A 69,702-nucleotide genomic window follows, 5' to 3' on the forward strand; every position below is an offset into this window, starting at 1 on the left:
TTTTCCACCCAAAGGGGAAGCAATGTGTGTCTTATCGAGGTTATACATACACGATACGGGCGAGGAAAAACGTCATTTTTCATGTCAGAATATCACAAATTTCGACCAGCGCTCGCATTGTTTATTTAGATGTGTATTATGTACAAATTTACAAAAAGTGATTAAAGTGCCCCGTTTTGAGGTCTGAATATAGGAAAATTTCAGCTCGCACTGTGATGTTGCATTTACAAAAGTAAAATATGTATCTTCAAGAATTCCTAAACGCAGTCCTTAAAACGCCCCTGTTTCATGTCAGTATATGGAAAATTCTCAGCTCGCGCTGCGCGCTTGCAATCCTCGCATTAGTTATTAATCTAGAGAAATGTTCAGGATTTCAAACAGTGTCAAGACTTACGATTTTATGTGTAAAATAATAGTGGGCCTACATGAAATAAAATGTTTATAAAAAAGAAAAGATCAGCTCGCGCAAGTAAAAAAAAAAAAAAAAACACGGAAAAAAACCCTCTTCGATCCGCAGACAGGGGAATATATAAATGAATGAACATTTTTCGAGCAACAGCCCCCCCCCCTGCCCCCATTAGCAAAAGCTAGATCCGCAAAAGGGATGTGTTATAATTATACCCGGCAGGCCTATATACTCGCGACCAAAAATCTACTCTAGTGATTTCAATACCCCCCCCCCCCTTCCTGTAAACCCCTGGATCCGCGCCTACGTAGTAGTAATTGTTTTAATTATGTATATTATTTCTATTATGATTATCCTTATTATTATCATTTTTGTTAATATTAGTAATATGATCATCATAATTATTATTAGTAGTAGTACTTGTGAATTTTATTATTATTATTAATATTATTATTTATTAGTATCATTATGATGATTATCATTCTTATTATTATATCCATTAATTGCTACAGCATGAGTATATCACAAACATTATACTCATCGTTATTGTCAATACTACTAGGCCTACATTTATTTTAGGCGCAGGCGGGCTTCTATCGACGGAAACGAACAAAAAGGGAGAGGATAGTACAGGGAAAGAAGATAGGACAGATCGGGAAGAGCTCTTTTTTTTGGGGGGGGGTGGGGGTATATTGATCAATAATATTTCTTTAATAGGCTATATTGTCTTTCATCTGTTTATCGTATTTTGATATCGGAATACAATATTCTCCTTTCTTTTTTTTAAATAAAAATTGAGCGACAAATTAAAATAAAAGGACCCTTTTCCATTTTCCCCATCTTAGTTCCCCCTTTTATATGTGTGTGTGTGCGTGTGTGTGTGCGTTTTAGGGGGGTGGGGGTGCCTGAATTGCTGTACCCACTGAATCGACCCTTGCGATAGTAGTTATCATCATAGTTTTTAGGGTTTTTTTAAACTAATATCATCAATAATTTCAAGGTATTAAAGTCAGTTCGCTCCCCTCCTCGGATAACGCAAATTATTTGTATTAGACGAAATGGCTATTGGACCGAATGGCTATTAGACTAAATGGCTATTGGACGATTTGGGAATTGGACGAAATGGTTAGTAGACGATTTGGTTGGTAGACGAACTGATTATTGGACCTAATGGTTGATGGACGAAATGACTATTAGACGAAATGGCAATTGGACGAGTTGATAAGTAGACGATGTGGATATTGGACCAACTGAAATTAGCCGACATGGCTATTGGACCAAATGAACGGTGGACGAACTGGTTAATGGACGATTTGGCATTAGACCAAATGGATTTAGACGAAATGGTTGGTAGACGAAATGGTTGTAGACGAATTGGCTATAGACAAACTGGCTATTAGACTAAATGGCTATTAGACGAAATGGTGATTGGACGAAATGGGTGGTAGACGAAATGTTGATGGACGAAATGGCATTAGACGAAATGAATGTAGACCATGTGGTGAGTGGACGGAATGGCAGTAGACGAATTGGCAATTTACCGTTTCTACAGACCAAATAATCTGATCAACTTGCATTTCGCTTCGCAAATACGGCAGAAATCGGAAAATTCAAACTATAACATCAACATTGCATTTTGGTGTGTCAAAAATTGCATCTCGTTAGGAAAATTTTCAAAATTCATGGTACATCTCACTCATTGTAGCAGGTATATATGTTTCGCGATCAGCTGGCGAGATTAAACAGGCCAGAATATATGTATACTGTGAGATCGCACTTCTGGGTTCAAGCACTTAAGCCAGACATGAATGCTATTTTTGCCCCATGTTTACAGAAAAGTTAAACGGATTAACATGGCAATAACCACCTCTCAAAGATGGTTATGTGAAACCATATTTTGCGCGATGCAATTAATCAATTAACCACATCGCGTCTATTTCTACAGGAAACTTATCCAGGATTCTGGATACTTAGGCGGGTAATACTTTTTAACAATTCTTTGTAGAAACACGCCATTGATATATCTTTTTAGGTGAAAAGAAAAAAAAGAACAATTTGGGGGACGGGGGTACTATTCCCCCCCCCCTTTTGAGATATTTCATTTCTTCTAGGTGTGGTACCCTTTATTCATTTGGCCATGTGAAGGCTATCGCACATTTTGAGTTTAATCTTCGAAATCTGGTGTTCATTAGTTTGTTGTCCAAATTCTGTCTTGCATGTAAATTCGTTTATAGGAAGATTAACATAATACCTATGTGGAGTGCAATCATTGATCTCTTGTAGTGTCGCGCAGTCACATGTATTCATAATATGGTGCTTTTATACCATTCCTGTCAATACTCTTTTGTACTTGAACTTATTAGTAAAAAAATGTTTATTAATATTGTTGAAAGCAATTCACACAACAGATTTAACATCAAGTATCAGATTTGTATGCAGAACAGTGGTTTTGCCAAGTACTCAATCCATGTAAAAAGCAATAAGAGAGAACAGGTTTATTCTTGGAAATGTTAGTCTTCATTTGTTGTGTTTTTCAATCAAACTCGATCTGTCTTGATACATGTTTATTTTTTTCATAACAAGATTGACAGAGATATCAACGAGTAGCTAAGTCATTTATATTAATAACTTATGTGCTTTAATTATAAAGTCTATACTTGTGAATACTCTGTGCCATTTATGCTGTACTTAAACTTCTTATAGTAAAAACATTTTAATGACGTTCTTGAAATAACTGCTTTCATTTTTTTTCTTGTGTATACTTATTCCATTATTAAGCCTACCATTAACCCCAGATATATGCTGTACACCATTGGTCTACCATTCACTGTACTTTATTGGCTTACTATACATTGCACATCTTTGTTCTACTGTCTACCATTGGTCTACCATTGAATGTACACTTGTGGTCTATAGTGTATGACCAATGGTGTTATTTGAATGGTTGACTAATAGTATAGAGTGTATGGTATGACAGTATTGTATGGTAAATGGTAGGTCAATGGTGTACAGTGTATGGTAAGCCAATGTTGTATGGTGTATGGTAAGCCTACGGTGTACGGTGAATAGTAGTATGGTGTATGGTAGGCCAATGGTGTACTGTAAATGGTAGGTCAATGGTGTACGGTGTATGGTAGAATGGTGTAAAGTGAATGGTCAATCAATGGTGAACGGTGTATGGTGTACGGCGAATGGTAGTTGAATGGTGAGCGATGAATGGTACACGAATGGTGTACGTTGAATGGTACGCGAATGGTGTACGGTCAATGGTACGCGAATGGTGTACAGTGTATGGTACGCGTATGGTGAATGGTATATGAATGGTGTATGGTCAATGGTAGGCGAATGGTGTATGGTGAAAGGCAATTGGTAGGCCAATGGTGTCCAGTGAATGGTGGCTGAATGGTAAATGGTAGGCCAGTGAATGGTGGCTGAATGGTGAATGGTGGTCAATGGTAAACCTGTCTATAGTGGCCATATGGTAGATCAATGGTGAATGGTGTTTGATCAATGGTATATGAATGGTAAATGGTGCTCATGAATATGGTAATAGTAACATCCGAATTATTTAAATTAGTTTGAATGGTATACCATTGAGGCTTGAATGGTATACCATTGGTGTATGGTGGGTGCTGTGCGAATGGTATTCCAATGGTATATCAATGGTGTATGATAAATGGTAGTCAATGGTATACCATTCAATTTTTTTTATAAGGGAGAAAGAGTTGCGTTTAAACGCAAGTCAAAAATCAATCGCAAGTCCCAAATGCGCGCTGTTGATTGGTTGAAAACATAGAGTTAAATACGTACTAAACTAGAGCGCGCGCTCCCCATAGTGCGCGTACAAACGAAAGGTCCCTAATTGAAGTTGGGCTCGCACGCGCGGATCAGGCAACTAACCCGGAAGTCGCGTAAGCTACAACGTGTAAAGGCATTGGGACCGTCGAGGGTCAAGAGCAGGCTAAGAGTAAAACTCCAATAAAAACAGTTTGAAATGACAGGAAGAATAAGAAAAAACAAGGCAAATAAAAAAACAGTATTTAGAGTTTATTGATGAAAATAAAAGCAATGCTTTCTACTGTGAATAACTGAAGCACTTCGAGACCTACGTGCGAAGTCTCGTAAACTCTAAATATTTTTTCCCATCTCCACCAACTTTTTTTGATCCTTTTCTGTCGTTTATTAGTTTATGCTCTCTGTCTGTATCTCTCTCTCTCATTCCCCATATCAATACGATGTTTTTTTTTAATCTATTTATTTTTTGTAACCAATTATTCTGTCAATGTATAAGCCCAGATTTATATGCATTGTAAAATATATCTACACAAAACATCCAAATCATTCCATGTCAGTACAACATGAACCGCTCTAGAGACTCAATTCACCAATCAAATGTTCCAGGTTATTTTCAGTAGCATCACAAAGAGGGCATTTCCCCGGTTTTTTTCAACTGAACAAAAAATATATAGCAAATGCGCCCACGGTCGTACATGGGGGGGAGAGATTTTTTTTCTTTTCTTTTAACTAACATTTTTTAATGAAAATTTTCACAAAATCCGCCCAAAGTGTGCATGAAACCCTCCGATTTCACTTCAGAAAATGAGAAAGCGCCCTGACAAGCTCGTTTGCTATGTTCTCTCGCTTTCAAAAATTTGAAAAATCTTTGAAAATTGTATGTGTCTTGGCGCCAGAAAAAATTCTGCATACGGCCATGAATGCGCCTCAGTCTGCTCCCCCCCCCCTATTTCCAAAATCATGTTGCTGCCACTGTTGATATTTCAAACAAGACCCCCCCCCCGAAAATTTTCATGAACAATATACCCATAATTATACTGGAATGGGTGAAATTCCGTAAGTTACAGAATTTGACAAATACAGTTTATTTGTATAGTACACGAGAAAAAAATAGACTAAACAAGCTATTTTTAGCAAAGCTCATTGTTTCAGTCGAGATCATTTCATTTTCTTTCCATCTTCTCACTCCTCTTTTCTTCACATAAATAGCTCTCTAAAATTCTCATCTTCCTCCAATCCAATGTCTAATTCCACTACCACCAATACCACAACCACCACCAATAAAAAACAACCAAACAAACACACAAACAAAAATTTTCACCTCTTTCATTCATTGGAGATCAAAAATAAAAGGGGTATGCATGTCAGTTTCAATTGAACAGAATCAAGACTATTAAATGCCATTTAATTGCCATTATAACTTTTTTGTTTACTTGAAAAAAGGGGAAAGAAAATTTGTTGCAGAGGAATCAGTAACTGAATTGTCTAATAGTATTACAGCATTGGAATACATGGTATTTATTATCATCAACATCATCATCAAACTTGATAGGCTGGCGGCAGATGATTCAAATGTAGTTATTATACAGAAAAATAAATAATCAAGACCAAGTACAGAAAAAAAAGATTGAGAATGAAGAATAATCTGAAAATTAAGAAAGGAAGAGAGATAAATACCCATAGTCAGAGCACAAACAATGGAGCCTTCTGAAGGGAGTGGAGGTCTTGTATCATAGCCCCATAACTAGGATATGTTGCTTGTCCTATCTCCTTCCTCCTTTTGAATTATTTTAAAATTATTATTATTTTTTTTTTTTTGGGGGGGGCTTTGTTGTTATATAAAACCTCATAACAATGCATGTATTTCAGTACAAAAATTATTCTGTAATAAAAAGTTATCTTCTATAAAAAGCAGCAGAATGTTAACTGTTCAATTATATATATTATATTTCTATTATATATATTATTATTATTATACATATTATATTTATATCATATATCATCTTATATATAGATTATATTTCATTAATATAGAAATGTGCATGTACTGTATACCGGAATATGCAAGTACAGTCCGACCTCTCTTATCCGGCCTCCCCTTATCCGGATCTCTCTATTATCCGGACGCACACTTGCCGAGATTTTTTTTTTAAATCTTGTACCGGTACGTGAGGAAATGAGATTTCAATCTAAACTCAATCCTATACGTAAACTCTCTTTGATTAAATATATTTCCCAACATTCACCCTACACCAAACATATTTTTCATGAAAATATCTCACCCAAATCACCAAAAGAACTTTAGGAATGATAATTTCCAGTAAATCAGGGTGCAGCACAAACATTTCATCACGTTTCTCTTTTTGCTTCGCGGGAAAAACAACACATGTCTTGCTAGCTAACTTTAGGCCTCAATACGGACAGCGCCATCTATCATGTTTGAGCCTACAGTCAGTGTAACAATGGCTGACATTGCGAAGCTGCGATACCCGTCGCGATGATCTAATTTTAAAACTTGGTTTCATCGAGTCATTCTCTTTCTTTCGAGGTATGCTCGATGTATACCTCAGTCATTTTAGCAGGTAAATTATCCAAGAGTTTTGGCCATCGATCGATTTAATTTCCATAAAAACAATGCCTATAATTTGCACTGACTCTGCAGTGAATATTGTCTTTACCGTACGCCCACTTAGTGTAGCTACCGCCGGTGGCCTGGGGAGGCAGTCGGCAGCGCAGCTGCGTGTATTTAATATTGGGTCTCCCAGATCCGGATAAGGGATTTATCCGGATTGGTACTGGTCCCAACGTGTCCGGATAAGAGAGGTCGGACTGTACACCATAACAGAAAGCCCAAGATGGCATACATGTCCCTTGGTTTTTGGTGACCTTTCTGACAGAGTCTTTATTTAATTTCAAAAAGTTGGCATATTGTTAACATGGGTGAGTCTACACAGTTTCAAAATCATTTTTTTTTCAGTTGGTTTCATTGAAAATATTTTTGTATGTTATAAAGTGATGCCTCTACGCCACTCCTTTCATATCATAAACATATATTTTCCAAAAAAGCCAACAGCTCAGCAAAAATATGTAAATGTCATAGTCATAGGTTATGTCTCCGTGTCCAATTTGCCCCCATTTTACTGTACACACATACTCAAAATGGCAATCTTATCATTGAGAAAATGCATTGTATACATCCAAAAGAATATCATACAAGTGATATATGCTTTGCTCCCATATTGTTTATACTGTTTATACGAATGCTTTTGAATTACAGTTTTTTAATTCAGATTTTCAATCAATTATTCATTCATTTATTCATTCATTTTTATCATTATTTTAAGGGATGTACATGTATAAAAATGGTAGTACATGACTACATGTACAAAACAAAAGCCCCTATGGCAATTGTTCTAAAGTAATATCTTGTAACTGGATTCTTGACTTAATCCTGGAACAATAAAGCAAGTAGATAATATATCTATCCTCCTCACCCCTTTATGCATACATGATCAAAGTTTAAAACTGATCTGTCAAATAGACAGAAGGATAAATGGAGGACCCCAAAAAAACAATTTTCATTTTTTGGAAAAATTCTGGTAAGGAAAATGACAGTAAATGTATTTCAAAGTTAAAATCATGTATATTGTTGAAACTCAATATTAAGTGATCTGGGTCCCGTTGCATAAAAGTTACCATTATGGTAACTTAACCATCCAATGGTAACTACCATGGTAACAATGCTCATCAGCCAATCAAAATCAAGGATCCCTTGAAAGTTACCATTGGGTGGCAAAGTTTCCATGATAGTAACTTTTATGCAACGGGGCCCAGATATAACCATACAGCCCTGTTATAACAATGTAATTTTGCTGATCACAAGCCTTCATGTTCTTTTTCTTTTAATCCTGACTTCTGAATCCTGGGAGATTAGTGACATTAATAACAAATTGTCCGAGTTCCAATGTCCTTGTTATAGTCAGGTTTGTCAAAATTACTGACCTAGAAGCAAAATTGCCTTCGTTAATAACAATCAGCCATCAAGAAGACAAATTAACATAATGACGAGTGAACAGCCTGTTGTAATGATGGGAAACAGTCTTAATGTACAGCGAACTGAAATGCCTTAAGAGCTGTTGTACACAATGATCACCTTCATCTTCTGAATATTATTGATATAAAATGTTGCTTTTAGGTCTTTAAACACCTTATGCCTATTAAACAGATTCGATCACTTTTTGTTGAACGCTGTGTAGAATAGCTTTACATTCTTTCATGGGATTGGAGCTGGTGCACAATAGGTTTTTACGAGGCCTTTTTAATGGCTGAACGACGAGTGAACAGCCTGCCGTGATGTTGGGAAACAATCTTAATGTACAGCAAAATGAAATGCCTAATGAGCTGTTCACAATGGTCATTTTCATCTTCTAAATATTATTTATCATAAAAATGCTGCTAAGGAGAGATGAGATGGTCTTCTCTCTCGTCTTGATTTTTCTTTTCGCAAACTTGAGTTCCTTCATTGTTTCAGCAAGCCTTTTCCGAGTGTCTTGCAGCTTTTCTTTCATCAACTCCTCATTCAAATTAATGAATGTTCATTGTGAATCCTTTTGGGTGAAGGCCCAGATGGTACTGTATCCTCTGTTGGCAGACTTCTTTTGATGGGAGGCTTCCTCTTTTGGATGACAGGCTGCTTGAGGGGTGGATGACAAAGAAACAAAGAAGGGACTGCCTGTGCCGTCAGTGTATGCCTGTATTTTTCTCTGTCATCCCTTGGATGAATACATGTACCTGCAGTGAAAAATAACATCAGAGGAAACATATAATATGAAACAAAGTAAGGAATACCTTCTTTTCAACTGTCTATGAGATTTCTTAGCTTCAATATGCAAGAAGATAAACTCATTTTTCTCAAAACACAGAGGATGGTAATCTCATACATACATGCTAAACACAGGTTTAAGTCCAGAATAAAAAAGACTTTATCCACACTTCTATGCAATGTGCGGTTTCATTTTCCTTATTAAATGGGGAATCCAACCTTGGTCATAACATGTTATGTGGGAAAGGAGAAAATAAATAAAACAGATTGGTGAAAGTTTGAAAGGAATCCGACAAGCAATAAAAAAGTTATGGTTGCTTTAAAATTAAGATCTTGCCAATTAATGCAAATTTCAAATTGGTTACTGTGTAAGTAAATTATGACAAGGCGCAAGGATAACTTCCTCATAGGCCATGCACTAATTATCAGGGATTTGTGGTTTTCTGTTAAGTAGCTATTCCCTTGCCTTGGGGCAGTAATCAAAATATATATGTATCCCAGGTGGCATATTGTTTTATGTCCACATGAAAGAAAAACATAATTTGAAATAAAACTTGAAAAAATAATTTTTAGTCATTTTAAGTATTGGGGCACATGGAAGAGTAGTAGTCTATGCCTGACATCACTATAACATCACATGTGCAGCCAATTTGAAGTCTTGCACCTATCAACTTGTCTGATTCTTATCTTTCCTCTAAAAACAACTTTTCATTTGGGTTGGATTCCACTTTGATATTCATGAAAAAGTTAAGTTTACCCCCCCCCCAAAAAAAAAAAAATTACACTCATATACATGTAGTCTCTTTGACATTTCACTGCTAAAATATTTTTGGGACACTTACTATTGCACGATTATTGCAGGATTAAAATAATATGTACTTGGTAAATTAGTTGCAAATGCACTTCATAAAAGTGTGTTCAAGTTCTATAAGGGTCACCCTCCACTGCACTACATGTACTCTACCCTAAGGGCATGAAGGGAGTGGACCGAACACACCCTCACCTGAGGCTGAGGTAATGAGTAGAGTACTTTTGTATGTTAAACTTTGGCAGCTCATTATGGTCTAAGCTAAATCATAAAAAAATTCAACTAATTCAGGCTAATTTCTATGTTTGATAAATGTCAAAACCCATTTGCGCGAAGTCAGGTGATTACCTGCTGAAACAGGCAAAAAAATATTCAAACAAACAATGAGCGTTAAGTTTATGCGTAGATCGAGACCTCATATTTACAGGATCTATGTTTATTATCAAAGTTTGTGTGAATGCTTTTTGTCTCTGATTCAGCAGGTAATCACTTGACTTGGCGCAAATGGGTTTCGACACTTTTACAAATAATCATGACAATGGCTGTCATGGGCATGGCTGCGCACGTCTCAACCACAACAATGTCACTCATTGTCAACAACACACACAGAAACAAATTTTACCAAGTGACACTGATAGGAATAAATATCTAATCTTGACTCTAGATCTATCTATCCATAGAATATATGCTAGAAATTCTATCTGAATCCTACATTTTCTTTTAAAAAAGGAATACTTAATTTAAAGTGTAACATTTTTTCTGACTCGCAATGTAGTGCACAGCTTCGTCTTCAGAAGTACAGACCCACAAAACACAGCAATTGGAATTGTTCAGTCCCACATACAGAAATTGTAGCAGTTGATTAAGACTAAGAGAACATCAACTTTCCAACCCAGCCAAGGGAGTTTTTACATTCATTATACCAACGGGAGTTTTCTTACCGGTGGAAACAAATAGACGTTCCACTCTTCCAACGATTGGAGCAACAATAGCAGGCACAAGAGCTTGGCATTTTTATTGTCGCCGTCTTCTTGTCGTCTTCGCGTCGATCAGCTGACTGCAGCAGTTCTAATTTCCACTGCACTACTGTGTGTGTAGCTAGCGCGCTAGCGCTAGCGTGCTCCGTTGCCCTGATGTAAAATGGCCGCCGTAAATCAAAAGGAACATGAATTTATCTCAAGTGAGCCCTCTAGTGTTTAGGTTTATATAACTTTATGGTTGAAAATCAAGTTGCGCATGATTTTTAAAGTTTCGTTTGATTGCAAGTCTTTCTGCAACGGGCCCCTGAACATACAATCATGTATGATGGGTGAATCAAAAGATACGCACTTCGTTTACAAACGACAACAACTGTGGCATTTGCAATATTTGAACAGATTGTCTTGATCTAATTGGTGGTAAATATTTTAAGATTATTAGAAGAAAAACGCATCCGAAAATCCCGTCGTGTTTTCGCCGCCCGATGTGAGAGGGGGTCCTAACGCTACGCACTCAATTTATCATGCCTATAGAAACATTATTTCCTGTGCCTCTACAATATGTTCATATTATTATAGGAAAATAAGAATTCAAAGTGAATATAACTTAGACATTCCAAACAGTTGTGGGTTTTCTCTGCACTTAGTGATTTATTGCGACTTCTGTAGAAAAAAAATTGATAGGAATCATTCGTCACACTGCAGTCGCTGTTTCAAACACAGAATGGGCCTATCGCTATTGAAATGGCATGCGCAATGGAGTGCGCCGGGGGTGGGTGGGGTAGGGGCGAAATTATTTTCCCACCGTAGTTCTGGAAGCTATGAATATTCATGAATTGCGTCTTCGGAATAAGAGTACGCATGCGCGTGGACAGTGGACAGAAACAATGATTGTAGAACAGTTTTCTACGTTTGATTCTATTGAATATAGTGTACAATGCATCGTGAAAATCGAGTGAACGATTGATCGTTAACTTTTTTGTTACGGGACCCTAATGCCGCGTCCCCGAGGTTTGCGAATTAAAAGTGGCAGTATCTATATAGGAAATCTATATAGCTGTGGTATGTCAGCTCTTGTTATTTTATCTCTAAGGGAATGTGGGGGGGGGTAAGATAAAACAGTATACGGATAATATTACAAGCCCGGGGGCCGTTTCATAGAGCCGCTTCGTAAGTTAAGAGCGACTATACGAACGACTGGTGACCATTTCTTACGCGCTAAACCATCGCCAACGAACATATCCTTTACCACAAGAAGGGATCACCAGTCGTTCTTAAAGTCGCTCTAAACTTATGAACAGCTTTATTAAACACCCACCTGTTATATATAATAATTTATTTACTTTGATTTATCATCAAGTATGTCCAGAAGGTTGGATATACGGTCTTACCAAGTGTTTCCTGAATCTGGAAAGGAATCACTGTTATTATGATTGGTCATGTGCTCGCGATACCTGCAACACTTTGTCTCCTGTCACCTTGGGGACTGGACAAGCGGTTGAACCATCTTTGCTTTTCATCGAAAGTGTGGAAGAATTTAATCTCTTGAAGCCCCACGTGCCTTTCGATTATGCCTGGATTAACTGCCAATCTGTCAACGGATATTGGTACTGCTACACCGATGTCTCTGGGACGACCAGTCCCTATCGAGGTAAGTTGTTGAAAGTAATCAGATGAGAGGTACGCCCTCTAGATAAGCAGGTGCTGAGGCCAAGGTTACATGGGCCTAACTACAACTGACAGGCAATTAAAGATATTCATTCGAACCAACCCATTCTCAATTTTTAAATTTGATATTGCTGATAACAAAAAATGAATGAATATGACTGACAATCTAACACTGATTCTAGGGAGGGTACCTACTGACCTTCCTTTTTCCAAATTGGAAAGATATATCACCACTATAGAACTTTTTTTTCTGGCGGAAGAATTAGGGCAATTTACTTTCTAAAGTGATGAATTTGTTGTTGTTGTTCTTTTTATTGTTTTGAATATTTGCACCCGTCAGGTATATAGTCTTCATAAATGCCGATTTATTTTTAAAATGAGCGGGTCGAGGCAGGCGCGGATCCAGGATTTTGGAGGGAGGGGGGCCCAAATTCGACCTGATTTTGGCGCCCCTGTGTAATTTTCGGAAAAATGGCGGCCCTTCCCTCCCCCAGGCAATCATAAGTGCCTTAAATGCATGTTAAATTATCTTATTTTATAGGCACATGAATCAGGGGCGGATCCAGCCTTCTGAATTTTTTTTCAGCCATATTTTCCCCGATCGGCCGCTCGAAGATGTTTTTTTCGTTTGTTTCTTTGAAGGGGGTAGTCCTATAAGTCACTTCTTAGCTTTATTCTTTAAATCAACATAAATGTATACTATCATAATCCTTATTTTATAATGCCTGCGCGAAGCGCGAGCAATTTTTTTTGAAATTGTATTTATTTTTTCTTAAAATTTGAACATTCTGAAAAAAGATGTGCCTGCAATAATTACTGCGAACGCGAAGCGCGAGTAGAAATTTTTGATAAACGTTTGAACTGATCAGAAAGCTAGGCCTAACAGTCCCTGTTAAAGATTGCATACAGTTAGCCATAAAGACGTTATATATTTCAACAATCGAATAATGCGAGCGCGAAGCGCGAGCTGAAGAATGGAAAACTTTAATCAGTTTTTGTAATCATGAACAGGATAGCTATACAGTATAACTAAACAATTTTATGCGAGCGCAAAGTGCGAGCGGAAAAATTCTAGATTTAGACCTAGAACGGGACACTCTATCCATGTTTCCTAAATCATGAAAAAGAGGGGATCTTCCCACATTAATAATGCGAGCGCAAAGCGCGAACAGAAAATGTTTGTATACGTTTTAACTGATCGAAAAGTGCCTTTTAAGGACTGCTTGCATTTAGCCATGAAGACATTACATATTTCATCATGTAAATAATGCGAGCGCGAAGCGCGAGCTGAAAATATTTGACATTTTTACATAAAGAATGGAAAAAAACTTGAATACAATTTACTTAATTACAGAAAAAACAATTCGAATTTGTACTGATTCCCAATATTTATCACACACAAATCCATTATTCCATAAACTAAAGACTCTAACAGTATTTGACATAAATACACTTCAAAGTTTACTACTTATGTTTAAGTACGTAAATAACATGTTCCCGCCTACCTTCATTCCACAATTTTTATTCTCTGAATACATCTATTCATTCATACCCACCCCATAACTCTTCAAATTTCCATTTAATCAACCCAAAACTGCTTATTGCGCAGAGATCCATAAGACACCATGGTCCACTAGATTTGTGGAATTCTCTACCAGCAGAGTCTGTAAAACAATCTTCGTCTCTTCACTCATTTAAGGCAAACGTTAAATCTATGTTACTATCAGAATATTTGAAGTAAAATTTCTGTGTCGTATCCTTTTCATCGTGAATTTATTCCTCCTTCGATTTAGTCATTACCAATATCTTCATCATGACCACCATCATCTCCATGGCCTTCATCATCATCATAATCATCATCATCATCATCAACATCATCATATCACCGTCACCCTCAGATTTATCATCTTCATCTTCATACTATAATATTGCATGAATTCATGTTTCGTATTTGAAAATATATGCCAATTCTGCTTTATAAATGTATTAATTCAATTAGTATAAGTTTGGGATTGTCATTTTTTCAAGCAATCTGCTTATGATGACAATCCTCCTGCAAATTGTGAATATCATATAGTTAATTATTTTTGTCTGGAATTATTTTTTTAGTACTCTTTATTTATGATTCATGCCAAAAATGCTAACATATTATGGATGCAGTCATGCAGAAGAAAACAATAAATCAAATCAATTGACGCGAGCGCGAAAGTGCGAGCGGAAAAATTCTAGATTTAGACCAAGAACGGGACACTCTATTTATGTTTCCTAAATCATGAAAAAGATGAGTAAGAGGGGATCTTCCTACATTAATAATGCGAGCGCAAAGCGCGAGCAGAAAATGTTTGTACACGTTTTGAACTGATCGAAAAGTGCCTTTTAAGGACTGCTTACATTTAGCCATGAAGACATTACATATTTCACAATCAAATAATACGAGCGCGAAGCGAGAGCTGAAAATTTTTGACATTTCTACTTAAAGAATGGAAAACTTTAATCAGTTTTTGTAATCATGAACAAGATAGCTATATAACTAAACGATTGATGCGAGCGCGAAGTGCGAGCGGAAAATTTCTAGTTTTAGACCTAGAACGGGACACTCTATTCATGTTTCCTAAATCATGAAAAAGAGGGGATCTTCCTACATTAATAATGCGAGCGCAAAGCGCGAGCAGAAAATGTTTATATACGTTTTGAACTGATCGAAAAGTGCCTTTTAAGGACTGCTTGCATTTAGCCATGAAGACATTACATATTTCACAATCAAATTATGCGAGCGCGAAGCGCGAGCGTAAAAAAAATCGAGATTTCGACCTTGAACGGGATACTCTATTCATGTTTTGTAAATCATGAAAGGGATGAGAAAGGGGATCTTCCTACATTAATAATACGAGCACAAAGGGCAAGCAGAATTTTTTTGATATTGTGATCTGAAACTGGATAACTGAATGAAAATGCGCGCGCGTGTTTCAGATTTAGACCTAGAATCTAGGCATTCTAAACAATCTTTTATCATGAAAATAAAAGCGAGCGCGAGCTTAAAATATTTGATATTCCGATCTGATATTTCAAACACTTTGTAGGAAACTTGTAAGGTGGATATAAATCGCACTTGATAAAGAGCTGATATGTTTCATTATTACTTTAATTTTGAGACATAGGACCTTGACATCCTTAGGACATGTTATCATATGAATATGATGACTATATATCTTCCTATTCATCTTGCTAAGCGCGAGATAAAACAAAAGTGACAATTTAATTATTAAATTGATATATTAGTATTAATGCATAATGAGGGCGCGGAATCTGATATTATGGCCTGAACACTGAACATTTCAAGCATTAGGATGCATCATTAATTAGTTGATATATTTTTAACCATTAATGCGAGCGCAAATCGCGAGCCGAAATTTTTGATAAACTGTCATGAAAAGGGGATTTTAAGTAGTTTGTTATACAATCAATATTGAGACATACATAACCCGCAAATCAAAAATGCAAGCATAGCAGCGCTAGCTGATGCGTTTTGACAATCAGACCTGAAAAGGGATATTTTGAAAACTTTATGGAATACATGAAAATAATAGGTACCTGATACATCACAATTCGCGAACGCGCAGCGCAATTGGAAAATGTTAATATTCAGACCATAAAACTGACAATTTTACTGAGCACTTTTTTAAAATCAATATATAAATCACAAAAATTTATGAAAGTTCGATTTCCAAGGAGAAATATGTTTTGTATACTGACTTCCAAACTTGATATTTAAGCTCCGTGTTGAACAAGATATGTGGATCACTTAACAGGCAATGCGAGCGCTAAGCGCGAGCGAAAATTTTATATAGTGACATAAAATATTTTGTCCAAGTCTTCCTCTAATCTTATTTTATTAATTCGTCTTCCTCCTTTCCTTTTTTCTCTTTTCTTTTCCTTCCTTTTTCTTTCTTTCCCACCTTTTTTTGCACTACCCATAGGGGGGGGGGGGGGGGGGTCCGGGCCCCTCGGGTCCCCACCTGGATCCGCCTATGCATGAAGAAGAGGCAATTGAATAATGGTTTTAAAATGATGTGTTCATGAATAAATGTAATATCACTTTAAAAAATAATCAATGCGAGCGGGAAACTCGATCGATTTCTATTTTAACCATTTGATGCTTTCAATTTCGTTTAAATTCTCATCAGAGTAGGCCCTGATTATGTTTAAAAATTGAACACTGCTGTTGGGGTTCAAAACTGCACCCCTTAATTTCAAAATGAACCCCTAGGGGTGCAATTTTGAACCCACAGGGTGCAAAAATGAACCCCAACCGCAGGGTTCAACTTTTGAACCCCAAATCAGGGGTTCAATTTTCGAACCTATAGGGTGCTGATTTTGCATCAACCTTTCGGTTCAATTCTGATCATTTATTTCTTAGTGTGTGCAAGTAAACTTCAAAATTTCTGTAAATAATATCTGTCAATATATCCATCAGTGTTGTAAGTCAAGGCTCAAACCTCCAAGGCCAAGGCTTTAATACCCAAGACCAAGGCTTTAATCCCCAAGGCCAAGGCCAAGGCATGGAAACCCAAGGCCTAAAAACCTCAAGGCCAAGGCATTTCAAACTTTCAATATATGGAACAATGAGCCAACAACAAGGCGGCAGTTCGAATATCAGTTCGGCGCCCCTACATGTAGGTCGATCATCAATTTGCCCCCCCCCCCCCCGTTCGAACATCAATTCGGCCCCCAGTTCGAACATCATTTTAGCATCCCTTCGAACTCAATTTGCCTTCCCTAGTTCGAATATCATTTCGCCTCCCTAGCTCGAGTATCAATTTTGCGCCCCCCAAGTTTGAACATCGATTCGGCGCCCCCTAGTTTGAGTATCAATTTGGCGCCCCCTACCCCGAAAATCGATTCGGCCCCCCTCCCTATAGTTCGAGTATCAATGTAGCGCCCCCACTTCGAACATCATTTCGGCGCCCTCCTAGTTCGAATATCAGTTCGGCGCCCCTACATGTAGGTCGATCATCAATTTGCACCCCCCCCCCGTTCGAACAATATTCGCCCCCAGTTCGAACATCATTTTGGCATTCATTCGAACTCAATTTGCCTTTCCTAATTCGAATATCATCCCCCCTAGCTCGAGTATCAATTTTGCGCCCCCTAGTTTGAACATCAATTCGGCGCCCCCTAGTTTGAGTATCAATTTGGCGCCCCCCTACCTCGAATATCGATTCGGCCCCCCTCCCTAGTTCGAGTATGAATTTGGCGCCCCCACTTCGAACATCATTTCGGCACCCTCCTAGTTCGAATATGAATTCGGCGCCCCTACATGTAGGTCCAACATCAATTTGGCGCCCCTTCATGTAGGTTGATCATCAATTCGCCCCCCCCCCGTTTGAGCATAAATTCGGCCCCCAGTTCGAACATCATTTTGGCATCCCTTCGAACTCAATTTGCCTTCCCTAGTTCGAATATCACCCCCCTCCTAGCTCGAGTATCAATTTTGCGCCCCCTAGTTGGAGTATCAAGTGGCGCCCCCCTCCCCAGTTCGAGTATTAAATTGGCGCCCCCAGTTCGAACATCATTTTAACATCCCTTTAAACATCATTTCGGCGCCCTTCTAGTTCGAATATCAATTCGGCGCCCCTACATGTAGGTCTAACATAAATTTGGCGCCCCTAGTTCGAATTTCAATTCGGCGCCCCTACATGTAGGTCGATCATCACTTCGGCCCCCCCCCCGTCCGAACATCAATCCGACCCCCAGTTCGAACATCATTTTAACATCCCTTCGAACATCATTTCGGCGCCCTCCTAGTTCGAATATCAATTCGGCGCCCCTACATGTAGATCCAACATCAATTTTGCGCCTCTAGTTCGAAAACCATTTGCCCCCCCCCTAGCTCGAGTATCAATTTGGCGCCCCTAGTTCCAACATCAATTTGGCGCCCCTACGTCGAACATCAGTTCGCCCCCCCCCCTTCAAACATCAATTCTGCCCCCAGTTCGAACAGCATTTTGACATTCCTTCGAACATCATTTCAGCGCTCTTTTGGTTCAAACATCATTTTCTTTCCTCCTCTTCCTTTTTTTTCTCGTCCTTTCCCTCTTCCTCTCACCTTTTCTTCTCTTCTTTCCCCTTTCTCTCTTTCTTTTTTCTTCTCTTCTTTCTTCCCTCTTCCTCTTTCTCCTTTTCCCCTCTTCGTCTCTCTTTTCACCCTCTTCCTCTTTTTTTCTTCCCCTCCCCTCCCTTTTCTTCTCTTTCTTCCCCCAATTCCTCTTTTTTTCTCTTTCTTTCCTCTCTTCTTTTCCTCTTTTCTTTCCCCTCTCTTTTTTCCCCTCTTCTTTATTCCCTCTTCATCTCTTTCCTTTTTTCTCCTTTTCCTCTCTCTTCCCCCTCTTCCTCTTTTTTCTTCTCCCTCCCCCTCCCTTTTTCTTCTTTTCCTTCCCCCTCTTCTTTTTTTCTCTTTCTTTCCCCTCTTCTTCTCTCTTTTTTCTTTTTTCTTTCCCTTCTTCTTTTCTTTCCCCTCTCTCTTTTTTCTCTTTTTCCCCCCTCTCCCTCCCCCTTTCTTTTCTTCTCTTCCTCTTTTTCTTTCCTCTTTTTCCTCTCTCTCTTTTTTCTTCTCTTCCTTTCCCCTCTTCCCCTCTCTCTCTTTTTTTCCTTTTCCTTTCCCTCTCTTTTCCTTCTCTTTCCTACCCCTTTTCCTCTCTCTTTTCCTTCCCTTCCTTCCCCCTCTTCCTCTCTCTTTTCCCCTCTTCTTTTCCCCCTCTCCTCTCTCTTTTCCTTTTTTCTTTCCCCCCTTTTCCTCTCTTTTTTCTTCCCTTCTTTTCTTCTTTTCTTTCCCCTCTTCCCCTTTTTTTCTCTTTCTTTCCCTCTCTCTCTTTTTTTTAGCAGAAGGGGGGGGGGGGGGGCAAGGCCCCCTCGGCCCCCCATGGATTTGCGCACATATTCTGTCCACTGGTAGTAAACATTCAACCCTCGAATTTCCTCCGTATTTCTAAAGATTTTTTAAAAGTGCCACTTTAACGCACGAGTCTATAGGAAACGAATTAGGCCTGTGATAACCCAAAACCTTTTACAAACTAGGGAGAAAAAAAATAGAATATTTGTTTTTCAATTAAAAGGGAAATATACTAATATATTTCTAGAAAGTTCCTTCGAACCAAACGTAATTGCCTACAAAACTAGATCCGCAAAATAGATCGGGCTATAGGGGGAGTCAGTGATTAAAATTGAAGGGGAAGAGGAAGGTGGCGGGAATTAACGGTATTCCTTTAAAATCAATTAATAAATGAATATATACACAACAAAAAAAGTAAGTCCCCCCTAAATCAAATTGCTGTAACTTTTGAACCGAATTAGTTTGAGATATGATATTTCATAGGTGGTTTTCTGCACTCATTAAGCAAACCCTGAGGAAAAATGAGATCGATCAGTTGAGTCATGCATGAGTAATTAAAGATTGAATTAAAAATGACCATTTTTAAAAGTCACAAGAGTCGTTTTTCAGTTTGTTCAAATACAAAGTTGGGCAAAAGTTGTTTTCAGGTGAATTTTATTGTGTTATGCTGTTTTACTATCCATCATTCAACCACTTCAGACCAGATTTTGATATCGTATGTTCATGGTTGAGTGAACACAATGTATTGCTGGGCTGCGGAAGCGGGGGGGGGGTGGGCTTCAGCCCCAACTTTTTTCCAAAAGCATGTACAAAAATGTAAAAATGACCACACGATTTTGATTTTTTGCATGATCAGCCCCCCCCTCACTTTTGGCCCAGTCTCCCCCCCCCCCACTTTGAAAACCGTTCAGCGTCCCCTGAATTGTGACGTATCATCATAGGGGTTTATGGTAGTATCCTCTACAACTTGTTAAATCATGTTAAAATTTGAAAATGTTCGTGGCTTCCCCGATTATAGGCCCCTTCCCCTATTTTAAAATTCTGGATCTACCACTGATTTGTCCATACATTCAACTGATCCTGAGAAATTGTTAGGAAAAGAATACATTTATGCAGTATAAAGAGTATTCATTCCTAAGTTTTCGAATGTGCTCGCTCAACCATGAAAATGTTTAAAATTCGGAAAGTGTGTGGTGATAGAAATGATGAATGATAAAAACAACAGCAATTAAAGTCACATTTGAAACCGAATTTGCCCCCAATAATCACTTTATTATCCCTTAAAATGCGTCTGTGACATTGAAAATACCAATATTCCCACTTTGATGCGTGCTCACTCATCCATAAATAAACGAATCGATTTCATTTTTGCACAGAATTCTGCCCATAGGTTGATAAACATTACTGCCAAACGACATTGCTAAAGACAGCCTTGAAAAAAAGTTCCACCATATTGAATAAGGGGTTACTTATTCGTAAACATATGCACCCATAATGTACACAAGTCTATGAGAGAGGAAGTCAAAATTTTGAAATGAGGGTTTGTTTCATGGACGGTTTTTGTTACTTCTGCCAACAGTTATTTCATGAAACTTCGCACATGGGTTCAGAGTAACACTGTCAGAAAGGTGCGCACACCAAAATAACCATTCGATGCGGCACAGAGTGGGGCCAAGGCCTTGAACTTTCTTCTCATTTGCATAATTTTCGAGTATTGTGTGCTCACTGATGCATTAAACATCGGGATTTTCACAAAAATCAAATCAAATGAACTATGCCAGGAGGTTTGTGACAGATATCCATAGTTACAAATTGCATTTTTTCCAATAACGTAACAAAGAGCTTATCACATTCCACATGTTCATTCAAGCGTGAATGTTTAATTAAACGCCTTTGAATCATTGAAACATGTTAATTGGTCATGAACACAACGAAAAAGTTGAGAAAAGATCATTTTCAGTTACCAAAATGAAACAATACTTGCCTATGATATTTGAAAATCGCATTTTTTGTTTTCAATAAATGTTCATTGAACCGTGAAACGATGAATACTGTTAAAGAAACTCTTCCCAAAAATAACTGTCATCATATTCTATCATTTTTATTGATAGAAGCCTGTAAAATATCAAATAATAGCAAATTCGGACTGGTGTTTATTCAACCGTGAAATTTAGCCAAAAAAAATTGTATCATCTTTTAGAAAGTACCTTTTATAAGCCTTTTGACTATTTTTCATGATGAGAATGTGGAATTAGTTCCAATAAAATGGAATCAAAGTCATGATATTTGGCTTGTGACTTTTGAAAAGTGACATTTTTGCCTTCTGACGGTGCTCACTGAAGCATGACGTAAAATACGTCCATAACATTTACTCAGAGGGTAGCTTATAAAATTACCTACACGCTCATGTAAAAATATATTAAAAACTCGAATTGGTTTGGAAATTATTGATGTTTGTTTATTAAAGGAGAGACTTACTTTTTTTGTTGTGTATATATATATATATATATATATATATATATACATGTACATACATATATATATATATATATATATATATGTATATACATATATATCTATACTTATTTGTATTTTAATTAGGAGCGAAATATGCAAATATTTTTCTTTAAAGTCCCTTCGAACCAAACGTAATTGCCTACAGAACTGGATCCGCAAAAAAGATCGGGCCATGGGGGGGGGGGGGGGGGGTCAGTGACCCGAATCGAAGAGGAAGCCAGGGGGAACGGTATTCCTTTAAAAATCAATGAATAAATTCAGATAGTTATACATCTATATGATTACATTAATTTCTTTAACTCTCTCTCTCACCCTCTCATAGCCTGGGATAACGGACAACCTAATGGAGGAACGGGCGAAGAGTATGGTTTGATCTTCATGTCCAATGGCAAAATGCATGACTGCACAATCACATTTCAACACCGTGTTGCAACAGTTTGTCAGGTCGTCCTAATGTAACTTACAGTAGTCGGGGGGGGGGGCACTTATATTGATGAGTGCACACCATGCGCAACCAAAAAATACGTAAAAAGGATGTCTTTTTCAAGATAGGGCACGTTACGTACGTAACGTGATAAGGGTGTCAAAAACACAAAAATAATGAAAAAAGGGTATCTATTTCGCTAAGAAAGCTACGTGTTTAGGGTCAAGTTTGCGGGGATGATAAAACAAAATTAAAATGTTTTATAAAGGATGTCCTTTCTGTCCCAGCACTACGTGTTTAGAGTCCGATTTTTTGCGAGGTGTGGAAGGTGGGGCCGTATACTTGCCAAAAGTATCGTTTTGTTTCCAATACTTGTCAACGGTAGTGTTTCACACGCCAATACTTGTTTAGGGGTGCATTTTCAGAATATGGAAAATACGTGTTTAGGGTGCTTTTCGAGACCCCATGGTCGCGCATGGTATCCACTCGTGAATGGAAGTGCCCCCCCCGGGCAGTAGTCAGAATCAGGTGAGGGTCTACAATGGGGAGGGACAAGGTTGGGCCGTTGGGGAGGGCGCAAAGGGGCTAACAGCTTCTATGCATTTTCATGCAAGTAGTGCAAATAAGAAGAGAGGCAAGATGGAGTAAGGGAAAGAAAGGTACGTGTACGCAACCTTGGTGCGCTATGCCCTTTCCGCTTTCCTTTTCCGCTTTGAGCACCGCTTACTTTTGAAAAGTTAGTGAAAAAGGATTTGCGCAGAACTTTGAAATAGTTATGCGAATAAAAGTAGACCTTAATCATGAAGAACACTAGGAATTTACCTAGTAAAATTGATTTGAAGATATATTTTACCTTGTTTGACTTCTTTCCTTGCTCAGAGCACTTTGAAGAGTGCATTTCGCCCCACCCCACTCCCCCACACACCGAGGCCATCGTGACGATATTTGCTTTACACTGAGCTGTGATTTCCATGAAATGGCTTAGTCAAGTTTGGAAAAAGTGTGGAGAAACAAGTATTAACACGTAAACCCACTTTAAATGATAAAAACTTAGTGAAAAAATGCTGGAAATGTCTGATATAAACTTTTGTTCAGATTCAGTTATGTCCTCAGATCCAGCTGGCACCAAAAGGATAAATGTTGTGCTTACTAAGTGTTGAAATTTCAATTTTGGTGGCAGTATTGTTACAAAATGCTTGAATGTATCAGTTTTATTTCAATTGATTAACAGTGCAAGGGAAATTTATGAGAAATTTTTCGCAGGGTAAGTTTGATTTCGCCCTTTCCACTTGACACAGCGTGAAAACAAGCATTTCTGCGCAAACAAATTTTTGCGAGCTTTACAAAAATGAACAGTGCTCACTCAAGTGCAACATTCGGTCAAAACTTTTGCTTTCATGGGATAGCTGAGACCCAAACCCAAGATTATATGTGAAAAAAATATCCACATGTTATATAATTTTTAATTCCCAGGGCCTTTTCAAAGTGCAACCTTTTTATATACAATACCCCTATAATTCAATCCAAAAAAAAAACATTTGCAATGACTTCACCCTAAGTCCATATCTTGTTGACCCTCCCCCTCGACCCGCCAATCTTATGAAATTATTCTGACGCTGCCCCCTGTACATGGATTTATGGATGTACATGGTGAAATTTTGACACATACGTATCTGCGTACGCAGGAAAACATAAACAGCACACATGTTACATAAACAGCACACACAACATGTACAAACAAACACGTCTTTTTAGCAGGGCCCCGTTGCATAAAATTTATCATTATGTTAGCTTTGCCATGCAATGGTAACTTGCAAGCAATCCTTGATTGTGATGGCTCTTGGTCATCGTTGCCATGGTTGTTACCATTTGATAGCAAAATTATCGTAATAGTAACTTTTATGCAACGTGTCTGGCATAATTTAGTCACTGGTCATCTTGCCGTATCGGCCAAAAGGACAGAAATAGAAATGATATGCCGGACATGATGGTGGTTCAGTGGTTGAGCGTCTGCCTCATGAACGGAAGGTCGTGGGTTCGACCCCCGGCCAAGTTATACCAAAGACTTTGAAAATGGGACCTTCTGCTTTCTTGTCAGGAATTCGTATGAGAATGGGGAAGGGTAACAACACATGTTATGCAAGGCCCGCTCAAAGAACAGCTTACAGTTGAGAGCGACTACCCTGGGTAAATAAGAGTTATAGCAGTAGTAGTCATCACAAGCTCAAACTTTAGGGCATTTCAATGAAAAAAAACTCTGAGCAGGTTTCTGCTATCATTAAAAAGATGTGCATCTAATCATGGACCCTAGGGTCCCTGAGCTAACTAAAGAATTAACACAAGCGGAAAGCAAGAACTTATGCTTATAGGAGAAATATATTGATTATGAATGTGGTCTTATTATATATCAATGGAAAGTTAATGATGTGGGGATTATCAGTGGGTCATTCAAAAATAACGAAAATAATACATACGATTAAAAAACGCTAAAATGCCTCTCCAAAAAATGCCTCGCATCGGTCTCCGAATTGACTAGAATTTGATGACGTCACTCTCTGTACAAGAGGCGTGATTGACTCACTTGCATGCAAACCCTGTTGCGTGGGTACGTTTTCTCCACACTGTCACTGAATACTTCGATCACGAAATGAAAGAAAACCCAGAATTTTATCAAGATTTGGATTTTCAAATTGATGATTTTGAAGATGAAGAGAATGATGATGAAGTGAAGAACAAAGTGACGTAGTTGGAGGTAAATTGGGGAAATTACGCCGATGATGATGAAAATCCAACTTGCAACACGATCACATGTACATGCCCATTCGCTAGCAACTCATCACTCATGCAGCTGCTACAAGTGCTATCTACACCGCGCGGGTCAAATTGAATTCATGAAAATGAATAACCACATCCAGACAGAGTCTATTACCTCTTTCAAAATAAGAAGGAAAATAATGGTATAACTGTACTTACAAACAAGTGAATATAATCCGAACCTGAAGGCAAATCAACTCAACGAATAGCAGCAGACGATATGCACCGACGATAAACTTCACGTGGCTGGGATAGATTGTCACTCGTTTTCTTAGATGTAATTTTTATCTCATTAATTTGACAAAATTACGAAGCTCGGGGAATTATTTATCTATATAAAAATAAAGTAACATCTCGTATTATTTTTTAAATTACGATAGAACCTTTTTTGAAGGAAACGTTGAGGTAAATTAAAATTAGATCATTAAAAGATCATCCCCAACATGCGTAGCCTGTATGTCATTGCAAACAAACCATCTCAAACACATGTACCGGTACCTTGGCTGATTGAGAGCTGTGCAACACGTGCATAGATCTACTCTCTCAGCCAAGGCGAGCAAGCAATAGGCATGTGTTGTGATGATTTGTTTATACGATCACATATGCTACGCATGATGGGGATGATCTTTTACATCTAATTTTAATGAATTTAAAATTGTAGGCGCTTTGGACCATTTGGGAACAGTGCGTTATAAATAAATAATTAAATTATCATATCATCATCGTGATTATTGTCTTTGAGTTTTGGTTATTCTTCCAACAGTGTACATTTCACTATTCCAAATAATTACTAGATTACACACATGTGTGATACCATAAAAAGTTTATGTTTCATTTAATTTATTGATTTCCGTTTCATGGTAAACATAATAGAACGAAGTTGAAAATATTGTAAAATATAATACAATATTTATATAGCATAATCAGAGATTTTAGGTACACAATTCAATAAATAATCCCAGATGACATTTGTATTTAAAAGTAAAATGGAGGCCTCTTGCCAAAAAAAAGCTACACCTTTACTAAAGGCAAGCCCCTAACTTAGTTTCATTACAAAATTACAACAAAGAAATATTGAGTCGTGATAATTATATAGAATTTCTGTTAAAAAATGAATACAAACAATTTTTGTGCACTTTTCAAAAACTTAACTCATGGATCGTGTGAGAAAATATTTTGTTTTACGATATTAAAGAGAGAGGGGGGAATGCAGTGTACACTGCACTTAGTAGGAAGAAGGCGGGCAGCGGGAGCAGGTACTTTGGCTAATTACAATTTTAAGAAGAAGAAAAAAAATTGTGGAGGGAAGGAAATGGGGCCAATTCCATAATGTACGCCCGACCCCATTTTTGTGGGACCTTCATAAAATTTTCTGTCTCTGATTTCTGGGGTTTTATTTTACAGTCTGTAATGCTGTCAAATGATCATGACTTGGTCAGTTTATGAAGTGAAGTAAAACAGGAGAAAAATGGGGGTCGGATGTACTAAAGAGTTGATTATATTATGGAATTGCCCAGAAGTAATATTGATTTTTTTCCCCTCAGTCGATTTTGCTAGATTCTTTTACCGGGCATGACAGTAAAACAGACAAAAAAGTTCTAAATTATACCCTCTTCAAACGTTCCTGCCTATTTTTGTCCATGATTAGTTAATTCCTTATCAGACTGATCGATTTTATTAATGATACCGTCTTATGTATAGAGAAAATATAAATTTTTAGCGTTAACTGGTATACATAGAAGGCCACACCAATTCTTTTACACCGGTGTTAGATTGAAAGTGTTACTTTAACACTTATTTGTGTTATTACAACGCATTTGGTTGCTACATTTAAACTCTTTGTCAATCTCTAGGGTGTAATTTTAACATATCAGGTTGTGGTCCTCTAGTAACACCAACTGATTTTACAGTGTATATATTAGACACTGGCGGTACAACAAGGGCTGGAGTGACCACCCCCTATTCTACAAGAAGTGAAATTTATGGGATTAAGATAGAATAAACGAAAGAAGGGAAAGAATGAATAAAGAAAATAAAATCGTAATTCTGTGTCATGTACACTTTAAAAATGAAGTGCTAATTTAGCATTTACAGTGCTTGTATAGTGATTGCATTACGAGTGCTGATTTTCTAGTTTAAATTTGAACTAGCAAATCAGCACTCGTAGTGCAGTCACTACATGCACATGCATTTTTACAGTGTAACTTTACAAGCCGATCTCTCCTTGATATAATTGAGCAGATATGGTGTTACCTAGACTAGAGGAAGTCTTCCTCTTTCAACAAGCACTGGCGATGCCTCTGTATAAAAAACAACAACAACTTAATGTTGGATGATTTTACTTTGCATGTACTCTCTTCTCAAAGTTATCTAATTTCAATTTGAAAAATGGCAGTGCTTTTGTAATTCAGCGGGTGTGTGTGGGGGAGGGGTGCTTGTGTGAGGGTGTGTACCTTTGAGCGTGTGTGTGCCAATATAGGCAAAGTAATATCATACAAGTCAACACCTTTTTGTTCTTTAGCGTACTTTCTTAGAACACTAACTGAAGCAAAAAACAAAAACAACGAAAAAAAAACACGAATGAGTTAAACAAAAAAATGGAAAAATACTCATCCTCATACACTGACAAACTTACACTCTTAAAACAAATCAGTCAAATTGACTAGACCAGTAGTCAGCTGGGAGCAACTGATATGGCAATCACTGATATTCACATTTCTGACATATATTCTAGTCAGAAATAACTCTGTTCTACTAAAATATGACTAGAATACCAGTTGCACCCAGCTGACCCTATTAACTAGTCATTTTTGACTGATTTGTTTTTAGAGTGTACCCACCTGCACAAGCATGCACACACACCCATAGAACCCTGCTTTGTGCTTTACTTTCAAAAGTTTATCCCATTATTACATTGAGCATTAATATCTTGGCGGATGACTATAATGTTAGCATAATTTACAATCGACTTTAGTTTTTTGTACCATGTTTTGATAATTATAACATAATTTAGTGTGTGAACAGCCACCCGAAAACCAACAATAGGTCGCCAAGAATTTTTTTAAAAGTAAAAAATATTAATAAGGAAAGCAAAAAAAAATGATATTAATAATTAAAAAAAACCCAGCTCATCTGAAAGAGTAACTCTCAAGAGTTTCTTTGATATAGGTTTTTTCTGCTTAGAAGTTTCACTAAGATTGCACGATGTGCAGATCTCATTTTAGAGCGAACCCTGGACTTCAAGCCTTGTTTTTCCATATTTTTAAGCTTTCGCCTAGTCAATGCAATCAAGTACTTGTGTGGGTTTATTAGAAATCAAGTTTTACAAGTTAAATATTTTCTAAAAACTTAGAAATTAGTGCTTGAGTAAGCCCAAGAAAATTCTCAGAATTAATCTTGCGCAACTGATTGTAGGTTTTGGGGGTGGTTGATCACTTTTTATTGTACAGTGTGTACAAGAAGACAGGAAGCAAATTTGAAGCGATAACTGAATATTTTAGGTTTCAAATTAACATGCAGAGCGCGCGAAAGGCATTTGTGCGGAAATGCGAAGCACAGGCTAAGATTGAAGAAGAAATTAACAATGGGCCTCTACAAATTATCGTCGGATCCATTTTTTTCCTGCTCAACATGAACTACACATTGAAATCTTAAACATGTTTTATTCATTCCATGTGTAGTTCTTATGTCATATTACAGAATAGCAAAATAAAGGAATAAAAAATAGATCAATAAATTAAGGTAGAAGCAATCATCGCAATAACGATGTCAATTACATATTAATACCTTGCCTATCTGAAAAAAGCAATTGCCTTATTTGTTTTTGCTACTCATTTATTTCTTCATAATGATAATATAAATAGAGATAATAATGAAACGTTTTTGTATATGTGTAAAGTTATACATGTACAACAGCTTTGGCAACTCTTTTATTTAAATATTGTAAAGAAATGGATGAAGAGAACAATTATAGGCGTAGCTTAAATCAAGGCTCCCCTGAGCTATCTACCCTTTGGAAAGATTGGTGATGCCGAAAAATGTCTCTGCCGGGAATCGAACACGGCATCACCAATTTTTCCAAACGATAGATAGCTCTGGGGAACCTTGATTTGAGCTACGCCTACCATTGTTCACTTCATCCATTTATTTACTATACTGATATATATATATATATATTGTAAAGAAATGGATGAAGAGAACAATGGTAGGCGTAGCTTAAATCAAGGTTCCCCAGAGCTATCTACCCTTTGGAAAAATTGGTGATGCCGAAAAAATGTCTCTGCCGGGAATCGAACCCGGGCCCCCAGCTTTGAATGCCGGTGCCTTAACCACTAGACCACATTTGTATTTCTTCTCCTATATGTGTACTGTATCGAAGCAATAGCTTTGATCCAGCTGAGGCATGGCGGCTTGTCATTGTTCAAAACTCACCTTCACCCGACAAAGGAATATATAATTGGTCTCGTGTCGAAAATCTGTCTATCTGACGGTCAATCGGATCGGGCTCGCCCTAGCTACTAACCGTCTCTGTGGTCTAGTGGTTAAGGCACCGGCGTTCAAAGCTGGGGGCCCGGGTTCGATTCCCGGCAGAGACATTTTTCGGCATCACCAATTTTTCCAAAGGGTAGATAGCTCTGGGGAACCTTGATTTAAGCTACGCCTACCATTGTTCTCTTCATCCATTTCCTTACAATATTTAAATAAAAAAGAGTTGCCAAAAGCTGTTGTACATGTATAACTTTACACATTTTTATATATATATATATATATATATATATATATATATATATATATATATATATATTTATATGTATGTATATATCGCAAACTACATAGGCAAATTGCATGTCTTTCAGCGTTTTTTACAAGTGGAGATTGTCTAGAAAATGCTAAATACATGCAGTGCAGAATATAGTATATACATATATAAATTGCAGTTGATATTTCTTTTGAGTGAAAGTTGTCCGAAAGCTGGATGTTTGTAATGAAATATTTTGTTGACGACATTCATGTAAACAAAAACATAATGATGTGGGAGCATGCCGTTGCCTCCTTTCTGATCTTCAGCACTCTGCACAATAATATTACCTACCAACATTTCTAATACATTATCTCTTTACATCCGTATTATGAATAAAACAAATAATAACAATTGGTGAAATCGATGGCACAGACAATGAAGGTAGAAGTAAAACATCGTTTCCGATGTGATTCGAATCTAACCATCTTTAAGAAGAGAATGACATCCTATAGATTATATAGGGGGTGGGGCCTTTGGGGACTGTAGCCCTCCAAAAATCGCTCAAGCCCCCCGCCCCGAATATTTGACAACCAGAAAAAATTGATATGTACACTGTATGTAGGTCCTATATGCGTATATATGTATTGATTAATGTAGTATTCCATTCACGTTGTCAAGTGCTCAAAAAAATAAAGGTTTTACTACTCAAATTTGAAAGTTTTCTGGCTCGGTCGCTAAATGTTCCCTCGCAGAGTGCGAGTATAAGAAGTCCATAATCTCCTGCAATATAGTTGACTGCCTTGTATTTTTTCAGATTGACCTTTCTATATACTTTACCAACGAATATAACAATACTAATGCCATGAAATTAAAGTTTTTTTTCTCTAAGCTTATCCGTGTTTTGTCAAAAGCGCTCCGATTTTTTGTCTTTCTTTAGGATACATATTTTTAGGGGAAATGGCTCTGTCGCTATATACTTCCCAATTGAGGCTAAACTAACAAAATATATAATCAAGAGTCACGAATGTCTCTCCGTATTTTGGGTGGCGTGGGGGTAAAGACAATATCCCAAATATTCGGCGCGCTCTGCGCGCAAAATTATAATGCACAATTTTGCACGTAATGGGAGTTTTTTGTCGAATTTGATAGGGTTGGCTTCACCTGCAAGGTTTCACTTGAAACATCTTCTCGCTGGTAAACACCGCATACATTCGTAATTACTAAGCTTCGTTATTCCGAAGGTTCGGATATTCTGAAGGTTCGTTATTCCGGAGGTTCGTATTTCCGAAGGTTCATAATTCCGAAGGTTCGTTACTCCAAAAACGAAATGAGGTTCGTAATTCCGAAGGTTCGTTAGTCCGAAAACGAAGTGAGGTTCGTAATTCCCAAGGTTCGTTAGTCCGAAAACGAAGCGAGGTTCGTAATTCCGAAGGTTCGTTAGTCCGAAAACGAAGTGAGGTTCGTAATTCCGAAGGTTCGTTAGTCCGAAAACGAAGTGAGGTTCGTAATTCCGAAGGTTCGTCAGTCCGAAAACTAAATGAAGTTCGTAATTCCGAAGGTTCGTTAGTCCGAAAACGAAGTGAGGTTCGTTAGTCCGAAAACGAAATGAGGTTCGTAATTCCGAAGGTTCGTTAGTCCGAAAACGAAGTGAGGTTCGTAATTCCGAAGGTTCGTTAGTCCGAAAACGAAGTGAGGTTCGTAATTCCCAAGGTTCGTTAGTCCGAAAACGAAGTGAGGTTCGTAATTCCGAAGGTTCGTTAGTCCGAAAACTAAATGAATAACGAACCTTATTTAGTAACAACACAAACCCATTTCCTGATAACCAATCCCACCCCTCAATGCCCTCATTAATGGTTCAAGAAAGATGGTTCCACTTTCTCTAAGATGATACTTCATTATGTTAAATACTTCTCATGGCCGGTGTATCAATGAGTAAATTGCCAAGTCGTCTAATGCCAACTCGTCCACTCATCACATGGTCTACCTTCATTTCATCTAATGCCATTCAGTCCATCGACATTTCGTCTGGCAACCATTTATTAATGCAATAACAATGTCGTCCAATAGTTACTCTGTATCATTACCAGTTCGTCCAGGGCCATTTCGTCTCCCAATTAACACTTTATATAATTAGGCCAAATGGCATGTGAACTTCACACGGGGGGGGGGGGGAATCATTGCCCCCCCCTTAAGATCTCATACGCGGATTGCGCGATCAAACGGAAATTTGCATGATGGTACAGAATGACGTAACTACGCAGTTGCATTGGTATATTCAACTGAATTCATATATTTTTTTATATGAATTAATTATGCTAATTTATTCATAAAATCATACTTTTTCCTCTGATTCACTAAATAAAGCTCCTAGAATGTTATTTTTGGGTGAAAATATTCTTTATAGCATTCCTAACAATTGTGAATGAAACAAATTCTGGTACCAAGACCGATTTCTTATGTATTTTTTTTATTTTTTTTTTTTATTTCTTATGTATTTCTTTGTTTTTTACTTTTTTTTAATTGTTTTTTCGATGAAAATCGTTCCAGACTTAATTCTGATCATAAATAAGGCAAAACTGATAAAGTTTAATCAGTAAAAGTAGAAATAATGATACATTCATGAATTTTGGCTTAATACACAATTTGCATTGGATTTGTACATGAAATTACGTTTATGAGCAATTTTGAGTCTGACATTCACTTACATAATGTTGTAAATGTTTGTCACAAATTTGGTCTCAAAATTTGCGCGATACTTGAAAGAATAATTCAGTGAGCGGCGAGGGCAAAAAAAAATTGCGCAGCAGATATATCGTGAATATTGTCGAGGGGGGGGGGGCATTATGGCCCTCCCGGGAGAATTAGGGTTAAATGGCTATTGGACCAAATATTACACGAAAACTGCAGTGTTAAAACTGACAACAATTGTTGTTAATGCAGGACTAAAATTACACCCTATAGATTAAACATAACACCAAAAAGTGCAAATGTAACAACAAAAGGTGTTGTAATAACACCTATAGGTGTAAAACTAACACCACCAATTTTACACCGGTGTAAAATAATAACTGGTGTGGTCCACTATGTACACCGATTAACACCACAGTTTTTGTTGTGTGAGTGGACGAAATGACACGTAGACCACGTAGGTAGTGGACGAACTGATGGTATACCAAATGATAGTATACGAGTTGATAATTAGACGAATTGGTATTGGACCAATTGAAACTAAACCTATCAATGTACGTTGACCTGGCAGACTGTGGCCGTTGAATCCCTGTAGTTAAAATGGTCGTGCATTTTACCATTGGACATATACACCATCGCGTATATCTCTCCTTGGCGTAAATTAGGTTGGTCATATTCCCAATCTGTAATGAAACATGACATTAAAACATTATACTACTACTAATAAAGGATATTTATATTAGGCACATATCCACCTTGTTAGGTGCTCCTATATTACCCGGCTAAGCTAGGTGTTCATAGCGCACACAGCTTTTTAAGGAATTACTTCCTACCGGTACCCATTTACCTCACCTGGGTTGAGTGCAGCACACTGTGGTTCAGTTTCTTGCTGAAGGAAATTACGCCATGGCTGGGATTCGAACCCACGACCCTCTGTTTCAAAGTCCGAAGACTAATCCACTGGGCCACAACGCTCCACAATTATGTATCATTATTCATTTCAGTTTCTTACCAGTATGGCAAACTCGCCAATTGTAGAAAGTTTTCATGTAGAAATTCCAACCTTAAAGGGATGGTCCGGGTTGAAAATATTTGCATTGTAATAAATAAAGTAAAATTCACAAAGGAAAATGCTGAAAATTTCATCAAAACCGGATAACAAATAACGAAGTTATTGCATTTCAAAGTTTGTCAATATTTTGTAAAAACACTTATATGCACATCGTCATGATTATTCAGGAGGTGGGCTGATGATGTAACATCCCCACTTTCCTTTGTGTTATACTATTCCATGAAATCATAAATGTTTCATTGTTTCATGCATATGTAAAGAATGTGTCTTCATTATGATGAAATAAGTTGCGGCAATAAATAACTGATGCACTTAATTTATCAATCCAATTTATTGTTTTAGTTCTTAGAATTTTTTCTAATAGACCTAATTTCATATGCTAAAGTACAAAAGAACAAATGGGAATATGACATCATGAGCCCACCTGATGAACATTCACATTAAGACATGTCTAGAACTGTTTCACCGGAATATTGCAAATCTTTAAAATTCAATATATTCGTGATCCGATAATTTGTGATCCGATTTCGATCAAATTTTCAGCAATATTTCTTTTTGAATTTACTCGATTTATTGAGTTATAAGTATTTCCAGCCTGGACCATCCCTTTAAATATATGGTCCAGGCTGGAGATATTTCTATCTGAATAGAAAGAGTAAAAATCACAAAGCAAAACGCTGATAAGGTATGCTCCGGACTCCTTATATCTAAATAAGTATACTAAAATTTCAAGAGCAAGTCCACCTCAGAAAAATGTTGATTTGAATCAATAGAAAAAAAATCAGACAAGCACAATGCTGAAAATTTCATCAAAATCGGATGTAAAATAAAAAAGTTATGACATTTTAAAGATCAGCTTATTTTTAACAAAATAGTTATGTGAACGATCCAGTTGAGATCCAAGTGAGAGAGTTGATGATGTCACTCACTATTTCTTTTGTTTTTTATTGTTTGAATTATACAATATTTCAGTTTTTACGAATTTGACGATAAGGACCTCCTTGCCTGAAGCACAAAATGTTAAAATAATGGAATTCCACGTGTTCAGGGAGGAATGAAACTTAATTTCACATGACAATGACGAGAAAATCAAAATACTTCATATTTCAAACAATAAAAAACAAAAGAAATAGTGAGTGAATGACATCATCGACTCTCTCATTTGGATGTAGCTGGCTCGTTCATATAACTGTTTTTGTAAGATGAAGCGAAACTTTGAAATGTCATAACTTTCTTATTTTATATCCGATTTTGATGAAATTTTCAGTGTTATGCTTGTTGAATTTTTCTCTTTTTATTCAAATCAAGTTTTTGTTGGGGTGGACTTGTCCTTTAAAGAGCAAAATTCTGATCATCCGCCTCGCACACATGTGATTGTAATCAATCAGCATGGCGGGCAAGCTAGCCCTGTGTTTGTGATGGTTTGTTTACAGTCGATCGCATGCGAGCTAGGCGGATGATCTTTTATATCTAATTTTAATTTACCTCAATTTTTTGCTTCAAAAAAGGTTTTATCGTAATCTAAGAAATAGTACCAGGTGTTCGTATATTTTTATACAGAAAAATAGTTCCCCGAGTTTCGTAATTTTGTCAAAATAATAATAATGATAATTATACTTGCTTATATAGCGCTTAATACTTTGTCAGAAGTCTCTAAGCGCTCTACAGCATATGCAGCATAATTACCCCGGCAGTGCAGCTGTTACGCCCGCTGCGTTTCAAGGAATAAATTCCTGCCAGGTACCCATTTACCTCACCTGGGTTGAGTGCAGCACATTGCGGATAAATTTCTTGCTGAAGGAAATTACGCCATGGTTGGGATTCGAACCCACGACCCTCTGTTTCAGAGTCCGGAGACTTATCCATTGGGCCACAACGTTCCGTTGAGATAGTAAATAATGAGATAGTATTTCTATCTAGCAGAACGAGTGACAAGTCCACCCCAACAAATACTTGATTTGAATAAAAAGATAATAAAATCAACAAGCATAGCACTGTTCATCAAAATCGGATGTAAAATAAGAAAGTTGTGGCATTTTTAAAGTTTCAGCGGCTTCATTTCACAAAACAGTTATATGCACATCTCGGTAGGTATGCAAATGAGGAACTGATGACATCACTCACTAACTATTTCTTTTGTATTTTATTATATGAAATATTTTGATTTTTCTCGTCATTGTCATATGAAATGAAGATTCATTCGTCCGTGAACACGTGGAATTTCATTATTTTAACATTTGTGCTTCAGGCAAGGAGGTCCTAATCGTCAAATTCGTAAAAATTGAAACATTGTATTTAATTCAAACAATAAACAACAAAAAAATAGTGAGTGCGTGACATCATCGACTCTCTCATTTAAATGTAACTGGCTCGTTCATATAACTAATTTGTTAAAAATAAGCGAAACCTTGAAATGTCATAACTTTCTATTTTACATCCGATTTTGATGAAATTTTTAGCATTGTGCTTGTCTGATTTTTCTCTATTGATTCAAATCAACATTTTTCTGAGGTGGACTTGACCTTTCATATGATTCATGCTACTTAATAGGACAGAAAAGGGAAAGGAACTGGTGGGGAATAGAGGTTCAGTCACTAAGAGGCCTCCGCCATGAATGATGCGTTGCATTCGACAGGTTATTACATATAGAAGAAAGGAAGAAGGGAGAATGACGGACAAGCCATTGAAGACGAGGCAAACCAACATATATGATAAGAGGAACACCAAAAACAGATAAGAAAAGGGGAAAACCAGCTTGGGAAGGGATGACCACATACCGGTTTTATAAGGCGAGTGAAAAGTAAAATAGAGGCTCTTATTTAAAGAGGGGGTGGGGACTACAAAAAAGTAGCAAAGTTCGTCTTACTTCGATAGTCAGTAGTCGTCCCTGCCCTGTCCGTGTAACATTCAAAAGTTTTATCAATGCGGATGCAGTTCACCCACGCAAACTTAGTGATGACGTTACGCTTCAGAAGATGGACCTCCTCTATGCCCTCCATGACGAACAGGGAGGGTTCCGCTGTCTTCCCATTGCCCAATGTGACTGCTTCCAGGGCGTTGCAGGTGTCACGAGCAGTTGTCCATTGAAGGTCCTTTAGGTTGTTCTCAAACAGGAAACATTTTGTCTTCCCGTACACCCAACCTTCGGGGCACACTGTATAGGCACGATAGAGACAAATTCAAACGTGATAACACCATCGGCAACAAGAAAAAAAAATGGTGATACATGTAGAAAAAATCACAGGAAGGATATCAATTCGGCTCACTACTCTCCAAAGTTGGAGCTCCATATTTATATTAAGTTTAATTTATTAATGCTGAAATTTCATTCATCTTGTATTATTTGTTTGCTACGAATGCAGACGAATATGTTACCAAAATATCCAAGAACAAACATAGATACAGACCTAGATAGTAAAGTAACTAGGGCCCTTTGGTTTTATATGAGCCACATTGGCCCCATATATGTACCATGTACACTCTAAAAAATATTGGGTCAAAATGATTTATGAATTACAATTGTTGCGTACAACCAACATCGGGTAATTTCTTTTGGGCACTTTTATTTATCAAGAATGATGGAAATTTTGTCTATTCTTAAGTAATTGCTGCTTTTTTTCCCTTACTGGACAATATGCTTCCCGCATTGGGCAAAATACTGCCAAAAATTCGTTGTTGGACACATAATTACCCTCGAGGCGGTTAAGATTGTACCCAATATTTTTAACAGTGTACAAATAGTAAGTTTGGACTAGACCCTACAATGATGTAGCTACATTTTCTACGTGTAGCTGATCCAAGATGTATATCAAAATTTTATTGTTTGCCTCATTTGCATAAACCAAAATGTGATTCACCTGTTTGCTTTCCATTCCACATCCAAAACAATAGGAGTTTGTGTTACTTGAATGAAGGTAATTTTTGTTACATTTATCAATTTTTTTTCACACCTCCCATAATTCCAGGGGTGCTGCCTATGGAGAATAATACATGCAGCAACCCAAGGGAAATCTTGGGGGGGGGGGGGGTCAGCATCCCCAGCAACACGCGCTTCTCAGGGTCATGCTCCATGGCTGCACACGAGCACGAAGTCACCTGGGGGCATTGAAAACTTTTGCCATAAAAATATGATTCTGGCAATTAACAACTCTGGCGACCAAAATTATGCCATTGACAATAATACAGTGAAAACTGACCAAAAAAATGCCAGTCTGAGAGTTTTTCTTTTACGCTACAGGCCCCAGGTTCGAGTGGTATCCTGGAGATCGCGCAAAAGTATAGGTAGTTCATTTTCCTTTAGGAAGCTTTTACGGGAATTATTGCCCATTAAAATTGAGCGTATTCGTGACTTTCTTGGGAATCGTGCAGGTAAATTGGTGTTTTTATCACTCTCTAAACAGCTAGTCTGGATACTTCAAATTTCAGACAGAAAGTGTAGTGAAAAAATGAGAATATTTATAATTTCATATTTTCAAAATCCAAAGAGAATTTGAGGTAAAAATACGAGATTACCTTTTTAAAAAAGACCGTGCGTGATCTACCCCAGCAAACAAATAGGCCCTACACTGTGAAAAAAATGAAGTGCTAATTTAACACTTACTGTGCTTGTATAGTGATTGCACTACGAGTGCTGATTTTTAAAATTTGAACTAAAAATAAACAGTAATGGTGCAGCCACTATACAAGCATTTAAGTGGTAAATTAGCACTTCGTCTTTACAGTTAATAACATTTGTATCAATTTTTTTAATGTAACACATTAGTCTGCATTTATGGTGGTCTTTAAAACCGTCGGTTGAAGCCAACGAACGTAGAAGGCAGCAACACTTTGCAGTATTGTGTGTTGCTGCCCTCTACGTTCGTTGGTTGAAGCCATGGTTTATGCAGATTTCCTGTACAATGCTGATGTGCGCCTTTGTCACAGTGCGCCAAACTGTCGCCTGTTGCCATGGTTAAGTACGCTATTTTACTGTTTGAAGAGTGGACTCATTAATTCAAAACAGTGGACTCATGAATAAAATAGCGTGGATAACCACGGCAACAGGCGTCCGGGGGGGGGGGCCACTTACATTGACGAGTGGATACCATGCGCGACCAAAAAAACACGTAAAAAGGATGTCTTTTTCACGATAGGGCACGTTACGTACGTAACGTGATAAGGGTGTCAAAAACACAAAAATAATGAAAAAGGGTATCTATTTCACTAGGAAAATTACGTGTTTAGGGTCGATTTTGCGGGGATGATGAAACAAAAATTCAATGTTTTATAAAGGATGTCCTTTTTGCCCCAAAACTACGTGTTTAGAGTCCGATTTGCGCGAAGGTGTAGAAGGTGGGGTCGAACTAAACCAAATAAGGTAAAGCCGACGACCGAAGGACCCGTAACAATAAAACATTCCTATACTTGTTTAGGGGTTCATTTCGGGGAATATTTGCCAAGAGTATCGTTTTGTTTCCAATACTTGTTAAGAGTAGGGTTTCACACGTCAGTACTTGTTAAGGGGTTCATTTTCAGAATATGGAAATTACTAGTTTAGGGTGCTTTTCGAGACCCAATGGTCGCGCATGGTATCCACTCGTGAATGGAACTGGACCCCCCGGGAACATGCGTCAGTCTGGGCCATAAATTCTGGGACGTTCTCTGCAAAGCATGTGAGAAGTATCAACTAATAACAGCAAGCTCCCTACCGGTGTTACAATGCTTTCGTTTGACAGGGATAGACTTATTTCCAGGCCGTCCATAAGACCGTTTGTCATCGACATTGTATTTGACCGTCCGAGGCATTCCCTTCCCGTCCTGAACGGCTGGTTGACAATTATAACTATCTTGACTTCTCTGTCCAGGAGATGCCCAACCTACAGAGAATAATGTGAAGGGGTGGTTAATAAAAAACAAAAAACTACAAAAACAACAACAACAACAAATAAACAAACAAAAATAATAACTTGCACTTTGCATAATAGAAGAATGTGCAAGTAAATGTAAAATCAAAAAGGAAAAAAAAAGTATTTAGGCCATGTATACAATATATCCAACTATCTTAAACTATCAGAAAGTAATGTACGTGGCAACCAGTTCAAGTTATACAGATATATATATATATATATATATATATATGTATATATATATATATATATGTATATATATATATATATATATATATGTAATATATAAATCTTTTCAGATAGTATTAGTAATCCAATGATTTTGTCCATAAACCCTTACTTATATTTCATTTGTTGTAACATACAATTTCCCTATTCCTCTTTAATATTGAGGTTACATTGCTTTTATTTGTAATGATCCCAACCCTTTGATATCTTATAGTTAGACATACATTTATAACTGATTTCCATTTTTTTTCACTCGATTTTCTATTGTGCCAGAATTATTCCATTGTTCATTGTTTTTATCAGCGAATAAATTATACAATTAGTAGTATTAAAATTAGCTACTGTTCCCTTTTAATAATATAAAATATTTTAGTTTGATTAATATTACCATTTAAGTAACAATATTTGTTTATTTATGTTTCTAAGTATTTATTTATTTATTTATTTATTTATTAAACAATATTTCAATAGGGTGCCCTTTCAGCAAAAGCTGGTATCAAAAGGGGCCCTAAAAGCATAAAAACAGTACATGTATATACAAGTGGTAAAACATACAATGTAAAACAAGGTAAAAACATATAAATCATACATAATTATTAGAAGACAGAAAGGCATGAAAAATTAAATCACTAAAATATTTGTGGTACAAGAATCATTGACATTTTAACATTTGCTGGACATTATATATGATTTCAGTTCTTTTTTAAAACTAGAGAGTGTGGATAGGGTTTTTAAATGAAGGGGCAAGGAATTGAACATTGATATTGAGGAAATAATGAATGAGCATTTATAGTATTCAGTATTGCATTTTGGGACATCAAGTAGTAGATTGGAGGCGGATCTTGTGTTTACGTTATGTTTTTCGGATACTAATTTAAAATTTTCATTAAAAAAGTCGGAAGATAAATTATTTAAGCTCTTAAATATAAATATACATCGAAAATACATTACTCTTTGGGGATAGGAGAACCATTCAAGTGTTTTAAATAACTGATCAGAGGGGTGAGGACGTTTGCTTTGAGTATTATTCTGGCAGCACGTTTCTGAAGTTTTATTATTTGATTTGTTTGTGTGATAAATCTTAAACCCCATACCTCACAACAATAGTCAATTTGACTTTGGATTAAACAGTTATAGATTAGTTTAGCAGTGGTAACATCAATGAATGGATTAGCCCTTTTCAGTATGGCGAGAGCAGCACATACTTTTTTACTAACGTGTTCTACATGATCATGCCAAAGAAGTTTATCGTCTATTATGACACCTAAACACTTAGTGGAGTGAACCTTATTTATTACTTTACCATCAAACGTGATAGAGATATCTGAATCTGAATTATTATATTTGTTCATTCTTTGTCTTGATCCCAGAATCATCATATTTGTCTTTTCAACATTGAGAATCAATTTATTTAATTTTAACCATTGGTTTAAAGCATTTACATCTTCTTGTAAAGCCAATTTCATACTTTCTAAGTATTGTTATCTTTGATTTAGATTTTGACTTTATTTTCATGTATGATGTGATGAATTATGTTATTCTTTATGTTTTCATCAGGTCATTGATGAAAAACAGTAGGGGAAGGCGGGGTAAATTGAGCATAGGGGCAAGTTGAGCCACCAGCCCCAGACCAATAATGAATGAGTCAGACATTGTGGTGGTGTCATGTATTGATGACCCATAGCATAACCGCTAACCCCACCACATTGTTTTCAACTTTGAAACAAAACGTCGTTTTTTAGAGGGAAAAACATGAATTTTAGCCAAAAAAAGTAAAAAAGAGTGTGAAATAGATAAGTGCTTTATAAACACACACGTCTTTGAATATAATAAAGACGTGATAACAACATTATTAGTCCAGGTATGGATCTTCATTCTTGTCATAGTCTTTTATATGATGGATGCATAATAAATGTGTGGATACAAAATTATCGCACTAAGTTCGGACTGGGGTAAGTTGAGCCAAACAGCATGGGGAAAGTTGAGCCATGGTAATTCCTATGGTAATGTATCTTAAAAAACAAACAAACCATAAAAATCGATTAAAATGCTGGCTGAAAGGAGCAAATTTACATGACTGCTCTTTTCCTTTTGAAGGATGTTAGTATTTATAGAGAATTAGCAAGTGAAAAGACTTTAATAAAAAATTGACATGCTGGTTCTCCCCTCATACATTTTGTACATAGTTTTTGTGGCTCAACTTACCCCAGAAGGTGGCTCAAACTTACCCCATATATGGGGCAAGTTGAGCCATTTGACATCGTTTTTTTCAAAGGTCACGATGACTTTCAGTGTGGGGATAGAAAGTTATATATAGGTGGAAAATATTTCAGAAGAATTAAATTTCAAGGCAAGGTACTTATTTCGACGAGATTATTAATCATATCAATTCTAACATGCAAAAAGCAAAAACTGTCACAACTTACCCCGCCTTCCCCTACTGATCTTTTGTACCTGATTAAATATGTTGTAATAAATAAATATATATGTATATATAAACATGTATATATTGAAAGAAAAGGTTTTCTAAAATCTCCCCTTAATAGGCCTTCTTCCCCTTTACAATGAATTTTCCTTAAGATACCTCTTTTCAGACATAATTATGTCCCAAGTTGAAAGGGATGCGATTTTAGCATTTGACCTGGGCGCCGTTTTCCTAGATACGCTACTGTATTTTGCATAATCAATAATTACACTTAACAAGTAAAGGAGAAGAATAATAGACACCAGTTTGTTATCCAACTTGTCCGATGACCCAAATAACAAATGCCTTGTTTACATTTGGTACGACCATGGTATAGGATTGGTCATTCTACGATTTAGGCGACGTAGACGTTGTATTTGTTCCTCCATACCCAACACATAAAATTGTGCGATGGTCGTATATAACTAGCCCGTAGCCCCCCCCCCCCGCCCACTGGGGTTTAACAATTTCCACTATAGATTCACACTGCTGACCCATTTTGATGAAACAAATAATTGTGACCTGTATTGAGGGCGTGTTCTGCTACAGTTGAATGGGATGTATAGATCAATCCGAGAGATCTTTTATTTTCCTTCAATTAAGTCGTTCAATCAGACTTCTGCCCGTTTCTTCAACATAACATTGTCACAGTCTGTGCGGGTGGTCTTGTAGACAATACCTTGTAACTTAGTCTTTTGGATGGACTATTCTGCTTCTGAAAGTGTTTGAGCTTTTGAAAGCAACAGTAATATCCTTGTCGGTCGCCCCCCCCTTATTGGCGAAAGCTGGCTCCGCCCCTTACAGAACCCCCCCCCCCCGTGCCCCCGGAAAAAAAAACTTGCTAGACCACTGCCTCCCTGCAGAGGAGTTACGATACTGGCAAAACGAAATTTGTACCCCTTCTGCTTTCAGCAGCTGATTTTCCAATTTTTAACGCCCGAATTCACAAAGGTGGTTTTGAAAACCCACGGTTTATGCAGATTTCCTGTATGAATTACGCTTAATTTAGAGCTATTTTATTCATGAGTCCTCTGTTTTTATTCATGAGTCCACTCTTCAAACAGTGGACTCATGAATAAAATAGCGTATCTAACCATGGTAACAGGCGTCAATGACAATGACAATGACATTTATTCCCATGTCACCCATAGAGTGGGTATTGGAGAAACAATTATATAAATGTACAAAATCTTAAATAGTATTTCATCACATCTAATTTAGAGATGTGATGAAATAGGCGTCAATGAAATAGGCGTCAATTTGGCGCACTGTGACAAAAGCGCCCATCAGCATTGGACATGTTTTATACACGCGCCCGATACGCGCTAAATTAAGCGTAATTTATACATGAAATCTGCATAAACCATGGATTCAACCGTGGATTGGATATTCCAGGCTGAAAATATTAGTATCTCTGTCAATGAAGTAAAATTTAGAGCAAAATGCTGAAAATATTATTAAGTCGGATAACAAATAACAAAGTTATTGAATTTTAAAGATTTGCATTATTCCGGTAAAACAGTTTCAGGCATGTATTTATGAATATTCATTAGGTGGACCGATGATGTCATATCCCACTTGTTCTTTTGGATTTTATTATAGGAAATTAGGTTTATTCAGAATTTTTCTTTCAAGAACTAAAACAATTGGACTGACAACTGATTAAGTGCATTAGTTATTTATTGCCGCAACTTATTTTATCACAATGGCGACACATCATTTACACATGTATGAAAAGAAATGAAACATTCATGATTTCTTGCAGTAACATAAGAAAAGGGAAAGTGGAGATGTGACATCATCAGCCAACCTAATGAATATTCATGACGATGTGCATACTACTGTTTTCGCAAAATATTGATAAATTCAAAATTCAATAACTTCGTTATTTGTTATCAGATATTGATGAAATTTTCAGCATTTTGCATTTTACTCTATTTATTTAGATATAAATATTTTCAGCTCGGACCATCCCTTTAAGTTTCACCTCCTCAAGATGTGCACCCCCGCAGTTCTACCCTACCTCACACCAGGATGTGCACCTCCCCATGCTCACCAGCCTACGCCCTTGGCCTGTATACAAGTTCCACAAAAGGTATTCATGAAAACGGTGACATTGAACAAAGACCCGTCATAAATACAGCTTGACTGTGGTTTAACAAAAAAGGGGGAGTCCCTTTGTCTGGTGGTTAGGTATGACTGATCAATGAACAGCGTGGCTGGGGCTATTCATTCGTATTTAACCAAAAATCAGTTCATGAAATCATTGTTCGTTAACGCATATTCCGGCATCTCTTTACTTCGTTTCCTCTCTATGCATATTGGTCTCGAGTTGGTATGAGCAGACCCAGCAGATCGACTTCGAGGAAATCTTCTCTTCAGGCCTCCCAATCTAGTAAATCAATATGCTGTCCAAAAAGATAGCAGTGATTTACATCGTTCTTGCTAACACGGTGTTGGCATTTTTCTATTTATTCGGGCCAACAATTTTGCAACTGCATAGTCCGCTCGAATCTCGTTCGAAAACGAAAGATGATACGACTACTGCATTAGACCGCCATGTTACTACTACACAGAGCATACCAGATAATGTTGGTGACAAAGTCAAAGGAAACCCTGCCTCGATCCAAGAACCTTCCTCTAGAAAGGCAATTGGTTGGAGAAATAAATTTCATTGGGAGTCCAAAATAGACCAGCATGACTATCGCGTCCTCATTAACCCTCGGAATAAATGCAAGCAGTCGGAAAATATAACTTTGCTTATCCTCGTCAAGACAAGAGTGAGTAGCATAAGAGAGAGGAATATGATCAGAGATACGTATGGTCAGGGGATAGTGAAGTATAATGTGTCTGCAACTATTATATTTCTACTTGGAAGAGATAGTACACATACTTCAATTGCACAGGTTGATCTCCAGAAGGAGGCTGATCTACACGGAGATATTCTTCAAGAGGACTTCATAGATACCTACTACAATCTAACTATCAAACTTATTATGGGTTTCAAATGGGCATCGACATCCTGCAGTAATGCTTACTTTGTAATGTCAACAGATGATGATTGTATCGTCGACGTCGTTAACCTTGTCAATGATCTCGAATCAACCACATCTTCGACGTTTATTTCGAAGTTTGCCCTGGCCGAGCAAGCTATCAACTGGGTTCCGCAGCGCGATCCTGGTTCTAAGTGGTACACTCCACGGGAATTGTATTCGGGTGATCGCTGGTTACCTTTTCCTCGAGGATACGGTTATGTTGTTTCCAGAGAGGTGGCTCACCTTCTTTACCAAGCTTCTCAGAAGATTGCTCCTCCTGCACCCTGGGATGATGTCTACTGTGGTATACTCTTACATTCATTGGGAATAGAGATGCAAGATATCAAAGTTTGGTTTAAGACCAAGCGTACACATGCACCATCAAGAGCACCATTGAAGGTTCAGGGCCACTATGTGATTGGGGGAAATGGAAATACAATGAACATGATGAACACATGGAAGGCAGTTGAAAATAGGTACCAGAAATAAAAACGAAGATAATAATGATGATGATTTCCCGGGAGTTTCCTGATTCAAGAAATATGTGCTACATATACTATCAAACTTTATTGTACCCAGTTGCTGAGTTAACTCTTTTAGCCGAAATATTTGAAAAGTCATTTTCGCAAAATAGTAATGTTGACCGGAGTATCAAGCTCATCGACGCGCTTAACACCTTGATGTCATCATCATTAGCAGTCTCACCTGCAGTGCACCGACCAACACCGCCACCGTGACCAACGTATTGATCAAGTGCTTTCTTGAAAAACCTGCCTTTTTACCAAGGCTCTGGAACAAAGCTAATCTTGTTCACTTCCTGGTTGATTTTATATTCCATCTTGCCTTTCTCTCCCGCAAAACTGGATATTAACTGGAAAAGCCATATAGAATTTAGATTTTTATCGAGTTTTTACAGTCATTTCAATAAGAAGTGTTACAAAAAATGGAATATATGATTATCATACAGTAGGAATAACAAATGTGAAGGTAGGGGCCTACTGGGTTATCCCCTTAAAATAAATAGGCCTACATTTAAAAGTACACAAGCACGTATACAGTTAAACACTAAAAAAGCAAATTTTGTATAACTATTTTATTCTTATCATAATCGCCATCTTCGTTTTCAGTATTATCGGTATTTCTGTTTATATCATAATCTGTCATTATTGATGGTGTAGGCCTATTTGTAATGGAAATTACGATTTACATTGCCTCACTAAACACGTTAAAAATTAAACGCAGAATATCGATTTTAACCGCTTAAGAGCTATGATTTCAAAAGTATTTTCATTTGGTAGATAAAGTACTTTATCATATAGTATTTAGATTTATCATTGTGTACAGATTTTGTTGAATCCAGTATGCGAACGCATAATTCGAACAGTCACAATTGGACCTTTTGTACCAAAGAATTCAACATTCCTGTTATTAGAATGAGTAAGGAAATGTATTCATTCATGAACAAAGTTGAGTCAGTTTAAACTTTGCTTAACAGTACGTAATCCAAATGAAATGTATTTTGAATTTATGCGAAAATGTGATCAGACCACGCTTGACTTAACTGTTTGCTGAATACAATTGGCACGGATTTTATTTTCTCCAGTTTTGTGTGTAAGAATGGCTTGGTTTTCGGATGCTGCTGTAGCTGAGTAATTTTTTTTGTCACGTTCATGGTCGCTTGATAATGCCCATTGTATGATGTGTTTTTGAAAGTCATAATACCTTGGTCACATTTGTTCTATGGCGGCCGTACGGCGAGTCGAAAACAGCCGTTTTAACATTTTTTTGTACCAGCTATATACATGATATATTGGTGGTTTGAATAAAAATGAATAAAACGACTGCTTTCGACTCGCCGTACGGCCGCCGTAGAGCAAATTCGACCAAGGTATTAAGGCTGATTTTGAACAACCGATCTGGGGTGTTTCACAAAATATGGTAACTTTGTCATTTGGTAAGAACAATGGTGGCACAGCCCAGCAACCAATCACAACTCAAGGCTTCCATGGTGGTTACTGCAATGGCAAAGTTACCATAGTTGTACGTCTTTTTGAAACCGGGTCCGAGTTTCCATTAACTTCACTCTTCGAAAAAAAATCCAAGGAAATTGAATCTGTATCTCTTGTCTTCCAGAATTATTCTATTTACTCATGAGCAAATAGTTATAAGAATCTGCTCTTTCACTTTCTGGTGGATTAATATAATAATAATAATGATAAATTATATTAGCCCTTTGAATTTGAAATGGCAGTTAATTATTATGTGTTGTATAAGGAAACTTGGCCCTCGTTTCATGGAAGGGGTAGACTCTAATTGTTTGCAATCTTGATTTAATTCATATCGATATCTATGATTCATAAATGCGCTTCTGAAATTATTTATATTACTCTATGACATAATTATATTTTGTAAACAATTGAAAGTTTCGCATGAATAAATAATTTCAGACGTTATAAGTTCACAAACTTCGAATTCTTAGGGTTTTTTTTAAAGATGTGTTTTCAGACGCAAAAAGAGGTCCTATCCTATTTCCATGCCTTTGACATATAGGAGAAACCACGTTTTAGGGCTGATCAAACTTTGTTTACAATAGTATCAAAAGATATTTTTCATTACCAAGGCTGTCTGAAAATCGGAGACCACTAATTAAATGACCGACAACGCCGTCCTTCATTGTAGATCGGACGTTTTTACCGGCGCACAGTAGGCCAGAATGAGTTGAAAGTGCGCCAAAATTATATTCCATCATGTAAAGGCATGGTCATACCGCCCGAGCGTTGTTGGAGCGGTCATGGAGCGGAGAGAAAAAAAATCATCACCGCTCGCTACCGTTTACCATTTTCGATTTCGATTGTTTTTTTGTTTTCGATTTTTGTTTCTGATTTTTCCCCAATTTTGAGAGCGACATTCGACCCTCTTTCCCTACCGCTCCACGACCGCTCCAACAACGCTCGGGTGGTGTGACCAGGGGTCCGTTGCAGAAAGAGTTGTGTTTAAACGCAAATCAAAAATCAATCGCAAGTCAAAAAATGAATCGCAAGTCCCAAATGCGCGCTGTTGATTGGTTGGAAATGAAGTTTCAGAGTTGCGATTGATTACAACTCTTTCTGCAACGGGCCCCTGGCCTTTATATTTTTACTTTCACATGTTGGTTATGGGTAATTTGGGGCGTAGAATCGACTGAACATAATTCAAAGCCGATAAGACGTCACCTTAATACCTAATTTTGATTGGCTACTTAAAACCATCCATCTGTGAAAAGGCAAATTACGCTTAACAATGTGCAGTATATAAACTTTGTGTTATGTATAACTTTAAGATTGACAAGAGTGATTGTCAGTTTATGCTTCATACATGCCTGAAAAGTATGTAGAGATCCTGAAAATAATTTTATGGCATCAAAATGATCATTAGATTAAAAAAAACTCTTAAAAATCTGAAAAATATTAACCGTGCTTTATCAAGCGGTGTAAACAGACTTCGGTAAAACGCAGAGTATGTAACACCACGAATGTTTTACTATGAGGAGGGTTTTGGGCTAAAGTTATTCTACAAGTAACTTTTATCTCTGGAAGAGGGGCGTTCTAATGGGCAACTGCATTCCAATGAAATACTGTGTAGGTCGGTGGATGTAGTCGTTGGTGGATCAAAGATAGAGCAAACTAATAGCTCCATGGTCTGTGCGTATACCTTTAGTATTTTGACGCGTTATTTATCATTGTGCAATCAAGCAACTCAATTTTGATAAATTGCGTTGTAAAAAATCAATTCAAAAATCACGGTCACACAACAGGGAGTCAGTGCCAATGCATTAATAGCAGACCAAATCATGTACATTCAATGACCATGCATCTCTGCTATATTATACACCTATTTGTGTTATCAACACTTATTGCAATTAGAAATTGTGTTTTAAACTGCGAAAGAACAGTTGTTTTCTCGAGGCTAAAATTAATCTCACTCTGAATATGAATTTTCGATTCTTATGAAGATATATTAATGTTATGCTGTCTGTAGAAAAGGATCGTAGTCTAATTTAATGTGAGATGATGATCGAAATCAAAACATAACCATAATGCACTTGACTAAGTACCTACTCTATTAAAGGGGAAGTTCGCCATGTTTGTTTTAAGAAGAGCAGAATAATATTTTTTAGGGGGTATAAGGATTTGATGTAAATCCATCCAAGAAAAACAGAGTTATAATTTTAGTTTATTCTGTGGCGTCATATAGACGAGCAGATTCTCTGTATGTCGTGTGATACAAAATGCTATTTCTCAAAACAAAACAAAATGAGTGATTTAATTTGTGTGGTGGATACTTCATCGGAAACACAGTGATACCCTTTTCTATAAGGAAAATATTTTTTTATTCATCATATTCCACTAAAAAACACGAGTTTATGTACTTTCTGTTATATAGGGGAGCTGCTCAAATGATGAAGTTATATAGTGTATTATATAGGGTAAAAACATTTGTTAATGATAAGATGTTATTGATGATATACAATACTCTTATACTGCCACATATTTCATATTGCAATGTTCTTTGGGCTATATCTAAAAAGTGTCAACTACCAATATATTTCTCTTGCAAAAGAAAGCAGTTGGCATATGTATTGGGTCTGGTTACAGAGACCATACAAATTCCTTATTTGTAAAGCTGAAGTGCTTGAAGGTAGAAGATATATTTTTTTTGCAAACTGCCTTATTTATGTTTCGTTTTAATGCCAACATGCTCCCTGACTCTTTTTCGTCAATGTTTTAGCCTCAGGGCACACACCACCAACTATTTCCCCATAGACTCATGTGTTAAAAATGAGATTTAAAAAAATCGCCAAAAAATAAGTACTACAGGGGCTCAAACCGAGACTACGTGCAAACTTGGTTGCAGTCACAGTGCTCACAGGGTTTCCTGGGCAACTAATTATGTTCCCATAAAACCCAGCATTGACAAATTACTGCTCTCCCATGGGACTGAACAGATCCAGTAATAATCCCTCTCTATGCCCATATGAAAAAAAAAATGTTCAGACATGCACCGTTGATTTTATATGAATATTTTTCCAACCATTACATCATTTTAGGTCTAAAGGGGATTCCCAAAATTGCCGGATCCTATTAGTTGGTGTGCGTCCTAATAGCACTATCCACTCATATAGCACAAGACAGTCATCGAACATACATTTGGTTAATCCCCGTACCGCATTAGCTTATAAATCAATCAGACACCGTGGTTCAGATGTTTGGAATTCTCTTCCACATAATATTCGAAATTTGAAAACCTCACATTCTTTTAAATTGGCTGTAAAGCACAATCTCCTTTCAAAATTACAGAATCTGTTAAGTGCTAGCAGGTAATTTTGTTTTCTATCTTTATTTTCTTTGTTACTGAAAAAGAATTTAACTTTGTTGAATTACTATACCATATTTTCATAACGATTTGAAAGTGAACTGTTATATCTCGGCAGTCTTTTACATTCTTCTCTTACTTTCCTCTCTTCCTTATTCTTACATTTTTATTTTGTTTGCTTGGATGCAAAACAAGTTTAAAGGTGCTTTAACCAATCAAGCATTAAGCTTATGTTACAACACCTTTGTATGTTCATTATTTACTTGTGTTTCGTATATATTTATATATAATCTGTGTATCCTTTTACATTGTAAATTGTGAACATGCATGAATAAATGAATGAATAAATAAATAAATAAATATATCAAAATCTTATTCTTTGAATTTTTATAAATTCTTTACTGATATTTCTTATCTGACATTACATCTTTTATCAAAGACAACTTACCATCAGGAAGAACAGTGCCCATCTGACACATACAGTATAGACTATATATTTAATTGAAATTCTAACAATTGCTCATTGGATAAGGCTTTATCATTATCTATTTCTAAATTAAGAATCCTCCTTTAAGACAATCATTAAAAGTGATTTCGAGCGTGAACCGAAAACCTAGAAAGCGACATGAATACTTCAGATCTTATTATCAGATTATGGCGATCGAAGGCATATCTAAAATTTTGTTTAATAACCTACAAAAGTAAAAGTAGCTTGTAAAGGTGAGTCATGTAGACAGAATAGGCAGACCTCACGTTATTTTTCTAGTGAAGGGTGTTGGTATTTCAAATAGATTATCCCAAAATATACATTAATGGTACCTACTTGTAAGATTCCCCTATCACAGATGTTCAAATATATATATATATAAATATATATATTTATTCATATTTATATATATTTATACATACATATATATTTATATATATATATATATATATATATATATAGTAAAGAAATGGATGAAGAGAACAATGGTAGACGTAGCTTAAATCAAGGTTCCCCAGAGCTATCTACCCTTTGGAAAAATTGGTTATGCCGAAAAAATTGGTTATGCCGAAAAAATGTCTCCGCCGGGAATCGAACCCGGGCCCCCAGCTTTGAACGCCGGTGCCTTAACCACTAGACCACAGAGACGGGCTAGTGGCTAGGCCGACCGAGATCCGATTGACCGTCAGAAAGACCGATATTCGACACTATACCAATTACCTTTGTCGGGTGAAGGTGGGTTTTGAACAATGACAAGCCGTCATGCCTCAGCTGGATCAAAGCTATTGTTTCGATACAGTACACGTATGTGAGAAAGTATACAAATGTGTGAAGCTATACATGTACAACAGCTTTGGAATTTTTTTTATTTAAATATTGTAAAGAAATGGATGAAGAGAACAATGGTAGACGTAGCTTAAATCAAGGTTCCCCAGAGCTATCTACCCTTTGGAAAAATTGGTTATGCCGAAAAAATGTCTCCGCCGGGAATCGAACCCGGGCCCCCAGCTTTGAACGCCGGTGCCTTAACCACTAGATAGCTCTGGGGAACCTTGATTTAAGCTACGTCTACCATTGTTCTCTTCATCCATTTCTTTACAATATTTAAATAAAAGAGTTGCCAAAGCTGTTGTACATGTATACTTCACACATTTATATATATATATATATATATATATATATATATATATATATATATATATGTATATATATATCAATTTAAATCGTCGCAATCATTCAATCATTATTAAAAGGATCTCGAAGATTGGGTGGGTTTTTTGTTTCGGTTTATTAAACCAAGATATTGTCCCGAGCTTGTCGGGCGTGTAGTTGTCCGGTCTCGCAGAGCGAGCCAATCTTTGTGTTAAGTAGTTGCATTTTTGTGTATTGTATTCGTTTCTATAGCAAAAATTCTTCCACAGATAGTTCGCAGTTTTTTTTCACCATCGATTTTGTATACTATGCAAAGTGATGTTTCTTTTATTTCAATGAACTGTCACTGTCTGGCAAATGACAGAAAAAGGGAGGACGTACTATTATATCTAAAATCTTAACAGTATGATGTATGTTGTATGCAAGACACCCGTTTCGCCCCAGCCACAGAAACATAAATATGTAAAATTTGGGGAGGTTTTTTTTTCTTATCATACATCCAGCTAGAGAGGTGTTGCAATTGTATTCAAAAATTCTCTTACTGATTTTCTTACTGTTACAGTTAACCAAAGCAGAACAGACAATAACGGAAATTTAGTAACCTTAGACTTGACATTATTTGAGTATTTGTGGACATTGGAACCTCGTTCAGAACCGTATTCTAGATACCCATAATTATTTACATATGAATAATTCTAGAGCAAGCTATCAGGTTAACAATATGAAAAATGATTTAGATTTATGTGATCCATGGAGAATCAGGTATCCGGTGATAAGTTATTACGCGTGACGTCAGCCAAACCCTTTTAAGCAAGGAAGGTTAGATTTTTTCTTATATTCAGAATTGTTATCATTTGTCCATAAATCGGAAATTTTGTCAGGTTATAGAACAGACCATTTATTGGTCCTCCTTAGTTTGAAATTAAACAAGATAAAGCAGGGCCCTGGTATATGGAAATTTAACAATTCTTTATTACAGGATGATCAGTTTGTGTCAAGGATTATCAAAACTATAAAATAAACTATAACATATTATACTACAACTGAGGTGATGTTCGATGAGAACGATAATATAGTTGGAAATTGTGAGTTAACTTTCTATCAATGACCAGTTATTTTTTGAAACTCTGATAATGCTTTTGAGGGGTGAATCTATTTGTTGTTTTTTTTTGTTAATTGCCAGACCAACTATTATGATACTTTCTCAAAGCCTGATATATTTGTTTAATACTCTTAACTGTGCCATGATGATCGTAAGAAAATAAATATTTTTAGTCAAATTGAGAAACGAGTTACCTCAATTTACATCACTTATGTCAGCTTTAAAACTTTATTATGAAATGGAAACATATATTTATGAAACAAATTTCAGAGCAAATAAGTTCAGAAAGAAATTGTTTCGTTTCAGAAACTTTTTCGAACAAGCTGGCAATCTGTCACTTTAACAAACATTATTACTAGTGTTTATTTCTCAGATATATGTATCAGATCTTTTATTTTTCTTGCCAAATTTGCTTTGGCTGTGACAAATTGATTGTATGATAAGTCAGTTTGACTGCATGTATTGCTCCAATATCAAAAAGTTTTGTTCATATATGATGTACTATTCCTTGTAATTGTACGAGACAGTGATCTTTGGTAATGAATTCAATTCAATTATGATTTTATACCACGCTTGTACATGTATGAAAATAATGTAAATGTTTATTAAGTGTAACTATGCTTTTTTTTAAAAAAAAGAACAGTGTGGAAGGGGAAAAATTAAGAAAAGTCATAATAATAAATAAATGTTTGGTACCAAAAAATCGCAAAATAGCCTTAAAAAGGACATAATTTTTAAGCTTCTCGACATGCTCATATCGTAAAATCGTAATTGTAAAATCGAATGATCATAATAGAAACATATCGCTAAACACGTCTTTTTAACAAGCCTCTATAGGTGATCGCGAATGATAGTGACTATAGCGTGCTTAGCACACTAAAAATATTTACCCAATGTATCATTTCATTTTATTTACAATATTTTTTGTTCTATACATCTTGATACATAATCAATAGAACAAGGAAAATATATATCACAATAATCAAGATAATCTATTCAAAGAGGTTGAATGCAGGAGGCTATGGGGTAGAAAGGGAACATGAATGTTTGCTGGGTAATTTTTCCCCCAAATATTGGTCAAAATGGATGTTTCAATGGTAAATTTCAACGCATCATTGCGTAAACTTTTTAAAATATTCGGTATCTTTATACCCAACCAACATGCGTGCTCCCATTTTACCCAATATTGGATAAACTTTTTTTTAGAGTGCAGAGCTGCTGTTAAGCGTTTGGTGTTTCTAGGAATGAATTCCTGCCAGGTTTACCACACCTGCAGAACATTGTGGATTAATATCGTGTAAATCTTCAATAAAAGTGATTAGTGAAAGGGCGTAGGGATTGGGTGCACCGGGTGCACGCACACGGCCCTCCCGCTGAGGCAGAGGACTTGCAAGCACAACGAAATTTGTACCTCTTCTGTTTTCAACAGCTGATTTTCCAAACTTAAGTCCCAACTACCTTAGATGTGCACCCCCCTCACCTCCCCATACCACTTTAGTTCCATCTCCTCATGCTCAAACCCGTTGACGCCCTTGAAGTGCAGGACTTATTCGTGATTTGGGGGACGATTGACTTCATGAAAGGAAATCCGATCCAGCCCTAACCCAAAACTTAGCCCCAAACTTATCGGTGACCAACATATTGCTATCTTGATTGTGCTCAATATCTTGACCAGCAATTAACCACGCTTTTGGAACAAACCTTCTGATACAACTTAGATGTGTTTTTTTTTCGTTGTTATCGAACACCCACATTACTCTCTTAATCAAATCATGATAACGTTTATCCTCACCTATTTTTAATTCGTTATGGTTAATATTACAAGTTATGTCCATATAGAAGTTTACCAATATAAGCTATGCTTTTCATTAGGTCCCTTGTGTATATTGTAACAACGATTTATTAACTTACTGATCATATGATATTATTTACAACGGAAATATTTCTTATTATATTTATCATGCTTTGTATAATTATGTAGGCCCTATATGTTGTTCTTGGGTTTATTACTTGGAAATATAAAATTAGTTGGAACGTGAGACTTAAAATTTGAAAAATCAATGGACTACTAAGGATGATACCCCCTGCCATTTTCTCATTGTATTTGACAATAAAATTTAAATGAATAAATATAAGTTCACGATTTAATTATAGTCCTGGGGAGCGTTTCATGAAATGCTTTTATCTGACAATTACCATAGTAACAATATCTCTCAGCTAATCAGAATTAAGGAAAGTTGTCAGATCTGACGACTAGTCGGACGAAAATGTTGATGAATCACTCTCCATTGATCCCTGCTTAAACTAAACTCATAAAAGTTTTTTTAATCTGAATTTTCATGAAGATATGGATGTAAGAAATTTACCCTCACTTGTAATATGAAAATGTCATTTTTTTTTACACATTTATGGAAATGAAAAAAAAAATCTTCCCAGGGCCATGGATATAGTCATTCAGGCATTCAAGGAATAGATCCTTCCAGGTACTTATTCCCCTTACCTTGGTCGAGTGCAGCACAATGTGGGATTCTTGCTGAAGGAAAACAGGCAATGGCTGGGATTCGAACCCATGTCCCTCTGATTGAAAGACGAGAGTCGTGACCACTAAACCACGACCCCCCATACCCAATACCCTCAATTTCGGCTATTGAGGGTCTTTAGAATTCAAATAAAATAAATCAAAGAGGGCTATCTTTTATAATATATGTTTGTTATAACATGTAGGCATACACTTTTTTTAAATTAAAAAAATCACCACTTTTTTCATTGATGATTTTAGAATACATTCATCCGAGCAGATTGACGATTAACAAAATATGAATAAAACTTAGCTAATGCAAGAGTGGGAAAGTGTTTGTTCAAACACATTAAATATAATAGAACTGAAATAACACAATAGATCTTATCAATCAGAACATTTCTGTTCTCGATTGAAGGGTGATATGCCAATATCCTGAGTACAAATAAAACATGACAGTTTGAGCTTCAATGTAATAATCATTTCTTGTTAGTGATAAGTGATGGGCAAACTTTATTAATACACTGATGTATCAATTTCTTATATTACTGATTTCATTATCACATTCCGCTTCTCATTATTCATGGTTTACCGTCAAGCTAGAATAAGGTATATATAAAAATGCCAGCTACTAGCGTCAAATATTTGAATTTAGCCAGGGAACCTACATGAAATGTTGAAACTCATAACTTACCCTTATTAAAATAAATGATAATCAGGAGCATGACGAAAGTTTCTCCTACTTTCTGACCAGCCATTGTCGAAAAATAAAAGTTGTGTATGGCAAGTGCAATGAGCCTCATCAGATCCTTATCAGATGTTGTTCAACTTCGATCCTACGTTCATCAACTCATGTATTTGTTTGGTTCATTGGAAACTGATTAGCACATTATTGCTGACGACCCCCAGAGTCGTAAATTGTTTTTATATTATTTTCTTATTGTGCAATTTCAAGAAAACACAGAAAGCTATAAAGATGAGCGAACGTGACATTTCAGGGTTGAGACTGGTGTGTGTGTGTGTGTGTGTGTGTGTGTGTGTAGTGTTATGTTGGGTATTGTGTAGGGCCTATGCTCGAGTGTGCAGTGTAAGAATGTGTGTATGGGATTTGTGCGCGTGGGTGGGTGTGTGTATTTCAATATGCAGAGTGTATGTGTGTGTAGTGTTATGCTGGGTACTGTGTAGGGCCTATGCTCGAGTGTGCAGTGTGAGAGTGTGTGTATGGGATTTGCGCGCGTGTGTGGGGTGTGTATTTCAATATGCAGAGTGTGAGTGTGTGTGTGTAAGCATGTGGTAGAGGTGTGGTGTGTGTATCCGTAAAGTGATTGTGTGTGGTCATTGTCGATGAAGATGTTTTATAGATTTTAGAAACAAATTAACACATTTGACGATTTAAATACGTACGTCCGACCCCATGTATGGGAGACCTTTACGATGATTTATGTCTCTGATTTTTGGTTCTTTTGACATTCCATGATGCTCTCAAATAGTCATGATTTTGAAGTGAAGTAAAACGTGAGAAAAAGGGGGTCGAAGGTACAAAAGAGTTTATTATTTTACGGAATTGCCCTTCAGGAATAATGCAAGAAATCAATAATATTTACGATACAAACAAAAACAAGAAAAAAGGGGTAATGTCATTTAGCATGGTTAGAGGGGAGAGAGAAGGGCGGGGGTTCTTGGTTAAACTGATCACAGAAACAGTCATTTAATGAGGGAATTCTTTATTAAAAGGTCAAGTCCACCTCAGAAAAATGTTGATTTGAATCAATAGAGAAAAATAGAGGAAAATCAGACAAGCACAATGCTGAAAATTTCATCAATATCGGATGTAAAATAAGAAAGTTATGACATTTCAAAGATCGCTTATTTTCAACAAAATAGTTATATGAACGAGCCAGTTACATCCAAAAGAGAGAGTCGGTGATATCACTCACTCACTATTTCTTTTGTTTTTTTATTGTTTGAATTTTACAATATTTAAATTTTTACGAATTTGACGATGAGGACCTCCTTGCCTGAAGCACAAAATGTTAAAATAATGGAATTCCACTTGTTCAGGGAGGAATGAAAGTTCATTTCACATGACAATGACGAGAAAATAAAAATATTTCATATAATAAAATACAAAAGAAATAGTGAGTGAGTGATGTCATCAACTCTCTCATTTGGATGTAAAACTGGCTCGTTCATATAACTATTTTGTTAAAATAAGCGAAAATTTAAAATGCACTAACTTTCTTATTTTACATCCAATTTTGATGAAATTTTCATTGTTATGCTTGTTGAATTTTTCTCCTTTTATTCAAATCAAGTTTTTGTTGGGGTGGACTTGTCCTTTAAAAAGATGTATAACTATATACCAACGTATGCTGTGTATTTACACAAGCCTTCTCTAAATCATGATAGGCCTACACTGTTTAAAAAAAAACCCTGATTTTAACAGAAAAAAAGAAGATTTTACAAAAAGCAATAACAAAATCCACAAAACATTTTTTTTCTGCAATTTAACAGAACAGGTCTGTTTAAAAAGGGAAAAGGGTGTTTTATTGAAGGAAATTTATAAGGTTTCATACACCAAATACCAATTTACTGTAATTGTACACGATATAATGTAAGAACACGCAATCTGGTAAGTTTACTGGTGTTCTTGAGACTCTGCTGCAGGAACTTGTTTTATTTTCAGGATGAATTTTCTAACAGTGTACGTCTAAGAAGGAAGGCGATTAATGATAATAAAGATCGCATAGCCACAATGTTGACGGGTGTATCATAACTTGCTGGGTAACTTTTCCCCCATATTGGGCAAAATGCATGTTTGAAGGGTAAATTTCAACGCAACATTGCGTAAAATTTACAAAATAATTGGTATCTTTTTACGCAACAAACTTGCATGTTCCCATTTTACCCAATATTGGGTAAATATTTTTTTAGTGTATATAAGTCTGTGCGAATTGATTTCGACCTCATTTTAACAGAAGTGATTTATGCTTAACAACATAGTTTTCATTGTTTGGTTGACATGGTTGACAAGATAAAGTACTGAGCTGGGTTAGTAGTCAGTCATTCGTGCAACTTTTTTTCTATTCTTTCTTTTCTTTTCTTTTTTGAATTTTCGGCCATGTGGCAATCATAAATCTGCATGATTGGGATTTCACTCAATTTAATCCTGGAAACGATTTGGTCAAATCGCCCTCTACGGCATTCGGTGAACAGGGCAATTTCGAGGATTCGGAGGAGAGAAAGCGTCAGACTGTGGCCGTTATGACTCTATCCTTTTAGTCAGATGGCCGTGTGCATACAGAATGAAATAAAGTAACTAAGAAACTACTAGATAACAAAATGTGAACCTTAACTTCAAAAACATCATGCTTCTTATTTACTTCTTGTATAATTTATGAAAAGGCAATCCGTAAAAAACATACCCTAAGCACGTCTGGCTAGTCCTAAAAAAAACTTTGGAAAAAACATACCTAAATACATTTGACCGGGCGATTGACCAGTCTTTCATAACCACCCTTTAAAAAAATCTGTGTTTTTGATACCCTCCAAGAATGCACGCACGGCCCGCGTCCAAAACTGAAAAAACGCCCTTTAAACGCGTCTTTTTTTGGTAACGCATGTGTAAAGTAATATATTTGACTCCCCCCCTCCCCCCGGGAAATGCATTTGTTGTAGGTCGCATGTCGTAAGGTGGTGTAATTTGGACTCCTTTTTAAAAAATGGGCAAAAATCAATTTTTTCATAAAATGTAGGTACCAGCACCCTTTTTTATTTCATACAGGTTTTTAACCAAATATCACCTTAGTTTTAGTATTACTGCCCAATTAGAGTTCAAGTAGACGACAGTGTAAATAGTAATTTTCAAATGCGTTTTTTTTTTCAAAATGATTATTATGATCATTAAATTTGATTTAAACATGAGATAAAATTTAAATCTTCAGAACTTATAATTGGAACCCTTCTAGTTCACTGGCAAGTGGCTACCTTAAACTTGAGTGAGAAATACTCCCACTAACTCAGGGGCCGCGGAACGGTTTTCAAAGTGGGGGGGGGGGCTGACCATGCTGAAAATCACAATCATTTGGTCAATTGTACGTTTTTGTACATGGTCTCGCGGCCCCTTTCGCGGCCCCTGCACTTAGCATGCTAAGTGACATTTGATTAACTACATGTCACATTCATGTAAAATCAAATTCAAATTGTATTTTTAGCCACAATGTATAGGAGTATCGTTATTTCTTCCTTTACTGATTAAACTCAATTAATTTTGGCTTGTTTATGATCAGCATAAGTCAGCAAACAAAAAGTTTTTAAAATACATGTACATAAGAAATTTTAAAACAATAGAATTTATAAGGAATTCTATTGACTTAAAATTTCTTAGGACATGTATTTTTAAAAAGAACTTTTTGTTTGCTGACTTAGGCTGATCATAAACACGACAAACTAATTCCTAAATTGATTATTTTAATCTTGGTATGTAATTTAAGAGCAAATTTGAAACATGTAGCACATGTAAGTGACTTTAAATTTGTACAATTCATCGATATTTATTTTTGTCTGTATATTGAATTGTTCTTTAAACATTTTATATTGCTTTATATCACGTTTGTTTCAATTCGATTCAAATTAAAACAATCCACTTAATTTATTTTCCTCTTTCAGTCGTTTCATATTTACAATGGTTGTTCAATGTGCATACATACAACATATAACATCTAAATCCATTTAAATTCATTACAATTACAGCAAGAAGTTAACGGAGACTGACGAAAAAAAAGAAGAATTTGAAGGGTGAAACCCCCATTTTCTAAAATGTTATTTTAATATAATAATTTTAATAACAACATTGATATAATACCATATAGCATGGAGCGGCCCATTGGGGAAATCTTCTGACTTTGAAACAGAAGGTCTTGGGTTCGAATCCCAGCCATGGCGTAGTTTCCTTCAGCAAATAAATTTATCCACATTGTGCTGCACTCGATCCAGGTGAGGTGAATGGGTACCCGGCAGGATTAATTCCTTGAATGCATGAGCGCTGAACGGCAGCTCGAGCTAAAGCCGGGGTAATAAAAATAATAACAACGCGCCTCGGAATAGAATATTTCTAGATAGATGGCGATATATAAATGCCTATTATCATTATTATTGTATATACCATTGCTGCGGTTTTTGCAGGCTTCCTTCCATTCACGTGCTCCGGGTTGCACGTGGATACGGCAACATAATTATCTCAAAACAATAGTAAATTGACCTTTCTTGTCTTTAAGGAAATTACTTCATATATATAGGCCATTACTGCCGAAACTCAGGGATTAATTGAAGTTGTACAACTTACTTCACGAAGGAAAGGCTATATGTAGACAAATCTAAAGATTTAGATGATGATGATGATGCACAGCATTTGTATAGCGCCATTATATCTGTCAAAGACATTCAAAGGCGCATTGGAGGAGCCAGCCAATCTGGGTCGCCTACAAGGGCGCGCATAAAGAACTGTGACCCGCAGGTCTCTCCTCCCACTACCTCCATGCTCCTCCCGATAACTGGTTGGGGGAATGAAGGTGGACCACTACACCGGGGTTTAGAATAAATCAGAAATCATCTTGAATGCCAGATGAAAAAAAAATCAATCCATGATGAAAGGAATGTCATATATATGTATATCAGAATAAAAATAACAGTAGATAAGAGGAGGTGGTGAATATGAAAGTTCAATTAAATTCACTTTATTTTTCATTCTTCAACATAATACAAATAAGTACAAGATAAATTAATTCAATTTAAATAAAAGCATGAACAAAATTCAATATTGAATAAATGATATACATATTCAATAAGTGATTCAAATATAGATTAACATGCATGTCAATTCAAATCAATATAATCAATATAATTATATATCATGAGCAAGAAGAATGGAGGGGGCCACTGAAAAGCAAAGCTTGTAGAATGTGGACCCCTCAAAAAGTTAGATACAAAGAATATTAAAATCTACGTAAAGGAATACATGAAGATAACGAAGAGGGCAAAAATCTTATATACAGGATTGTGAAATTCAGAGACAAAAGACAATAACACGACACAAGACAACACAGGTACATGAGGTGGACAATAGTACGATGTGTTACAGAAAAACGACAAAATATGGATTTAGCTCCTTTTTGTGTCAGAGTGAACTCCCAATAGACACAAGATGATTAAAGGGGACGAAACCATAGAAATAGGTAGGCTTGTGTCGAAACAGAAAAATCAAAGAATAAGCATAAAGAAAGTTTTGACAAAAATCGGACAAATAATGAGAAAGTTATGAGCATTTTAATATTGCAATCACTAATGCTATGTAGATCCTCCTATTGGCAATGCGACAAGGATGTGTGATGTCACATATGAACAACTTTCCCTTTGATGGACTATAAAATACCCTAAAAATGTATCTTTCTGCTTTTTCTTGTGGTGATGCAAGCTCTTTATCCATGATATATTCTTTAAAAATCTGAATTACATGCCCTCCTATAGAAAGAACACACGATCTACTGATATATGTGATAAAAGAGGCAATTTAAGTAAAATATACACTAAAGTAATGGGGGGAGTTGTTCACACGTGACATCACACATCTTTGTCGCATTGCCAGGTTGAGGATCTCCATAGCATTAGTAATCGCAATGTTCAAAAGCAAATAACTTTTTCATTATTTGTGCGATTTTTCTCAAACTTTCGTTGATCTTTTTCCTTGATTTTTTTGTTTTCATACAAGCTATCTTGTTCCAAAGGTTTCATTCTTTTTTAAGAGATTCCATTGGATCCTTTACTTGCGTACTTTAGCATCAACTTCACAGGCGCTTTTTGGAACGTTGAGAATCTATTGAAAATGTTACGTCACGTCACAATGGACAGATTAGAGGTCATTGTCGAAAGCTGGTAGACCGGACAGTACCTCATCTTAAGATTCGCACTGGACAAAAAAAATGCAAGTTAATTGTTTGTCCAGAGTCATGGGGCCGATTGCACGAAAGGGTCTTTCCAAGGACCGTCTTTCATGTCGCCCATCTTTTGCTATAAGCGGGTTGTTTCTGATATTTATGATAAAGAATAAGATTCGTTAGCTTGCTTTTAAATAAAATTTTACACAATTTCATGATACATCACATCTTTTTGTAAAAAAATATTTTGTTTGTTTTGACGGACGAATGAAATATGTTTGCAGATGATTTATTTAAAATGCGTTTCACATGGCGCATCATAAAAGATGGGCGACACGAAAGAGACGGTCCTTGCAAAGACCATTTCGTGCAATCGGCCCCAGAACGACACTGCTGATTTGATTCTTCCATTTTCGACAAAGGCTGCCTTGTTATGAAAGGCATTTGACAATAGATTCTCTGTGTTCTAAAACGGGTCTGCCGAGTGACTGCTAAAATTCCTTACAGATGTTCAGAAGGAAGGCGTTACAACCAGTAGCGGACCGTGACCCGAAGGAGACAAAGCATTTTTTTTTTTTTTTTTTTTTTTTGGGGGGGCACTGCATTGTTTGTGAACAATGCCGTGCCCCCCATGCTTTGTTTCCTCGGGGTCACGGTCCGCCACTGGTTACAACTAAGAAGAAAGATTGCATGCTCTTGTTTGTTTTTTCTTACTCGCGAGCCCCATTTTCCTCACATCTGGACTGTTGATAAAGTGGAAGATAAGGATATAAGAAATAGATAGTCTTAAAGAAAGTGCTCATGTCGACTTTTTTTATAGATTAGAACAGGAGCCAGTGGAGAGAGCAAAATGGAGTTGTTCGCAAAAAACAACATTTATTCTATAATTTGTTATTGCAACTAAATTGCAAGGATCTATTATTCAAATCTTTAGGCAAATTTTACTGCTCAATGTATTAAGCTCGTTTTGGAATGAAACCTCGAAAAATATTATTTTTAACAAGATATTAGAGGTTATGGATAAAAAAATAATAATCCTCGACCAAACACATAAATTATGATGTCTGAAATACTATGTTATCATTTTGTTTTCTTCATTTTTACTGTTAAACATTTTTTTATGTGTAGAAGTTGATAGTTTACAGAGATTCGTTTCCAAAAATAAAAGAGATGAATCCGTGTATGTTCAATCTGTAAAGTGTTTTGACGTCAAAATAGATTGCTAGATCTTGAGAATTATGATTGATATCATAAATCTAAGACAATGGTCGTAGTGTAGAAGTTACTATTTTACGAAGTGTTATCTATAGTACAAAACGCTAAACGTTGATTTCGCTCCTTTGGAATGAAACTCTTCATATACTTTGTCTTTGTGTTTATGTATTATTTATATATTATTTTCGTTGTTTTATACTCATTTCATTTATGATTTTTTCTTTTTGTTTTATCTATTTTCATTCACTGTGTTTATTTCTGTATTTGTTATGTAAATCATGTATGTACACTTTGACAGGGCTCCCTTGTAAAGTAGGCCTTTTGGCTTGAATGAGACTACCCTGTCTTTTAAAGAAAACGTGAATAGATAAATAAATAGGCCTAAATATAAACAAGCAGGGAGTGAGATTTTTTTTTGACGGACACTAAAGTTGCCTCAAGTTGGTAGCCTTAATTATAATAATAACAGCATATTTATATTCCTTAATATCTATATGTACAGTATATAGTCAACTGCGCATTACAATAGTGTTGTCATTATTACCCAGACTACAGCCGTGTCGCCTACGAGCGCTCTGACATTCTGGGAATTTCTTCCTACCGAATACCCATTCCCTTCCCCTGGGTTGAGTGCAGCACGATGTGGGTAATTTCTTGATGAAGGAAAAGACGCCGAAAATGAATAGAAATCGAACCAGCGTCCTTGAGATTGGAAGAAGAGAGTCAATGCCATTAAGGCCCGTATTTTGAAGTCGGTTTAACTTAAACTCAGGTTTAAAGTTGTGGTTTAAGTATGGGAAGCCAAAAGTATCAACATTTGTATTTAGTTGTATGTTTCTTATGTTTACTGTGCTCTTTCCTTATTCATCGATGGTGAAGACAGTCATCTATTTATACTTCCTTCACAATTATGAATGATTTGAAAGCCAAATGAGCTGAAATATGATATCTCTACTGTAAGTGATTATGTAACAATTGGCTTTCCATACTTAAACCACAACTTTAAACCTGAGTTTAAGTTAAATCCGACTTGAGAATACGGGCCTAAATATCTACGCCCCATATCATTTGTATATAAATACATGTTTTTAATTCAAATTGCGTGAGAAGAATATATCAATTTGACATTTATCTCATTAGTAAAACAAAAGGGAAATAAAAGAAAGGCTTTATCCCTGGAATATGACGTTAAATTTCAATGTCGAAGGAATAGGATAATGTCATCGTCGCGAGCTGTGATGTATTCATTTATAAAAGGAAAATTTGAAAACAATTACTATTATTCCCATGTATGGATGTTTGCTATGTGTTGCTGCATTATGCTCTAAACTGTCATATTAAGAAAATATATTCCCATACGATGTCAAATCTACTCGGCGTGCCAGATTAAGGAAATTGGAAAATTCAATTCAGTTCGAAATTTTATAGTTTTCTCTCAACATTTTTTCCATTCATGATTATGTTGGGAGAAATGTACGATTCTTGTTCATTCACGGCATTGATATATTTGCTTTGTGTTTTGCAAGTGGGAGGGGTGGGTCATCGATGCCAACCACTTTAGGACCGTCGGTTTTCATAAAACAGGAATTGAGACAAAATGTACGTTTTTCGTTAAATCATCACGTGTCTCATTCATTTAGAGGGAGAGAGACTGAAGGTAAGGTAGAAAGGGGGAAATTGGTGGAAGTAACAAGTACAGAGAGAAGGGTAGATTGGAAAGAGATTAGAGAAAGAAAGAGAAAGAGGGGAAGAGTGGGAGGGGAAAGAGAAAGAAAGAGAGGAAGAGACGAGGGGGGGGGGGAGATAGGGAAAGAAAAAGAAAGAGAAGAAATGGGGGAGGGAGCGAGAGGGAAACATAGAGGAGGAGGGGGAAAGAAAGAGAGGAAGAGGGGGAGGGAGAGAAAGAAAGAGGGGGGGGAGAGGGGGAAAAAGGGAGGGGTAGAGATGGAGAGGGGGGGGGGGGGGGGGGGGCGAGAGAAAGAAGAGAGGAGTCGGGAGGATGGGGAAATTGGGGAGGGGCGGAGCCATGGAGAAGACAATATATAGAGGCAATGCATTGATGAAGTAAAATATAGGAAACCCATCTCGTATCTAAAAGCAAGGTCGTTTCCCTCATGCATCGCAATGCGTACTCCATCATCATGCCTTGGCGTGCTTTGCATCGAGGATGGAAGACCGAAGGAACATAAAAACATCGCCAGACATCACGTGAGTGTTGACGTCATCATGTTAAATCTCAGGGATGAGTCACCGGCCTTACCGTGATGCTAATTAATCCTTGGTCATTCTCTCACACAAATCACAAAACATAGAGCAGGACCCCGTCTCACAAAGAGTTACGATCGGTCCAATCAATTGTAACTCTATGGAAATCAATCAGTGTCACTTTTTTTTCTACAGGAAATTTGCAAAATGTTCTTTGTTAACAAAAGAGAACACATCATATTGTCAAGAAATCGATAAATTTCAGGATGTACATTCATATCTAGAAAAAGTTTTGAACAAACATGCATTTCTAAATCGTGACTTTGCTGGCTTTCCATAGTTGCGATTGGTCGGATCAATCCTAACTCTTTGGAAGACGGGCCCCAGCTGGGTTGAATGAAGTAACAATTTTACCATTAGCTCCATGATTTTACAAAATGTTCAAGTTTTGAGCCTAGTCTACAAATGTAGACCCTCATCTGCAGTGTGTGTACCACAGTAGATTCAAGGAGTCTGCATATTACGTCTGCATAGCAGACTAGGTCTACTATGGCTCGCTTCGCTCGCCCTTTCAGTCTGGTTTGCTTCGCAAATCAGTAGCAGATCCCACCTCACGAGCCATTCAGAGATTGCATAGCAGGTTATTTTGAGCTTTCTGGATCCTATAGGAACATTTGCAAGGGGGAATTTTTGTAGAGAGATAGAAATGTGTTTGCTCCCCTCTAGATCCACCCACAAACTACCCCCATCGATCCTTGCACATATACACACACACACACACACCCTCCGTTACACACTTCGAATTCTAGCTGTCATTGCAATCTATACTGTAGGTGTGTGTGTGTGTTTGTCTGTGATGATGGGGAAGAGAGTGAAAGATAGGGAAAGAGAGGAAAAGAGAGAAGAAGAAGATGAAGAAGAGGAAGAAGATGATGATGATGGAGAAGAAGAAGAAAGAGAAGAGGAGGAAGAAAATATGTGATAAATATGTCCAAATTTTTACTCGCTCACTTGCAACTTTTTATTAATTTTACGTGATACGCCATATCAAGCCCCCTCAAAATTTGTGGCTCACTATGCCTCTGATACAAAATGCAGTTATTGTGTAGAAACCGGGTTTAAAAAGAAACTGATCAAAGTTTACATGGGCACTGCACGAATTCCACTCAGTCACAATGAATTACTTTTTACACGTATGCCAGCAAAAATAAAAGTTTACCATGTAGGGGAAGGCGGGGTAAGTTGAGCATAGGGGCAAGTTGAGCCACCAGCCCCAGGCCAATAATGAATGAGTCAGACATTGTGGTGGTGTCATGTATTGATGACCCATAGCATAACCCCTAACCCCACCACATTGTTTTCCACTTTGAAACAAAGAGTAGTTTTTTAGAGGGAAAAGTATGAATTTCAGCCAAAAAAGTAAAAAAGAGTGTGAAATAGATAAGTGCTTTATAAACACACACATCTTTAAATATAATAAAGACATGATAAACAATGTTAGTCCAGGTATGGGTCTTCATTCTTGTCATAGTCTTTTACATGATGGATGCATAAGAAATGTGTGGATATGAAAATATCGCATTAAGTTCGGACTGGGGTACTTTGAGCCAGCCAACATGGGGCAAGTTGAGCCATGGTAATTCTTATGGTAATGCATCTTAAAAAACAAACAAACCATAGAAATTGATTGAAATGCAGGCTGAAAGAAACAAATTTAGATGACTGCTCTTTTCCTTTTAAAGGATGTTAGTATTTATAGAGAATTAGCAAGTGAAAAGACTTTAAACAAAATAATGACATGCTGGTTCTCCCCCATACATTTTGTACGTAGTTTTTGTGGCTCAACTTACCCCAGACGGTGGCAAAACTTACCCCACATATGGGGCAAGTTGAGCCATTTGACATCGCTTTTTCAAAGGTCACGATGACTTTCAGTGTGGGGGTAAAAAGTTATATGTAGGTGAAAAACATTACACAAGAATCAAATTTAAAGGCAAGGTACTTATTTCTACAATACTACTAGTCATATCAATTTTAACATGCAAAATGCAAAAAGTGTCACAACTTACCCCGCCTTCCCCTACATGTGAATAATGAAGAGATCGGTTCATTTACAACGAGGCTCTAGGCCGTCACAAAGACAATCTGAGGCAGGGTCCATGGAAAGACCAATGAAAATGAGATGAGAAACAAACCTCCCAGTCAGTCACGGCCACTAGCGTATAGGGGGGGGGGCAGTCTGCCCCCCTGACGAGTCACAACCCATGCAAAGGACGTATCCCTCCCCCCCCCCCCCTGACGAGCTTGAAAACCTCTTTTTTTTTACTTGTCGATTTTTTTTCTGGAACGAAATCCTTTATTTGTAATTGAAGACCTTTTTTCTGTGTGTAGTTTTTTTTTTTTTTTGCTTGTCGATTTTTTCGGCGGACGGTTTTGCTCCCCTCCCCTGTGGAAAATCCTAGGTACGCTACTGGTCACGGCATGCTGAAGTGAATGGCTCCGTCAGAGTCAGGTTCCGTCAGGGTCGTGTGGTCCAGTGGTTAGAGCATTGGACTCATAATCGCAAGGTTGTGAGTTCGAATCCCAACTCTGCCATTGCTCCACTTTGATAAAAAGGCCCGAGAGTGATATCTGTCGTCTATAACGTCAGCCACTATGACTGATTAACCTAGACGTAAAATGTTTCATAGGTAATTGGTTATATACCAGCTTGGCGTTTACCAGCAAAATGCTGTTCCGCCGAGTTCCTACGGGAGTTAGCACAAACAGAAACAGAAAGGAACTACAGGAATTTAACATCAAAATTTTAAATGACCGGAAGGATCGCACAGTCACACACATGCTGCACATATCCCCCAGAAGATGTCCAGGTAAGAGGACACCGTGTGAATCTGTTTGATCAGTTTCTTGATCAGAATGGGTACCCGGTAGAATTAATTCCTTGAATGCATGAGCACTGAAAGGCAGCTCGAGCTAAAGCCGGGGTAATAATGATAATGATAACACCGCGCCTCGGAATATAATATTTCTAGATAGATGGCGCTATATAAATGCCTTTTATTATTATGATTATTATTATTATTTCTTTTGAAACCCAGTTTATAAAAAGATTTTGTTTGTCGAGATTCAGGGACAAGACTGGTGTTTTTTGTTTGCAAATTCTTGACCAAGGCTTCTGTGTTGTTTGTCATGATTAAGACTCACTTTTCCTGACAAACAACACAGAAGCCTTTCTTACATGATCCCAAGACTGACTGTATTTCTATTAATATTTGCAATCACATTAAGAGCATAGGAGATAATATGAATATAACACAATCTTTTAATACATATAATCTTTCAATTTCATCTCTGTTAATCGCGTGTAACCAATTGCTTTATTAACGAATGCTATTTTGGCAGAAAATCGTCGCTGAGCGAGAAAACTAGAATTTTATGATTTTGAACAACATTCGTTCAAGACCTACTGCATCAACTTTGTTTTTCAGTACCATTTCTCTTTCTAG

The 69,702-nt window shown here is 36.8% G+C and overlaps 2 protein-coding genes and 1 long non-coding RNA gene across 3 annotated transcripts; 1 reads left to right on the plus strand and 2 right to left on the minus strand.

Moving 5' to 3' along the window:
• Nucleotides 1-7,085: 7,085 nt before the first annotated feature.
• LOC121416866 lies at nucleotides 7,086-10,958 on the minus strand. Its single transcript, XR_005970261.1, has 2 exons — nucleotides 10,773-10,958; nucleotides 7,086-8,992 (listed from the first exon to the last, which is right to left on the minus strand). It is a non-coding gene; the product is annotated as an uncharacterized LOC121416866 (long non-coding RNA).
• Nucleotides 10,959-32,986: 22,028 nt separating this feature from the next.
• Nucleotides 32,987-39,470, minus strand: LOC121416459 (low affinity immunoglobulin epsilon Fc receptor-like). Its single transcript, XM_041609953.1, has 3 exons — nucleotides 39,309-39,470; nucleotides 36,488-36,775; nucleotides 32,987-33,232 (listed from the first exon to the last, which is right to left on the minus strand). Exons 1-3 carry the CDS (start codon nucleotides 39,403-39,405, stop codon nucleotides 33,099-33,101), a joined length of 519 nt encoding a protein of 172 aa, XP_041465887.1. The 5' UTR covers nucleotides 39,406-39,470; the 3' UTR covers nucleotides 32,987-33,098.
• Nucleotides 39,471-44,444: 4,974 nt separating this feature from the next.
• On the plus strand, nucleotides 44,445-47,011 carry LOC121416868 (beta-1,3-galactosyltransferase 5-like). Its single transcript, XM_041610388.1, has one exon. It carries the CDS (start codon nucleotides 44,604-44,606, stop codon nucleotides 45,720-45,722), a length of 1,119 nt encoding a protein of 372 aa, XP_041466322.1. The 5' UTR covers nucleotides 44,445-44,603; the 3' UTR covers nucleotides 45,723-47,011.
• The last annotated feature ends 22,691 nt before the right edge of the window (nucleotides 47,012-69,702 follow it).

Source organism: Lytechinus variegatus, chromosome 6 (assembly GCF_018143015.1).
Source record: "Lytechinus variegatus isolate NC3 chromosome 6, Lvar_3.0, whole genome shotgun sequence".
Taxonomy (NCBI): domain Eukaryota; kingdom Metazoa; phylum Echinodermata; class Echinoidea; order Temnopleuroida; family Toxopneustidae; genus Lytechinus; species Lytechinus variegatus.

Coding starts and splice junctions, on each gene's coding strand:
- LOC121416459 (XM_041609953.1), bottom strand. CDS start 39,405: ATGCCTCGGACGGTCAAATACAATGTCGATGACAAACGGTCTTATGGA. Junction 36,776..39,308: donor ACGAAAGCATTGTAACACCG/GTAGGGAGCTTG, acceptor GTGCCTATACAG/TGTGCCCCGAAGGTTGGGTG. Junction 33,233..36,487: donor GACGACTACTGACTATCGAA/GTAAGACGAACT, acceptor GTTTCATTACAG/ATTGGGAATATGACCAACCT.
- LOC121416868 (XM_041610388.1), top strand. CDS start 44,604: ATGCTGTCCAAAAAGATAGCAGTGATTTACATCGTTCTTGCTAACACG.